This window comes from Cryptomeria japonica, chromosome 10 (assembly GCF_030272615.1).
Source record: "Cryptomeria japonica chromosome 10, Sugi_1.0, whole genome shotgun sequence".
NCBI lineage: Eukaryota > Viridiplantae > Streptophyta > Pinopsida > Cupressales > Cupressaceae > Cryptomeria > Cryptomeria japonica.
In genome coordinates this window covers 882,424,539-882,496,627 of record NC_081414.1, presented here as the reverse complement: position 1 = coordinate 882,496,627, position 72,089 = coordinate 882,424,539, and positions in this window count along the sequence as shown.

Below are 72,089 nucleotides of genomic sequence, written 5' to 3'. Positions count from 1 at the left end.
TAACGGATTGTAGTTCACAAGCTTATAAAGCTATAGATGATACAATCCTAGTTTTGAAAATAATAGCTCCTAACCATAACATAGACAATAAGGATTCCTTAAGTCAATTGGACACTTTGACTAAATACATCACTGAGAACACAGTGACTGTTGAGCAAATAAAGGAAGAGGCAATTAAGGAGAAATTGGAAAAAGAAAAAGAAAAATTGTTTAAGGGTCAAATAAAGAAGTGTAATAGGGAATTTGATACACTTCTACCAGAACTGTGTAACTCAATAAAAGAGTTAAAAGCTCTATACAAAGATACTTGCAAGGCAACATTTTTGACAGTTGACATAGACAAGAAAATGAGCAAGATACAGGATGAAATCAATAAACTTGTTGACAATTTTGTTAACTCACCTGATACATTATCAGTTTTTGAAACCAAGATAACAAGTTTTGAGGAAGAGTTACTTAAACTAGGAAGAGAAAATGAGAGAATAGTAGATAAGGCTAAGAATCTAAGACTAAGACTGAGTCCAAGTTTGGACTATCTAGTATCATTACAGAAGGAAATATCTGAGACATTAGTATAGGGACAGAAGACACCGACAGAGTATATGCAGCACCTCACTAGTACAGTTCACAAAACAGAGGCAACAATAAAGGATAATAAGAAGTTTTTGGATAATATAAACCTAATTTTGGTAGATCTTTTTCAATTGGTAACTAACCAACTACAAGGGTAGAGCAGAAAACTAAAACTCTATTTGACATCTTGACAACCTTTGTCATTGATGCCAAAGGGGGAGTAGTAGTATGAGAAAATAACCGGCAGAAGACTGATCTACTCAGGGGGAGCTCTTATATGTTTTTGGTAACACATTTTTGAAAACAATTTTGGATCACAAGTTTTGATACACTTTTGAAATTTTCTCATGAGTGTTGCCATCAATGCCAAAGCGGGAGATTATTGGCATATGCACACTCCAATGAGACATTGTAGGTGATTGAAGGTTTTGTCATTGATGGCAACCTTACAATCCTATGGCATCGGTAAGGCGTTACACTGGCATCAACAAAACACACTCTACATCGGCACTCAGAACACTATCACTCAGAACACCAGCACTAGCACAGAAAAAGGAAGTATACTGGTACAGAAGGCCGACAAGATTTTTGATATATTATATTTTGTTTATTATCGTAAAAACTTTGTAAACTGACTTGTTATCATTGTAAAATGACTTGTATATATAAGAAGTCATTGTAGAACATTTAATAATGAAAAAGAAAAGAAAAAGAGATAGGTGAAATAAGGCAGACCTATTATGCGAAATATAGGTGAAGGGTATATGTAAAGAACAGAGCAGAAACTGGTACTGAATCTGGCATTGAAGATGCTATTGTAAAGGAGTACAAGTTATTATATTTATGTAATCCATTTTTGTAAGTCAGTGAGACTTCCCATTTGAGCAGTGAGCTCTAGGCACTTGGCCTTCCTGCATGTGCAAGCCCCTATTGTAAGTAATAATCTCTTATTGGCCAGTAAGTGAATATTGTGGGTCACAAATCCCACCGAGGGTTTTCCCACACTGGGTTTCCTCATTAAAAATATTATGTTATGGTGTGTTTCTTATGTGGTTACTTTCATTTTTGTTTATTGCATTAATTCTTGCATACCGGTACACTGTTATAATATGCTCTACATGTTTTAAGTTAAGAAATTCTACCCACCGGTTAGATACTGATTCACCCCCCCTCTCAGTATCTGTGAGAATCCTAACATATCTGTACTGATTCACCCCCCCCCCCTCTTAGTACCGGTTGGGGTATCTGTTGTTCATCATTATTTATCAATTGGTATCAGAGCACCTCCAGGTCCTCGGTGATATAAGCTTAACCATTTGAGGTCAAAGATCCTGATGTAATGATGAAGAGGGAAGGTCCTAAGTTCAATAGAGATAACTTTAACATATGGAAGGATAGAATGAAGATTTACATCAAGAGTATGGGTGCTCAACACTAGAGCTATGTTGAGAATGCCTATGTGGCTCCCACTGGCACTCTGACTAATGATCAGAAGAGAGAGATCTAGGAAAATAGGCAAGTCATGGAAGCCCTTATCAGTAGTCTGTTCGACATTAAGTTCATTGATGTTCAAGACAAGGACACACCAAAGGAGGTATGGGATGCACTAGAAAACATCTATGGTGGTGATGAGCATGTAAAGAAAGCTAAGGAAGAAAGACTTAGAGGTAAATTTGAGGATATGAGGATGGTTGTAGGTGAAACCATTCAGCAATATGGCATTAGGATTAAGACTGTGGTCAGAGATATCAAAAGCACTGGTGGTGTTGGCCTTATAACAGACAAGGGAGATTGTTGGCATTTCAATAAGGATATTGAGAAGGTTGTTGATGATTATGGATATAACTGATTAAGGATGTTTACTGTCTTAATAATATTATTTTGTCATTGATGTCAAGAAATTGATTTTCTGACTTAGTATGATGTTGCCATATCTTAAGAAGAATGATTTGATGAGTATAAAGATGTCGGTGAGTGGCACAGAAAGAATGAGAAGAATAAGGGGAGAAATAAAGTTATTCAACGGGCAACTATTACCGAGTTAGACAATGATGAGATCATGTTGTTTAGATTATTTTGATATCCTACATATGGTATTGTTTGTAAGGTTAATACTATACCATGTTACCAAGCAAAGGACCTAGTCAGTAAACCCTAAGGTTATCGCTATTGGTTAATGAAGGTAGAATGTCTACCGAGTGAAGTTTAGTATTTACCGAGTTGCAACCAAGCTGTAACAAAATGCATTAAATGATTAAATGTGTTATTTAATGAAGGAAGCTAATGAGCTGGAGTTGATTAAATGATTGGTAAGTTGTGCATGAAGTTTGTTAAGAATCTATAGCAATGGAGGATCAGCAGGAAGATCTACAACTCAAATTGAACCGCAATACCTTAGCACAAGTTCCAAGAAATATATGCAAGTTCCAAGGTGAGGTAAAACATTTTTCAGATCGAAGGATACATTGAACCTAGTCAAGATTCAAGATCTGATGACTATGATTGATCATGGGAAATGTGATCAAGGAGATTAAGCGGTTGGCAAAATGTTTTAAATAAGGAATTGTTGATAAATAATGTATGCGGACAAGTGTAAGAATAGGGATGCTACATAGTGATTACCGAGCACAAAAGCTTGAAGATCTGTTTTGATAACAGAGTATAGATCCCAACAGAGGGACAAGATAATTCCTATGAATTGAGTATTGAGCAAATAAGAATCATCTTTAACATTTTTAGATGTGAAGTTGTAGATATATGTGTTGGTGTAAATAAATATTCATTTAGGATATTATTACACTTACTTAAGTTAACTTAGGATAATGCATCTCTTCGTAGTTTGGATTTGAGACACTTAGGGAAGTGTGCACATAGGGATAGAGCTTGTAGGAGAAATTCCACCTTTTGTGGTCTTATTTTGCTGTTACACTCCACATTCAGTGGGTCATCCACCTCTTGTGGAATATTATATTATTTCTCCTACCTACCCTTGTTTCTCATTGAGCCACATGTCATATTTGTGTGCTCATACATCCATATGGCCTTGCCTATATAAGCAGGCTTCTATTCATTGTATTGGTTAATCCAGTTGATCATTTTGCATATTGATGAGAATACAGTTTGTTCTTGTCATTCTATTGTCTCTTTTATGCTTTTCATTGTACCCTTGATCTTGGCAAAATCCTACATGGTATCAGAGCTATTGGGGCTTCATTGATTGGTTTTTGGAGACATCGTGGAAGGCTTCTATTTTTGGATTTGGGGATCTTCATTTTTGGGGGGCATCATACAACAATTTGGACATCATTATTGAATTTGGAAGGCCGTTTCCATAAATTTTGACTATAAAGTCGACCTATTTTGGTGAGAAATTTTTTTTTCCCCATTTTTGCTATTATCGTACAGATTTCGAAATTTTTTTATTAATTTTTTGGAAAAAAAAATTATTTTCTGAAAAATTGAAAAAAATTGAAAAAATAAAAAAAATTAAAAACAAGGTTTTTTTTTGTGTTTGGGGGTCCACAGACCCCCCCTTACCCGTAGTGCGTGTGCTGCATGTTGCAGGATGTACTTGCTGTCAGAACCGTGACCCGTGCCATAGGCCCACGTCACCCGCCTCTGTACCTCCCGATCTTCGCGCCCCACTCGCTGTCACTACCACTGCAAAGTTTCCCCATGCCACTGAGTCCCAAGAACCTCCCATCGCCGCCAAAGAGCTCCCGCCACCAACCATCCTCCTGCTGGTCTTTGCCATTGGCTCCCGGTGACCTCGTCTCCCAGCCCACCGGGATCTTCCTCTCCGACAGCGCCTCCTTCTGCCGGTAGACACTAAACCAGGTGGAAACCACATCTGCCACATGGCAGGCAACCACTGGCCCGTGAGTTAAACCGTACACCCTGCACAGCCACGTCAGATTCATACGCACTGTCAGTAGACCTGCACAATCATCTGCCACATCAGCCTATCCGTACAGTACGGACGCCCAATCAGCAGGGAGGCGAAGTTTTGCGATGATCATACGACCGTCAAATTTAACATAGTGAATTTATGATGTCAGCGCCACATCAACACTTTTTGAAAATTTTTTAACCCCTCTCCATTGAGCTTTTCAGTTTTGCAGTCCAACTTTGAAAGGTCATATCTTGCTCATTTTTGCTCCTTTTCGAGTGCAATTTTTTTTGAAATGGGCTAAAATTTTGTGATCTTCGTAGTGGTGTAGTTATTTTCTGATTTTGGTGCATAGGTTTTTTAGAATTTTTGGATTCTCTTAGCTGTATCTGTCCAATCCTCAATTCTGCAACTTCAAAGACCTCGTTTGAGCACATACGACCTCCTTTTCAGGTGCCATTTTTTTCAAAGTGCTTATTTTTTTGTCTACTTTCATAATCTATGATCAAATTTTAGAGATTTTGAGTGAAAATTGTACTTTCAGATATTGGTCTTATTTGGCCTATTAGGTACTTGTAAATTGCTTGGATCTTAGTTAGATCTCTTGCATTATTAGTTTGAGACTATTTTGGCCTTATTGAGGTAGTTGTAAAATTGTAAATCAGAAGTCCACTTTGCCATTTTTTGCAAGTGGCCCATTGTATACGCACTAAGTATAAAGTGCCAAATCATCACATTTGGGGGGGGGTTCTTTGATTGTGTGATTGTGCCTCTCTTTGTGCTCTTTCTATTTTTGTTGCAATGAGTCCTAATTAAATTTTGACCTTTAACTCCACATAATTATGCATCATGGAAAATTAAAGTATGTAGTAAATTAATGGAAAAGGGTCTCACACACTACATAGATGGAACAATAACAGCACCACCTGATCCTAAGGCTGATACAAATGCTCAATTAGAATGGCTCACAAATAATTGCATGGCTCTTGGAACTTTACACAAGTATGTATCAGATGATCTCATTTTTCACATTGAGAATTGTAAAACAATTAAAGAGGCTTGGGATATGTTTCAGAAATTGTATGGACAAGTTGATGAAATCAGAGGTTATTAGATTGACAATGAGCTCACCAACTTGGATCCCAAGAGTTTTGATACAATCCAAGATTATGTAACCAAAGCAAATGAGCTAAGAGCAAAGCTTAAGGATTGTGGAATTGACAAAAAGGATGCTCAGTTGATATTCAACTTGTTGGACAAGCTTGCACCAGAATATGCAGCATTTGTATCTAGCTTCCAAACTCATCATTTGACAGTGGCGAATTCCTATGTTATGCCTTCATTTGATGCTTTCACAGAAATGTTGATATTGGAACAATCTAAGTTATTGAACATGGGGTTTCTCAAGTCTTCAAAGTCCAAGGCTTTGGTAGCAAATCAAGGAAATCAAGGAAGTCAAGGCAAAAATTCCAACAAGAAGAAGAAGCACTCTAAGTCTAAGCCACACTAGGAAAAAGGGCAATCATCCTCTCCATCACAAGGCAATTTTTCATCCTCTTCCAAGAAGGGGACACCACCTAAGAAGGATAAACCAACTTGTGCATATTGTAAGAAGTATGGTCATGATGAGCATCAATGCCACGCAAAGCAAGTTGATGAGTTAACTAATATTCTTAAGAAAAACAACATCAACTTGCCATCCACCTACACAAAGAAGGATTCATCTCCTTCCTCTTCCTCATAGTCTAAGGGAAAAGGGCAAGCATTTGTGGCTACAACAGGTTCTTCATAGCAATGGATACTTGACTCGGGTGCCTCATATCACATGGGTTCTACAAAGGAGCAGTTTTCTTCATTGGAGCCATCTAAGGTACCTCACATTTACATAGGTGATGACACACAAGTAGAGGTTGAAGGGAAAGGTTCAGTTGACATGGATGATGGAACATTTGAGAATGTTCTCTATGTTCCTAACTTGTCTATCAACCTTCTCTCCATCTACCAAATCACTCACTATGGGAATGGGAAAAAGGTTGAGTTTACACCAAATTTAGTTGTGGTAAAGCAACTTGATGATGATGCCTTGGTAGCAGTGGGACAAGTCAATGACAACTCAAGACTTTATTCATTTTCCCACTTTGTGCCAAGTTCACCTTTTAGGGCCTTGCTTACTCATTCAAATTCAAAAAGTAAGCTATGGCATGAGCAGTTTGGTCACCTTAACTACCGCTATCTTCAATAGCTCAGCACTAAAGACATGGTCACAGGTCTACCTCGAATCAGTTTTTTAGAGGGTGTATGTTCAGGTTGTTCCATGGGCAAGCATCCCAAAGAGAAGTTTGATAAAGGGACAACTTGGAGAGCTTTGGAAGTTCTTCAACTTGTTCACAATGATGTAGCAGGTCCATTTCCAGCACCTTCATTTAGAAAGGCTCGCTATGTTCTTACCTTCATTGATGACTACTCCCGCTTCACTTGGGTCTACTTTCTCACTCATAAGAGTGAAGTATTTGACAGATTTTAGGACTTCAAGACTCGTGTGGAGAAGCAATCAGGGAAAGTGGTCAAGATTCTTCACACAGATAATGGAAGGGAATATGTGAACAAGAGACTTGAGGATTTTTGTACATTTGAGGGGATTGATCTTCAGCATTCTATCACATACACTCCACAGTAGAACGGGGTTGCAGAACGCAAGAATAAAACTCTCAAAGAAATGGCTAGCTGTATGATACATGCACGTTCTCTTGATCCTACCTTTTGGGCAGAGGCTATCGGTTGTGCCACACACATCCAGAATCGGGTTCCTCACAAAGCTTTGCAAGGTATTACTCCTTTTGAAGCTTGGGCTGGTAAGAAACTGATTATGAGACATTTCAGAGTCTTTGGGTGTCTAGCATGGGCTCGCATACCTCCGCAAAAATGCAAGGCATTGGAACCTCAGAGTTGGCCTTGCATATTTGTTGGATATCCTAAGGGTGTTAAGGCATACAGATTGATGGATCTAGAGACACATGAGGTATTCATTGAGAGGAGTGTTCACTTTGAGGAAAACTCTCCTTGCTTAGCCTCTCTACCTCCTCCACCTTCCTCCATTGTGGATAGTGATGTTAGTGATTCTGATGATGAGACTCCTTCAACTCTGACTCACAGGGTTACACCTCTGTAGGGTCCACTTGTAGTTGAGGAGCCTCAATCTCCACTCCACCTAGACCTCGTTGGGCTCGACAATCACTTGAGTTTGTGAGTTCTCTTGTTGGGGATCCTTCAGATACACAGAGAACTCGATCACAACATCAGGATCTTCCACATGCATTCATTGCTACCACTTCTGATCCACAGACATTTAGGGAAGCATCAAGGGTTCCTGAGTGGGACCAAGCTATGGAGGAAGAGTATAGTTCCTTGATGAGGAACAACACATGGGATTTAGTCCATCTCCCTAAGGGGAGAAAGATGGTTCGATGTAAGTGGATCTATCGGACCAAGTTTGCAGCGGATGGTAGTGTGGATAAGTATAAGGCTCGGCTTGTTGCAAAAGGTTTCTCGTAGGTTGCAAGTGTTGACTATACTGAGACCTTTGCACCCATAGCCAAGATGAACTCCATTTGTTTGACACTTGCTATTGTTGCAGCTCATGGTTGGGTTGTACATCAGATGGATGTGAAGAGTGCTTTTCTTCATGGTGATCTTGATGAGGAGATTTATATGGAGCAGCCACAGGGTTTCATCTAGGATACTTCCTTGGTTTGCAGACTAAGGAAATCTCTTTATGGCCTTAAGCAGGCCCCCAGGGCTTGGTACACCAAGATGGATTCCTTTCTTCTCTCTGCAGGGTTCACCAGGCATCATTCTGATCCAAATGTCTACATTTTACGACAGGATGACTCTCACTTGATACTTGTGCTCTATGTTGATGACTTGATCATTACAGGGAGTACTTCATCCATCATTAGCAGGGTCAAATCTGCTTTGCATGACAGATTTTCTATGATTGACTTGGGTCTTTTGCACTACTTTCTCGGGATAGAGATTTCACAGTCACCTTTCGGGATTACACTATCGCAGCCCAAGTATGCTCTTGATCTACTTGCATGCTTTCATATGGCTGATTGTAAGCTTGCCCCAACTCCCTTTCTTTCAGGAGTCAAGCTTGAGGCTCAATGTTCTTCTCCACTAGTTGATGCCACTTTGTATCGCTAGCTTGTGGGTAGTCTCATCTACCTGACTCATACATGCCCTGATATTTCATTTGAAGTTGGCATGGTTTCCCACTTCATGTAGGAACCACATGAGCTTCATTGGAAAGCCACCAAATGCATCCTTCATTACATCCAGGGTACACGTCACTATGGGATTCACTATGCAGCAGGCACAAGACTTCGCTTAGTTGGTTACACAGACTCTGATTGGACTGGCGATCTAGTTGATCGTAAGTCTACTTCTGGTTACATTTTTCACCTTGGTTCGGACCCCATTTGTTGGCAAAGCAAGAAGCAACATGCTATTGCTCTCTCTTCAACTGAGGCTGAGTATCGAGGTGCTGTTAACGCAGTGACTGAGACCATTTGGCTCCAGCAGATTCTCACAGAGTTTGGTTTCACCACTCCACGACCGATAGTTCTACATTGTGACAATCAGAGTGCTATTGCAATCTCAAAGAACCTAGTCCAGCACCAGCAGACAGAACACATCAAGATTCATATGCACTATATCCGAGAGCTCATCCAAGAGCAGGTCATTGATTTGCAGTATTGTCCTACAGCAGAGCAGGTTGCTGACATATTCACCAAACCTTTCACCGAGAGCAAGTTCCAGTAGTTGCAAGCTCTCTTGCGGGTGTGGGATGTGTCATTAGGGGGGGTCATCTGACTTCTCCTTCCTCTCTTATGGGGGGGAATTTTTCCCCTTTGAGGTTTTGTCCTTCTTCTTTGAGAGTCTTTTGTACATTCATCTCTCTTTTGGGGGGGAGTTTTTTCCCACTGGGTTTTCTCCCTTTCTCTGTTTGTGAGAGATTGCATTGCATAGTTTTGCTTGCATTTGCGTATTGTACATGGGTACCTATCATGGCCTCATAGCCAGGACCCATCTTGCATTGTTGACTTGAGTCTTCATTCCCCTAAGTTGCACTTAAGGGGGGGTGTTGGTGTAAATAAATATTCATTTAGGATATTATTACACTTACTTAAGTTAACTTAGGATAATGCATCTCTTCGTAGTTTGGATTTGAGACACTTAGGGAAGTGTGCACATAGGGATAGAGCTTGTAGGAGAAATTCCACCTTTTGTGGTCTTATTTTTCTATTACACTCCACATTCGGTGGGTCATCCATGTCTTGTGGAATATTATATTATTTCTTCTACCTACCCTTGTTTCTCAATGAGCCACATGTCATATTTGTGTGCTCATACATCCATATGGCCTTGCCTATATAAGAAGGCCTCTATTCATTATATTGGTTAATCCAATTGATCATTTTGCATATTGATGAGAATATAGTTTGTTCTTGTCATTCTATTGTCTCTTTTATGCTTTTCATTGTGCCCTTGATCTTGGTAAAATCCTACAGTATGTTTATTACTGTTATTTTGTGAAGTAACAAAAAATCTCTTAACCGAGTGGACTTAACAATCTTATTTGTAAAACCCTCTAGCAAGGTGACATTCTTATTGAGTGTTTGAAATCCTTTAACAAGGTCACTTCTAACAAGGTGAAGATCCTAACAGATCTGAGGGAAACCCCTTAACCGGGTCACATCTAGCAATGTGTTTGTAATCTTTAACATGATTTGCTTTTAACCAAGCATACTCTAGAAGAGTATATTTCTTAGTGGGTCCGAAATCCCATAGTGGTTTCTCCCTATTTGGGTTTCCACGTTCAATCTGGTGTTATATGTTTTGTGATCTTATCTGTTTATGAGTTTGCATGTATTACTATTTTTCTGATAAGGTTATCGAGGTTGAATCTATTGATATTATAAAAGATTAAGTTTGTATGATTCACCCCCCCTCTCATCTTGTTGACTTGGCATCTGTACTAAACATATTTGTATCAGAACTATCAATTGGTATCAGAGCATTGGACTAAAATAAAAGGTTTTAAGGTACTTGAGGCAAGGAGTCAAAGATGTATAAGAGGGATGCACCAAAGTTGAACAAGTCAAGTTTCTCTACATGGCAGAAATGGACGAAGTTGAACCTATCAGGAATTGGAGAATATGTTGTCTATTATCTGGAGAATGATTTCATTACACCTAGCACCTATCCATTGACAATGGAAGAGATAAAGGCAAAGCAAGAACATATCCAAGCAATGATTGAAATAACATCTGCATTGACTGACTCAGAGTTTAATGACCTAGAAGGTTGTATTGATGCTAAAGCAATGTGGGACAAGCTCATATCTGTGTATGGTGGTGATGAGCATGTTCAAAGAGAAAAAGTGGATATTCTAAGAGGACAACTTGAATCTATGAGGATGAATGAAGGTGAGAACATAACCCAGTATAGTACAAGACTAAAGGAGAAGGAGGAACTATTGAAGAAAAGGATGTAACAAGTAAGTTGTTAAGAACCCTTCTACCAGCTTATGCAATCCGAGTCTCTACAATCAATGAATTGAGGTTTGTACCCAATATGCTAGTTTATTTAGATGCTACTATTGGTAAGCTACATGCATTTGAGTTAAGTAACTTTGATAACAGTGGGTCATTGGTAAATAAAGTTGAGTCTGCATTTAGTTCCTTTCATATTGATGAATCTGATGATTACAATGATAGAAAGTATAAGTACTCTGAAGGGAATCACAGTGGAGCAAGTGAAAGATTCTGCATAAATATGGAGGAAATACACAAACTGTATGAGGAAATCAGAAAGCAAGAAGAGTTTGAAGCACTATTAGCCAGAAGGCTACCGAGAGGAAAAGGTAAGTACAAAGGAAAGTTGCCTTTGAAATGTTTTAACTATGATAGAATTGGACATATGGCTTCTAACTATCTTGACAAAGAATCTAGTGAAAAGAGAGATTACCGAGATGACAGACAGAAAGAAAATCATTACAAAGGACATAGAGACTTCAGGAGAAGAGATAAAAAGACATGCCTAATAGCTGATGAGGAATCTAATGATGATAAATCAAATGAAACTGATATAGAGAAAGTTGTTTATGTGGCTATCAAAGATGGATCAGATGAAGAAAGGTATGAAGAAAAAGCTTTAATATCTCATATAAATACTAATGATTCTTGGATCATAGATAGTGGATGCTCACATCACATGACAGGTGATAAACACAAGTTTGTTATATTAGAAAATTATGATGGAGGCTATGTAAGATTTGGTAATGATGCACTATGTCTGATAAGAGGTAAAGGATCCATAACACTTCTTGACAATGCTAAATGTAATGATGTTTATTGGGTTGAAGGTTTGAAACACAATTTGTTGAGTGTAGCATAGCTAAACAACACAGGTTACCGAATAGAATTTCAGAAAGGAATTGTCAAAGTTCATGACAAGCATGGAAAGTTAGCTGCTACCAGGACACAAACAAAAGGTACCACATTTCACCTTGACTCAACTCGGAATAAGTGTCTATATGCAAATATAGATGATACCTGGTTATGGCATAAAAGGCTTTGTCATGTAAATTTTGATAATCTAATCAAAATAAGCAAGAAGCACCAAGTAAGAGGTCTATCGAGTCTTGAAAAACTTGAGAATGCTATGTGCCGAGGATGGCAGATGGGAAAGATGAAAAGATCAAGCTTTACAAGTAAGTCCTACACCTCTAAGAGAATTTTAGATCTTGTGCATACTGATCTTTGTGGTCCTATGAAAGTTCAGAGTTATTATGGTGATAAATATTTCATATTATTTGTGGATGATTACTCAAAGATGATGTCAGTAATGTTTTTAAAAGAAAAATTAGAAGCTTTTCAAATGTTTAAATGGTACAAGGAAAGAGTTGAAAATGAAATAGGAAGACAAATGAAGTGTCTTAGATCATATAGAGGAGGAGAGTTCACATCTGATGAGTTTAACTTATTCTGCAATAATCATGGTATAAAAAGACAAGTCTCTGCACCAAGAACTCCATAGCAAAATGGGATAGCTAAGAGAAGAAACAGATCAATTGTGGATTGTGCTAGAACCCTGATGATTGAAAAGAAAGTTCCACAAACATTTTGGAGAGAAGCAATAAGCACAGTAGTTTACACCCTGAACTGAGTACAACTAAAGAAAGGAACTTTGAAGACACCTTATGAAATCTGCTATGACAAGAAACCTAATGTAAGTTATTTTAAAATCTTTGGAAGTAGATGCTATGTTCACAAAGATGAAAGAAATGGTAAGTTTGATCAGAAAAGTGAAGAAGGAACATTTCTAGGTTATTCTTCTAGAAGCAAAGCATTTAAATGTCTGATCAAATCATCTAACAAAATAGTAAAAGTACAAATGTGAAAATTGATGAATTTGCAGAAAGAAATGATGAAGGAAATTCCAAGGAACCAGAAGATTATGAAGGATTTGTCTATGTTCAGCCGAGAAGTCCTACCGAAAGACTGCTAAAGGAAATGAAGAGAATACCCAGTTACCGAGTGATGAAGAAGATCATGCAGAGCCTACTGAGCCTGTATTAGCCCAGTATGTCAGAAGGAATCATGCATCAAGTCAAATTATAGGAGATAAGAATGATCTAGTAATGACAAGGAACAAACTGAGACAGAACACATGTCTGATATCTGAACTTGAACCAAGAATAGTAAAAGAGGCATTTAATAGTGAAGATTGGATAAATGATATGATAGAAGAGATTGATAAAATCAAGAAGAATGACACATGGATGCTGGTCCCAAGACCTAAGGACAAAAATGTAATCGGTACAAAGTGGATTTTCAGAAACAAGCTAAATGAAAAAGGACAGGTCATTCGGAATAAAGCAAGACTAGTTTGCAAAGATTATGCTCAAGAAGAAGGAATTGATTATGGTGAGACTTTTGCACCTATGGCAAGACTTGAAGGAGTAAGAACATTGTTGGCATATGCTGCTTACAAGAATTTCAAGGTATATCTAATGGATGTCAAATCTGCATTTCTGAATGGTATATTAGAAGAAGAAGTTTTTATTGAACAACCTGAAGGATTTGTTGAAGGAAAGAATAATGATCAGGTATGTAAATTGAATAAAGCATTATATGGTTTGAAACAAGCACCTAGAGCATGGTATTAGAGATTGCACTCATATTTGATCAAGATTGGTTTTATAAGAACAAGTGAAAACAACAATATGTACATGGAGAATGATGAAAATGGAATACTAATCTCAGCCATAATGACTCGTTATGCAAAAACTTTGGTAATGAAATGAGCAAAGAATTTGAGATGTCATTAATCGGTGAGATAAAGTATTTCATAGGTTTACAGATATTACAAATGAGAGATGAGATTTTCATTACCCAATCCAAGTATATAAAGGAAATATTGAAGAAATTTGGAATGGAGGATTCAAAACCAGTAAGCACTCCTATGACTACCAACTGTAAACTATCAAAGAATGATGAATCTGAATCTGTTGATGAGATACTTTACCGATCTATGAATGGAAATTTGCAATATGTTGTTCACAGCAGGCCAGATATAGCACATGCAGTAGGTATAGTTGTAAGATTCTTTGTAGATCCCAAGGAAACACATATGATAGCAATCAAAAGAATTTTCAGATACCTGAAAGGCACTGAAGATTATGGCTTAGTATATTAGAAAGGAAACATCTTTGATTTAAAAGTTTATACTAATGTTGATTGGGCAGGCAACATTGATGACCAGAAAAGCACAAGTGGAGGAGCTTTCTTTTTAGGAGAAAGACTAGTAAGTTGGCTTAGCAAGAAACAAGGATGTGTTTCACAGTCAACAACAGAAGCTGAATATGTTGCTGCAGCCTTAAATTGCACCAATATAGCCTGGATCAAACAACTGTTGGAAGGCATAAATGAGAAAGTTACCGAGCAAGTAACTATATTCAATGATAATACTAGTGCCATAAACATCTCAAAGAATCCTATTATGCACTCTAAGACAAAGAACATCTCTATCAAATATCATTATCTTAGAGAAGAAGTTCAAGAGAAGAAAGTGGTATTGGAGTATGTTAGCACAAAGAAACAAATAGCAAATATCTTCTCCAAGCCACTGCCAAGGGATACTTTTTAGTCTCTAAGAAGTCAGTTAGCCATCCTAACCCTATCTTCCATTCACTGACCGAGTTCAGTGAAAGCATCAATTTGGTAACTCTACAAAATATCCTTTAGGAGTTGATGCTAATTTAGACACTTTAGGAGGTTTTCTAAAGGTGTGCAAGAAACAATAACAAGGAACAGGAATTGAAAGACAAAATGCTCTGACCAAGACTGAGTTGATACATAATAGTAAGGAATTCACTTCTCAGCGGAAGAAATTATGTTTTAAGTTCTTTTCATTTTTGGCATTATTGTGAAAGGGGGAGAAGACTAATGAATGGGGGAGAAGTCTGAAGGAGGAGACTACATATCAGAACCAGGGAGAAGACTAATGACAGAAGGAGAACATTTCAGCAATCTGAATCAGAATCAATAAAGTCAAATCAATTGGTTTTGCCATCAATGCCAAAGGGGGAGATTGTTGGCCTTATAACAGACAAGGGAGATTGTTGGCATTTCAATAAGGATATTGAGAAGGTTGTTGATGATTATGGATATAATTGATTAAGGATGTTTACTGTTTTAATAATATTATTTTGTCATTGATGTCAAGAAATTGATTTTTTAACTTAGTATGATGTTGCCATATCTTAAGAAGAATGATTTGATGAGTATAAAGATGTCGGTGAGTGACACAGAAAGAATGAGAAGAATAAGGGGAGAAATAAAGTTATTCAATGGGCAACTATTACCGAGTTAGACAATGATGAGATCGTGTTGTTTAGATTGTTTTGATATCCTACATATTCAATTGTTTGTAAGGTTAATACTATACCATGTTACCAAGCAAAGGACCTAGTTGGTAAACCCTAAAGTTATCGCTATTGGTTAATGAAGGCAGAAAGTCTACCGAGTGAAGTTTAGTATTTATCGAGTTGAAACTGAGCTGTAATAGAATGCTTTAAATGATTAAATGCATTATTTAATGAAGGAAGCTGATGAGCTGGAGTTGATTAAATGATTGGTAAGTCATGCATGAAGTTTGTTAAGAATCTATAGCAATGGAAGATCGGTAGGAAGATCTATAGCTCAGATTGAACTGCAATACATTAGCACAAGTTCCAAGAAATATATGCAAGTTCCAAGGTGAGGTAAAACATTTTTCAGATCGAAGGATACATTGAACCTGGTCAAGATTGAAGATCTGATGGCTATGATTGATCATGGGAAATGTGATCAAGGAGATTAAGCGGTTGGAAAAATGTTTATAAATAAGGAATTGTTGATAAACAATGTATGCAGGCAAGTGTAAGCACGGGGATGCTACGTAGTGATTACTGAGCACAGAAGCTTGAAGATCTATTTTGATAATAGAGTATAGAGCCTAGCAGAGGGACAAGATAAGTCCTATGAATTGAGTATTGAGAAAATAAGAATCTGCTTTAACATTTTTAGATGTGAAGTTGCAGATATATGTTTTTTACTGTTATTTTGTGAAGTAATAGAAAATCTGTTAACCGAGTGGACTTAACAGTCTTATTTGTAAAACCCTCTAGCAAGGTGACATTCTTATTGAGTGTTTGAAATCCTTTAACAAGGTCACTTCTAACAAAGTGAAGATCCTAATAGATCTGAGGGAAATCCCTTAACCGGGTCACATCTAGCAATGTGTTTGTCATTTTTAACAGGATTTTCTTTTAACCGAGCATACTCTAGAAGAGTATATTTCTTAATGGGTCCAAAATCCCACAGTGGTTTTTCCCTATTTGGGTTTCCATGTTAAATCTGGTGTTATATGTTTTGTGATCTTATCTATTTATGAGTCTACATGTATTACTATTTTTCTGATAAGGTTACTGAGGTTGAATCTATTGATATTATAGAAGATTAAGTTTGTATGATTCACCTCCCCCTCTCATCTTGTTGACTTGGCATCTGTACTAAACATATTTGTATTAGAACTATCAGGTGGAACTATTGATGATACCATTGTTGCTAGTAAAGTCCTTAGATCATTATTACCAATTTATCCAATCAGAGTTGCTACTATCCAGGAACTGAGGTCTATTGATAAAACCAAAGTTTCCTTAGATTCTATTATTGCAAAGTTAACTGCATATGAGTTGAATAGCTATGATGGTAGTGTTCAGAAGACTGAGTCATCCTTTAAAGCATCTACTATACCATCTAGAAAAGGAAAAGAAACTAGTACCAGTTATGAATCTAGACAATGCAGAGATATGGATGATGAAGAGATTTTGATGGAGTTCGAATCTCTTCTTGCTAAAAGACTTCCGAATGGAACTGGAAAGTATAGAGGTAAACTTCCTTTGAAATGTTTTTCCTGCAACAAGATAGGACATATAGCTGTTAATTGTCCTAACAATGACAATAAGGATAAACCAAGGAGGTTCAGAAAGTAGAAAGGAGGAAACAAAAGGAATTGTCTAGTTGATGTGGATGAAGCTGTCACTGATGAAGAATCAGAGGACGAAGAAAATGAAGACGTAGTATTTGTAGCCGTAAAGGAAGAAGTGTCTAACAACAAAGCTCTTATCTCTCACATTGACAAATCCAATGAGTGGATAATTGATAGTAGTTGTTCTCACCACATGACTGGCGACCTAAAAATGTTTCTATCTCTGGAGGAATATGATGGAGGTGTTGTCAGATTTGGCAATGATGCACCATGCTTGGTAAAAGGTAAAGGATCCATCTCACTGAATGGAAAGAGAAGTACAGATGATGTCTACTGGGTAGAAGGTCTTAAGCATAACTTGTTTAGTGTTGCTCAGTTGAATGACAAAGGACTAGTTCTAGAATTCAAAGGTGGAGTCTGTAGTATAATTGGAAAGAGTGGTGAACTTATTGCCATCAGTAAGCAGACCAGAGCTAACCTATTTCAGTTGAATGCCAAGATAAGTCGGTGCCTAATGGATAAGTTTGATGATAGTTGGATATGGCATAGGAGACTTTTTCATATGAACTTTAACAATATTGTTAAAGCTAGTAAGATCAAGGCGGTAAGAGGATTGTCATTGCTGGACAACCCTGAGAATTCTTTGTGTAGAGAATGTCAGCTTGGGAAGATGTCTTCCTCAACTTTTAAAGGTAAGTCTTCCTCAGCAGAAAACTTACTTGATCTTGTGCATACTGATTTATGTGGTCCTATGAAAACTAGAAGTATTAAGGGAGATAGGTATTTTATGATTCTTACTGATGACTGCTCAAGAATGATAGGTATTTTATGATTCTTTTAGAGCATTAGTAGAGAAAGAAAGTAGTAAAAAGATATAGTGCCTGAGAACTGATCGAGGAGGAGAATTCACTTCTAATGAATTCAATAATTACTATGAAGATAATGATATCAAGAGGCAGATGTCTGCCCCAAGGACACCACAATATAATGGCATAGTAGAAAGAAATAACAGGACTATAGTTGAAGCGGCTAGAACAATGCTGATCCAAGGAAAGGTTGCTCACACTTTTTCGAGAGAAGCGGTGAGCACCGCAATCTATACTATGAACCGGGTACTCATCAAGAAAGGCAAAGAAAAAACCCCTTATGAGTATTGGACTAGGAAAACTCCCACTATGAGTTACTTTAAAGTGTTTGGTAGTAAGTGCTATATCAAGAGAGACAAGCATTTGGGTAAATTTGATGCAAAATATGATGAAGGAATATTTCTGGGATATTCCACTAAGAGCAAAGCTCTCAAGTGTTACAACAATAAAACTTAGAAAATTGTTGAAAGAATCAATGTCAAGGTTGATGAATCCCCTGAGGAACCTGAGGAAACATGTAGCGAAGAAGTAGAAGATGAACCAGGTATAGCCTTCTAGGAACCGATTAAGAAAGAAACTTGTAAAGATCTCAGTTTTCCTGTAGAACCTGTAGTAAGAGAAGAAGAAAAGCTAGCAGATCAGGCCAGAGTCATTCCCAGATATGTAAAGCTACATCATGATCCAAAGAAAATCATAGGAGATAAAGATGCAGGGATACTCCAGAGAACTCTTGCATGATTTCTGAATTTGAACCCAAGACTTCCAAAGAAGCTCTTACAGATGAAGACTAGATTAAAGCAATGGAAGAGGAGATAGATTAGATAGAAAAGAATGCAACATGGTCTTTGGTGCCCAGACCTGAACATATAAATGCCATAGGTACCAAATGGGTCTTCAGGAATAAGTTGAATGAAGAAGGCATAGTTGTCAGGAACAAGGCTAGGCTTGTATGCAAGGGATACGCTCAGGAGGAGGGAGAAGACTATGGAGAAACCTTTGCTCCTATGGCTAGACTAGAAGGTGTTCAAATTATACGCGCATTTGCAGCATTTAAGGGATTTAAGGTTTATCAGATGGATGTGAAGTCTTCTTTTCTTATTGGAATCCTAGAAGAAGAAGTGTATATAGAGCAACCAGAAGGGTTTGCCTTATCAGAAGATAGTGACATGGTGTGTAGATTACACAAAGCCCTATATGGACTGAAACAGGCACCTAGGGCATGGTATGAAAGACTACACTCTCATCCTATGAAGATTGGATTTTAGCAAACAACTAAAGATAGAAACATCTACTTGAAATCAGAAGGTGATCAGATTCTGATCTGTGAAGTATTTGTGGATGACATAATCTTTGGAGGAGATGATAAAATGAGTCATGTGTTTGGAGATGAAATGAAGAAAGAATTTGAGATGTCTTTAATAGGAGAGATACAATTCTTCATTGGTTTACAAATTCAGCAAATGAAAGAGGATATCTTTATTACCGAGTCTAAGTATGTCAAAGAGGTATTGAAGACCTTTGGCATGGAGGAAAGAAAACCAGTTGGTACACCTATGGTAACTAGTTGCAAACTAACCAAGGAAGATGATTCAACACTGGTGAATGAAAAGGAGTACCGGTCAATGATCGGTAAGCTACACCATGTGGTGCACATCAGACCAGATATTGCTCATGTAATGGACATAGTAGCTCATTTTCAAAAATATCCAAGAGAATCCCACTTAGTAGTTATGAAAAGGATTCTTAGATATCTGAAAGGAACAGTTGATTATGGATTATGGTATCCATATAATGGTGACTATAATCTCAAAGTATATACTGATACCGATTGGGTAGGTAATGTGGACGACCAGAAGAGCACAACTGATGGAGCGTTCTTTCTCAGTGGAAGATTAGTATCATGGACAAGTAAGAAGTAGAGCTGTATTTCCCAATCTACAACTAAAGCAAAGTATGTGGCAGCATTTATGAACTACACTCAAGCAATTTGGATGAATCATGCATTGGAAGGTTTCAAGGTACCTGTATCTAAACCAGTGAATACATTTTATGATAACACAAGTGCAATAAATATTTCCAAGAACTCGGTATTGCATGCTAGAACTAAGCACATTGAGCTTAAATATCATTTCTTGAGAGAGAAAGTTTAGAATAAGGAGGTTATACTACAACATATTTCTAGTAAGGAGCAGCTAGCAGATATACTCACTAAGCCCTTACCGAAGACTACATTTACCTAAAGATGTGTGCTCCACATCAGTCAAGTACTACAGTGAAAAATCTTTCAGGGTTGATGTGTTGAAGGATGCTACTCCATAGGGGGAGCAACATAGTAGACTTTGGAAGCGTATGCCTCCACTTTGGCATTGTTGTTAAAGGGGGAGAAGATATCTAATGCATGGAGAAAAGATATCTGATGATGAAGATACACTAGTCTATGATGTGTACAATTGCAATGCTACACTAAGTATCGCCATCAATGCCAAAGGGGGAAATTGTTGGATATCATTGGCAAATGATAAACTGGCATGTTGATATGATGATAATGTATGTTGTCATTGATGTCAATAAGTTCAAGTATACCAGTATGAAGAGGTATGAGGAGATGCAGTGAACCAGTGTCAGGGTTTCACGAAATGTGACTACCAGTTGGTAGTCTCAGCTCTAGGATTATTAGTTTGGCGATCCAGCTTGTGTGATGCAACCAATGATACTCTGTGATGAGTTAGCTAAGAGATGCGAATGTGATTGAGGTGCCAAATCAGCATTGTGCACGTGAAGGATTTGCTTGAGGATCTTGCATGAGAAGATTGACCACGTTTGAAGTCTACCTTAAGAATGATCATTCTTCTCAGTGGTATGAGAATAGAGCGTGATGGGTTACCGATTCCCATGTGCGGTGATAAATGAATGATGCAGATTGTCTTGTGATCTATTTGAAGTTGTAATGCTCTATGCAATGTGTTTTGGATGGTTAGGATTGGACCGCCTATGTTGTAAACCTAAGATGCTTAGGGTTTAGGGTTTATGCTACCGACCTACCTGTTACCTATAAGGTCGATGATGTTTGTTATTGTAAAGTTGTTGGCAAATGTTGTGTGTGTGTGTGTATCCAAGTGATGAGATACTTGATACTTGCCAGACCAGTAAGAGGGGAACTGCAAAGTGTGATTGCAGAGTAGAGGATATAAAAAGGATCTACATTGGCATGTAGTGCTGTTATTAGATTAGAGTTTTACCTGATGTCTTCTAATCATTTCAACAATTGGAAAATCCCTTTATCAGGTAGCTTTAATAGGCTTATTGCAAAACCTGTAACCAGGTGACTCAAGATCATTGAGCTCTTCAAATCCTCTAGCGAGGTAACCTTTAACAGGGTTTCAACCTTTAATAGGGTATATAGCCATCCCTTAATCGGGTGATCTCTAATAGGATCGGTTCCGAGCAGAACCTATTGTAAAGTCTTTAACCAGACTTGGCTCCTAACAGGGCGAGCTTCAAAAGAGTTGAAAAACAATCTTGTGGGTATTCATCCCCACCGTGGTTTTGCCATTTGGGTTTCCACGTGAAAAAAAATGTGTATTATGTGTTATGCATTTTTCATGTGATGTTTCTAAATTATTTAGTTGATTGATTAACCATGCAGAGTTAATAGGTTATGGTATTATTGTTATACCACATGCATATGTTTATGGGTGAAGTTGATGTCGAGTATTGATCACATTTGAAGTATTCAGACTTATCGGTTTATGGTGTCTGATGTCTTACTGTGTTTAACTTGTATTCTCATGGTTAAGTTTAACTGCTCAAAATAACATCTTCATATGATGGATTCAGAACCAGTTTAGCTCTGATTTGTCTTCTTCAAACCTTCCTTCAATATTGAATGATGTCTACGTATATAGCTCTTCCACATATACCTTATTATAATCCTCACCACAACCATATCAATCTCATAAATGAGATCTTACATTTATACCATAATCTAAGACCAATTGAGTAGGTTTCCTCTGATGAATAATGATGAAAAATAGATATCCCAACTAGTACTGAGAGGGGGGGGAGTGAATCAGTACAAATAAAACTTTCTCAATAACTTATCTAGTTGAAACAATACCAATTGGTTGTCATCATTACTGAACTTGACCATGACAATACCGGTTAAACACAGTAAGATACCAGACACTATAAATAGATAAGTTTGAATACTCCAAATACAATCAATACACGACATCAACTTCACCCATAAACATATGCATGTGGTATGCTAGTAATATTATAACCTATTGACTCTACATGCATAATCTTTCAACCAAATCATTCATAAGCATCACATGAAAAATGCATAACACATAACACACAAATTTTTTACATGGAAACCCAAATGGGAAAAGCCATGGTGGGGATCAATACCCATAAGATTATTTTGAACTCTTTTGAAGCTCGCCCTATTAGGAGCCTAGTCTGGTTAAATACTTTACAATAAGGTTCTATTAGGAACCGATCCTGTTAAAGATCGCCCAGTTAAGGGATGGCTATATACCCTGTTAAAGGTTGAAACCCTATTAAAGGTTACCTCACTAGAGGATTTGAAGAACTCAATGATCTTGAGTCACTTGGTTACATGTTTTACAATAAGCCTGTTAAAGCAACCCGATAAAGGGATTTTCCAACTGTTGAAATGATTAGAAGACAATAGGGAAAAACTGTGATCTGATAATAGCACTACATGCCAAGGCAGATCCTTTTCATATCCTCTACTTTGCAATCACACTCTATAGTTTCCCTCTTACTGGTCTGGCAAGTATCAAGTATCTCTTCACTCGGATACACACACACAACATTTGCCAACAACTTTACAACAACATACATCATCGACCTTATAGGTAACAGATAGGTCAATAGCATAAACCCTAAACCCTAAGCATCTTAGGTTTACAACATAGGTGGTCCAATCCTGACCATCCAAACATATTGCATAGAGCATTACAATTTCAAACATATCACAAGACAATCTATGTCATTCATTCATCACCACACATGGGAATCAGTAACCCATCATGCTCTCTTCTCATACCGCTATGAAAAATGATCATTCTTGAGGTAGACTTCAAATGCGGTCGATCTTCTCATGCAAGATCCTTAATAAAATTATTCACATGTACAAAGCTGACATGGCACCTTTGATCTCATTCATACCTCTTAGCTAACTCATCATAGAGTATCATCAGTTGCATCGCACAAGCTAGATTAGCAAACCGATAACCGTGGAGCTGAGACTACCAAGCAGTAATCACACTTAGTGAAACCCCAACACCGGTTCACTGAATCTCCTCATACCTCTTCACACCGGTTCACATGAAATTATTGACATCAATGACAACACACATTATCATCATATCAACATGTCGGTTCATCATATGCCAATGATATCCAACAATCTCCTCCTTTGGCATTGATGGCAATACTATCATTGCAACTATAAAATCATAGACCAGTGTATCTTCATCATCAAATATCTTTTCCCTCTTTGAAAATAATGCCAAAGTGGAGGCATAAGCTTCCAAATTCTACTATGCTACTCCCCCTAAGGAGTAGCACCCTTCAACACATCAATCCTAAAAAATTTGTCATTGTAGTACATGACTGATGCGGAGCACACATATTTTAGTTGACTTCATGAAGGGGCAGAACCCCTAATTCACCTCTCAAATAGGTAAATGTAGTCTTCGGTAAGGGCTTAGTAAATATATCTGCTAGTTGCTCCTTACTAGAAACATGTTGCAGGACAACCTCCTTATTCTGCACTTTCTCTCTCAAGAAATGATATCTAAGTTCAATGTGCTTAGTTCTAGCATGCACTACCAGATTCTTGGAAATATTTATTGCACTTGTGTTATCACAAAGAATGTTCACCGGTTTAGATACAGGTACCTTGAAACCTTTCAATACATGCTTCATCCAAATTGCTTGAGTGCAGTTCATAAATGCTACCACATATTCTGCTTCAGCTATAGATTGAGAAGTACAACTCTTCTTTTTGCTTGTCCATGATACTAATCTTCCACCAAGAAAGAACGCTCCACCGGTTGTACTCTTCTAGTCATCCACATTACCTGTCCAATCAACATCGGTATATACTTTGAGATCATACTCACCATTATATGGATACCACAATCCATAATCAACTGTTCCTTTTAGATATCTAAGAATCCTTTTCACAGCTACCAATTGGGATTCTCTTGGACATTTCTGAAAATGAGCTACTATACCTACTGCATGAGCAATATCTGGACTATTGTGCACCACATAGTATAGCTTACCAATCATTGACCGGTAGTACTTTTCATTCACCAGTGCTTAATCATCTTCTTTAGTCAGTTTATAGCCAGTTACCATTGGTGTACTAACTAGTTTGTTTTCCTCCATGTCAAAAGTCTTCAATACCTCTTTGACATACTTAGATTGGGTAATAAAGATACCCTCTTTCATTTGCTAAATCTGTAAACCAATGAAGAATTTTATCTCTCCTATTAAAGACATCTCAAATTATTTCTTCATTTCATTTGCAAACGCATGACTCATTTTATCATCTCCTCCAAAGATTATGTCGTCCACAAATACTTCACAAATCAGAATCTGATCACGTTCTGATTTTAATTAGATGTTGCTATCTTCACCTGTTCTCTGAAATCCAATCTTCAAAAGATGAGAGTGTAGTGTATCATACCATGCCCTAGGTGCTTGTTTTAGTCCATATAGGGCTTTGTGTAATCTACACACCATGTCACTATCTTCTAATAAGGCAAAGCCATAAATTGGTAACAATGATCTAAGGACTTTACTGGCAACAGTGGTATCATCAATAGTTCCACCAGCACTTTTGATATCACCAACTATAGTCTTGATCCTAATGCCATACTGCTGAATGGTTTCACCTTCAACCATCCTCATATCCTCAAATTTACCTCTAGGGATTTCTTCCTTAGCTTGCTTTACATGCTCATAACCACCACAGATGTTTTCCAGTGCATCCCATACTTCCTTAGGCATGTCCTTGTCTTTAACATCAATAAACTCAATATCTGACAGGCTGCTGATAAGGGCTTCCATGACTTACCCATTTTCTTGGATTTCTCTCTTCTAATCATTAGTCAGAGTGCTAGTGGGAGTCACAAAGGTATTCTCAACATAGCTCTAGTGTTGAGCACCCATACTCTTGATGTAAATCTTCATTCTATCCTTCCATATCTTAAAGTTATCTCTATTGAACTTAGGACCTTCCCTCTTCATCATTACAATAGGATCTTTTACCTCAAGTGGTTAAACTTATATCACCGAGGACCCGAAGGCGCTCTGATACCAATTGATGAATAATGATGAACAGAAGATACCCCAACCGGTACTGAGAGGTGGGGTGAATTAGTACAGATAAAAAATTTTCAACAACTTATCTAGTTGAAACAATACCAACTGGTTGTCATCATTACTGAACTTGACCATGGCAATACCGGTTAAACATAGTAAGATACTAGACACCATAAATTGATAAGTCTGAATACTCCAAATACAATCAATACACAACATCAACTTCACCCATAAACATATGCATGTGATATGCTAGTAATATTATAACCTATTGACTCTGCATGCATAATATTTCAACCAAATCATTCATAAGCATCACATGAAAAATGCATAACACATAACACACAGATTTTTCACGTGGAAACCCAAATAGTAAAAACCACGGTGGGGATCAATACCCACAAGGCTTTTTTGAACTCTTTTAAAGATCGCCCTGTTAGGAGCCTAGTCCAGTTAAAGACTTTACAATAAGGTTCTGTTAGGAACCGATCATGTTAAAGATCACCCAATTAAGGGATGGCTATATACCTTGTTAAAGGTTGAAACCCTGTTAAAGGTTACCTTGCTAGAGGATTTTAAGAACTCAATGATCTTGATTCACCTGGTTACAGGTTTTACAATAAGCATGTTAAAGCTACCCGGTAAAGGGATTTTCCAACTATTGAAATGATTAGAAGACAATAGGTAAAAACTCTTATCTGATAATAGCACTACATGCCAACGCAGATCCTTTTCATATCTTCTACTCTACAATCACACTCTGCAGTTTCCCTCTTACTGGTCTGGTCAATATCAAGTATCTCTTCACTCAGATATAGACACACAACATTTGCTAACAACATTACAACAACAAACATCATCTACCCTATAGGAAATAGATAGGTCGGTAGCATAAACCCTAAACCCTAAGCATCTTAAGTGTACAACACAGATAGTCCAATCCTGACCATCCAAACATATTGCATAAAGCATTACAATTTCAAATAGATCACAAGACAATCTGCATCATTCATTCATCACCACACATGGGAATCGGTAACCCATCATGCTCTCTTCTCATACCGCTAAGAAGAATGATCATTCCCAAGGTAGACTTAAAACGCGGTCAATCTTCTCATGCAAGATTCTTAAGAAAATCCTTCACATGCACAAAGGTGATGTGGCACCTTCAATCTCATTCACACCTCTTAGGTAGCTCATCATAGAGTATCATTGGTTGCATCACACAAGCTAGATCACCAAACCGATAACCCTAGAGCTGAGACTACCAACTGGTAATCACACTTAGTGAACCATGACACCGGTTCACTGAATCTCCTCATACCTCTTCATATCAGTTCACTTGAACTTATTGACATCAATGACAACACACATTATCATCATATCAACACATCGGTTCATCATATGCCAATGATATCCAACAATCTCACTAAAAGATATTACAATAAAATAAATTACAAATGAATCAATATGTGATGCATCATGTCAGCTCAATGCATTTACAATAATAACAAATCATATTCATGATGTGCCATGTTGATCTGAAATAGATATGCTTGCCGATGCATAACCTAGACCTATTTGTCAGTAACAGCAAATATGCAAACCCGATTAGACCAATGAACAAATTACCAAAACAAAGTGTCCAAATAATGTCTTCGACATAACCAAGTAATCTCCAAGTCATTCCAAGTGCTCATGAACAATATAACCTACCAGTGAACCAGATACCAGTGACTATGCATAAGTCACTGAACGTGCTAGTGAACATAACCAAGATTCTCCAAGTGTTGATAAGTGTTGAAAGGTGTTGACATCAATGACAAAACCATACCAACATATCCAAAATACCAAAGAATAGTGTTCATCCAAAGGCACAATCACCTTTCCTCTCAGAGTTGGACCTATTACAAAAGATGTGGTTTGTCAAGTCCTAGACCTAGATCTCACATACAACATATTGCTAGGATGTCCATGGATTCATGAGATGAGGGTAGTCCCATCTACATACCACCAATGCATTAAGTTTCCTCACAATGGAGTTTAAGAAATAGTTAATGGTGATCCTAATCCATTTATATACTGTAATAACTTGAGACGATCATTCCAAATAATAGAGAAGCTATCCCTTCTTTGGCATACATTGACACTGAATCATTGAAACCTTCAACATCAAAACAAGGTGAGCTTAAAGGGAAATATCAGAACAAAGGTATGGGTGAATACACTTTGAATCAAACCATGTGCTTATGAAAAGTTATGAGTTCACCAAAAGAATATGGATGACCACATCCTTCCAAACAGGTATCTATTATTACACTCAAATGGGATCCTTATATCTTCCAAAAGTGGGGTGAAATGGAAGAAGAAGACTTATATAAAATGCTTTACAAAGACCCTGAAGATGATACACAAGATCACATCAGCATACCATGTGAAAAATATGGCAAAGGGTTCAAAATCCTACAAAAGTTTGGGTATGATGGTAAAAGTCCTCTCGGCTTAAGAAACGAAGGTATCATTCAACCTTTGCAACCAAAATTGACATTTAAAAAAGAGCACTCGAAAGGGCTTGGATTCATATCTTCCAGGGTAAATACTTGAAAGACAGAAGAAGCATTACAAATCAAGGCTTCCAAAGATCAATAAGAGAACCATTATTCCACCGACTCTAATGAATGGGAATGGGGTTCAGAAAAATCCTCCAGTGACTATGAACTCACCAAGACATTCAAAGAACTAGGTGAACCCATGGAAGAAGGGGAATTTTATAGAAAATTCAAATTTGGTAAAAAAACAACCCCTGAGGATCCCACACAGTCTTTGCCTCTAGGTTCTAGGTCGAAATCACGAAGGATGAGGACACCCGTCCCAGAATGTGCTACTAGTGATGACAATTTGGACTCGTTCACGATTGAGACAAATAAAGAGAGTGCCAATGATGGCCTCAATAGCTACCTCAATATACCTAAATACAACTGCATCTTCACCTTTAGTCCTAGTGATTTTGAAAACATTGAAGGCCTTCCCCTTGTTCACCACCAACTTATTGACTAGGACCATGAAGGACTTCCATAGTTCGACACATACCAAAATGATGAAGCCTTTATTGACTATCTAGGCATACGAGATGATCTTCCGCTTGGGGACCATAAGGCAAGATACACTATAGAACTCAACAACGTGGCATATTTTGGTGAGGGTATTCGGCCTTCCAATCGCAATAATGTAAAAATAAAAACAAATAATGGGTCTTATGGTGAAAACCACCTTGTGGCACTGTTTGACCCCAAAAAACTAAAAAGAAAGGACATATCTGAGGGTGAAAACCTCTTCCAGGTACCCAAATATGGAAGGCTCGACATTCTCCTAGCATCATATGAAGAAAAATCATCTATGTTAGTAGAGGAGACCATCAAAACAAACATTGGTACAAAAGAAATTCCACATGACATATTTCTGGCACAATCTCTGACAAAAATAGAAAGACCAAAGTTCATAAGTTTCTTCACAGAGCAACAAGTCAATTTTGCATGGTCATATGTTGATATGCCTAGACTAGATCCAAATTTAGTAATGCATCATTTGATAGTTAAACTGGGGGCAAAACTAGTGAAACAAAAATTAAGAAAGATGCATCCACAAGTGGCATTATTAGTCAAGGTAGAGCTTGAAAAATTATTGGATGTTGGATTCATACCTCCAATTGATTATCCTGAATGGATCTCCAACTTAGTACCTTTCAGTAAGCTAGATCGTAGAATCAGAATATACACAGATTTCAAAGACATCAACAGAGCTTGTCCTAAGGATGATTTTCCATTGCCAAATATCAACATGATCGTAGATCTCATAGTAGGTCATGCGATGTTATCTTTGATGGATGGATTCTCTAGATACAATCAAATAAAAATCGCATTCGAGGATCAACACAAAACAGCATTTACTTGTCCCTGGGGAACTTTTTGCTGAAATGTCATGCCCTTCGGACTAAAGAATGTAGACGCTACATATCAAAGAGCCATGACCACTATCTTTCATGATCTCATGCATGTAACTGTAGAAGACTATGTTGATGACCTCTTGGGAAAATCAATAGACAAAGATAAACATCTGGGCATACTTTTAGTCATTTTTGATCGGTCAGAAAAATACAGAGTAAGATTAAACCTAAAGAAATGTGTCTTTGGAGTAACCTCCAGGAAGCTCTTGGGATTCATTGTCTTAAAAAGAGGAATTGAAGCCGATCCAGAAAAAGTCAAGACAATCCTAGAGATGCCACCACCGAGAAATATAAGTCAACTTTGATCTTTGCAAGGAAGACTCTAGTCGATATGAAGATTCATAGCACAACTTGCAGATAAATGTCATCCTCTTCAGCATTTGCTACACAAAAACATCAAATTCAAATGGGATGATAACTGTCAACAGGCTTTTCAGACACTCAAAGATTATCTGTTGAATCCACCAATCTTGATGCCACCAGTTCCAGAACAACCCCTATTACTCTACATATCAACTACATCAACAACACTGGGGGCACTCTTAGCGCAACAAGATGTTGAGGGAAAAGAAAAGGTAGTCTACTACATCAATCGTACTTTGGCAGGCTATGAGCTAAACTACACACCAATTGAGCGTGCATGTCTCGGTGTGGTCTTTGCTTCGCAGAAATTATGAAACTACATGCTAACTCATAAAACTAAGCTGGTCGCAAGGATCGAAATGGGCTTCAACAAATTAAATCTTCCGATAGACTCAGACAACATTATTGTTCAGTGCTATATATCCCTTTGTGAAAGTAAGCATTGTGACCACAATCAAATAAGACTTATACAAGTGACAATAGACACTAAACTTGAGGACTATAGTGGATGTTGGTGTCGAGTCTTGGTTCTCTTTTGATTTTATCTTTTGGTGACATGTCTTTTAGCTTTTCCAGGATGTCTCTGACTAGAGATTCTGAAGAGGATAAAAGACCTGTGAGGTGGATTAGTTAATAAGAATGCAAATCAAACATGGAAGCATATGAAATCAAAGACATAATTTGAAATGCATGAAAACATGAATAATGAAAATGCATATACCTCACACAATCCTTTTACCTTCTCCTCTTGCTTGCTTGATGTGGATGGCTCTCCAATGTTGTGCACAAATGGAATGGATTTGGAAGATGATAAGAATGAGATGATCAAGTGTGGATGAGATATGATTTGAACATGATAAGGTTGCCAAGATGATTTCTTGGGCTCAAAAGAATAGCATAAGATTACTAAACTTGGAGATGAAAAATGAAGGGATGGAGTCCTCAATTTATAAGAGGAGGAGAGGAAGAATGGATGGCTAGGATGGATTCAAGATGAAGGGCTAGGATTGCTTGTGAGCTCACACAAGGTTCAAGAGAGGGTGTGGAGACCAAGAGATATGCCTTAAAGGAATTTCTTGTCTCCACACTCCACAAGGTGCATTGGGAAGACTCCCAAGGTACCTTGAGAAGAACAAGGTGCATTGGGAAGACTTCCAAATGTGCCTTGAGAGGAGCAAGGGATGTGACATCCCTTGAAGAATGGAGAGGAGGAATTAAAAATTCCCAGAAAGGGATAATCATAGGGATTGGAGGAATAAGAAGGAATTAAAAATTCCTTGGGAGAGGGGATGCCTAGAGGATTGTAAGATTTTGAAAATCTCACATTATCCTAGGAAAGGAGCATTTAAAGCTAGTGGTTGGATGGAAGGGACAAGGGGTTGACTTTGTGGCTAATCATGATGATTAGCCATTAGAAACTCATTAGGAGGGGGATTAGAGGAAATGTTAGGTGGGATTAGGAGTTGTAGGAGGATTTGACTAGGAGAGAGAATGAGTGGAGGGAATTAAAAATTAGAAGAATAAGGTTAAGTGAGTTTAGGGAGTTTCTAGAAGAATTTATTAGGCTAATGATGAATTAAGAAGATGGTTTGTAGGAATCATGGGGGTTAACTAATTAATTGAAATTAATTAGCTAAGAGGGAGATTTGTGAGGATTTAATTTTTAGAAGAATAAAGAAAGGGAATAAATCAATCACATACCATAGTGAAAACATTAATTATATTTAATTAATATTGAGGAGAATTTGAATTAACATAATTAATTAATTAGTTATGTGAGGAATTAAAAATAATTAAAAATAATTATTTTTAAGTGTCTATAGATTCTATCTCCGAGATGTCTTTAACTAGAAAGGCGAGGATGGGTATCGTCGCCAATTTTTCTTTGCTGTCTGTGGATTGTCTCTTAGTAATGCTATGACTTGTCCAAGGATATGAGGACACTATGAGTCTAGTATGAACTGGGCATTCCTTGTTTGCAACTGTCTGATCTCCATGCAAATAGGTACAATGACTTTTCAGGTCAAACATATGCCTGGATTGTCATAACCTACTTGCCATAATAAAGCTCAATGATGATAAGGCACAAGAAGCTCTTTCACTTCCATTTCTTCTATCTTTCATCCCCCTTTCTTGATTGACCTCCATCATCATTGAGTTTGTGTAGCCTGCTATCACATGATTGAGTATAATGACATGCCAAAAACATTTGCATTTCATATAGTTTGCACCTGCATCACCACATATTAGCATTTCATACATACATATAGATATCATAATTACATCACATCCTGCACACAACACATGTTAGTACATTTTACATTCTCATCATGTAAATATTTATTTGCATTATCATACTCATTTTCATTTCATACATTCACATTCACATATGCATAACATATAAAACATAAAAGAACAAAAAAAAATATTACATTTCATCATGTACATATTTGCATTCATATCATAAGCATCACATAGAAACATGCATTACAAAGAAACATCACTTAAGTACACATGCATATAGCTGCCACAAGGATGAATCATCTCATATATATAATCATAAGCATCATGATACAATGATGTCAAAATCATATGGCTACAATCACTCAAAGGTGTCTACTTCATCATACAAAAATGGTACAAAACTAATACATAGGGAGCCCTCTAAGGCTATAATGAACTCCCTCCCTCGGAGCTAGCTGGCCTCGATGGAGTGTAAGCCCTGGAAGGACCTGCCCCAGGATCATCTCTCCTACCCCCTCTATCTGGTGGTGGTGGAGGACCCATAACTAGACCGCTAGATGCCTATCTCTTGTCTCTCCTTCCAGTGGTCATCGTAGTCCATGATGGTCTTCGGAAGCTCCTAGCCTGCTGATTTGGTGGCACCCCTCCATAGTATAGGTCTTGCTAGTAGGCTATCTCCTCCCCTTCCTATAGAACATAGGTGTATCCGGCCCCTGTGTCCTCTATTGCCTGCCTCCTTGCCCTCAGTGTTGGCTCTATTCAGGATAAATCTGTCCCTCTTGGGGATGTATCTGCCCCTGTTGGGGATATTTTGCATAAATAGAATGATCTTGTTGGAGTGGGCTCTCATTTAGGGCTCCCTAATGAGGGGGGAATTCTTATGAATTCTTCTAAACCTATCCAAGAGCTTGGGGCAGGATTGCCTTAGGGGGAGTCTGACCCTTTGGTTCATGGGTTTGATTCACCTTTTGTTGCTTTGGATGAGAACTTAATTTCTTAAGTTCACAAGTTTGTATCTGAACATAATATCACTTTGAATCATCATTTTACTGACAAGGTGGTTGATGTGATTGATCAAGATTTGGTTAATTTGAATTATTTCTTGTTTATCCCTCTAACCTGCAATCCCTTTGAAATTATCTCTCCGGATAAAGCTCTGGATTATGAGGATTCTTTGTGTGAGGATAATAAGGTAGGATTTGATCCTGTAATTAATAAGCCTTTAGTACAAAATCCTTTGTCTCCTTCTTCTCCGTTACTTTCTCTTACTAAGAGGGGTAGGAAGCCAAAGGCATTTTATACTCAGTTGGAACTAGAAGCTGGAATCCAGTCTACTCTCTCGAGTTTGGGTTCTGGTTCTGCGAAGAGGAAAAATAAGTTTAGCCCTCCTTTTACTAGGTTTGTTGCTACCAAATGTAGTCTTCAAGCATCTTTTGGGGTGGGTAAAGACGGTCTTGATGATGCACTTAAAAAGAGGGGAGATAATGCCTCTCCTTGAGGCCAATGAAGTTTATTTCTTGGAATATTAGGGGCTTAAATGCCCCTAACAAGAGATGCTTGATTAAGTCACAATTGGACTTAATGAAGTGTGATGTTCTTAAGATAAAAGAAACTAAATTGAGTGTGCAAGGTACTGACTTTTTTTTTTCTAAATGGAAGGCTTGGAAATTTTGTGTCTCCCCCTCTACGGGGGCTTTGGGAGGTTTAGCTTTCTTTTGGAATGATATTTCTACCGATTTATCTCTGGTTATTTCTACTCGTTTATGGATGTTGGCTTTGGTAAAAAGTAGGGTTTCAAATGTTAAATTTTGGTTATTTAATATTTATGGTCAGATGTCTATCTTGGGGAAAAGAGATCTTTGGTATTCTTTAACTGTTATCTCCTCCCCCCTTTGGGGGCAGTTTGTGGTCTTTGGAGGAGATTTTAATGCTATTGCTTGTGAGGATGATAAAATTGGGGGCATTTTACCTAATAAACGTAAATTTATGGTTGATTTTAATACTTTCAGTTAGAATAATTGTTTAGTGGATTGTAAAACTTTAAATGGTCCTTTTACTTGGACAAACATGAGGAAAGATTTTTCACAGATTGCAGAAAGACTTGACCATTTCTTGATTTTTGAAAATTGGATTTCTTCAGATGTGGATGTTGTTGCTATGGTTTTTCCTAATTCAGGCTCTGATCACTTCCCAATTATGTTATCTATCTTATATGATAGGGCTCTTGGGAAAGCTTCATTTAAATTTGAACCTATGTGGTTTAGGGATCCTTCTTTTCTAATGATTTGGAATTTCATGGGCTTCGACCCCCTTTATCTCTAGAACTATATTGTTTCTCTTTGTCAAAAAACTCTCTTTTATTAAAGATAGGATAAAGTCCTAGAATGTCTTGCATTTTAAAAATATTTTTTCTGAGAAATCTAGAATTCAGAGTGAGCTTGAAACTTTAAATTCTATGGTTATGAATATTGGGATGGACTCTATTGCCTTTGCTAAACCTAAGTTGTTAAATTCTTAGCTTGAGGAAGTCCTTTCCCATGAAGATATATATTGGCGGCATAAGTCTAGGTATTTATGGCTTGTTGAAGGAGATAGGAACACCAAATTTTTTCATTCCTCCACTAAAATGAAGTGATAGAGGAGTAGGATTTCTTGTATTCAAGACTCTTTTGGGGTCTTCCTTACTGAGGAGAAGGATATTGCCTTTGAGGCTATCAGGTTCTTTAAATCCTTACTGACTGAAGAAAATTCTTCTTTTTATGATAGTTTTGATTCGGTCATTCCTCAACTTATTTCTGAGGAGGACAATAAAATGCTTATGGCTCCTTTTTCCAATCAAGAGGTGAAAGAGGTTGTTTTCTCTATGGTGCCTGATAAGGCCTCGGGTCCTGATGGTTTTACTACTCTGTTCTTTCAAAAGTGTTGGTCTTTTCTTGGGGATGAGATTCTTATTGTCTTAGAGAAGGCTAGGTGCAATAGGTCTATTTTGAAAGAGATGAACACTACTCTTATTGCCATCATCCCTAAGATAGAGAATCTTAAGTCTTTTGTTGTTTTTCGCCCAATTTCTTTATGTAACACATTGTATAAGATAGTTACTAAGGCAATATTTGTGAGGCTTGCTAGGGTCATCCCTAAGATTATTTTGGGTGAGCAGCGTGGTTTTGTCCCTAGTAGGGAGACTGCAAAAGGGGCCATTGTGGCACATGAGGTCTTGCATTCTATCTCTCACCTTTCTCTTCCTTCTCCGATCCTTAAATTAGATATGATGAAAGCTTATGACAGGGTCAGCTGGTAGACTCTATCTTTCATTCTTAAAAGTTTTGGTTTTGGGGTAAAGTGGGTGAGGTGGATTAATTCATGTATTTCTACTGCTAGGTTTTTTGTGATTTTGAATGGTTCCCCATGTGGTTTTTTTTCCTCATCTAGAGGCCTTAGGCAAGGAGATCCTTTGTCTCCTTTCCATGTTTATCATCTTGGCTGAGGCCTTTAGCAGTGCTATCTTGGCAACAAGGGAGATTGGCCTTTGGAAGGGAATTTGTATTCCAAATATGGTTGTTAGACACTCACATTGTCTTTTTGCTGATGATACTTTATTGTTTGGTCATGCCACTATGGCTGAGGCAAAAGTTATTAGTAAGATCATAAGAGATTATTTAGCCTTTTCTGGTCAGAAGGTGAATAGTGCTAGATCTAAGGTTTTTTCTCCTAATGTTTCTCCCTTGGTTCAGTCGAGGTTGGTTAACTATTGGAGGTTTGATGCTGGTCACTTTCCTTGCAAGTATTTAGGGATTCCTTTTTATATTGGTTCTGAAAAACATAACTTTTGGGAAAGAATCTCTTCTTGCATATCATCAACAATTCTTTCTTGGACTCACAAGTGGCTTACTTTCCTGAGTAAGATACTACTTATTAAGGATGTTTTGAATGCGGTTCCTATTTATCTAATGTTCATCTTAAAGGATCCTAAAAAAGTAGTTATTAATTTGTAGTCAGTTCTGAGATCATTCTTGTGGAATGATAATGTGAGTAGTAGGGCTAGAATACCTTTGCTGGCTTGGGATAAGGTTTTCTCTCCGAAGAACAGGGGAGGTGCTGGTGTTAGAGATTTAGGTAAGCAAATTTTGACTTTAGGGGCTAAGTTAGTGTGGAAATTATATAAATGGTCTTATTCTAAGTGGGCATCAATTTTGTTTGCTAAATATTTAGGAGATTGCCCCACGGAGACTATTTTTACAACCTCCTCACTTCCTAAAGGTTCTACAATTTGTAATTTTATGACTGAATGTAGATCTGTTATCCTACCTAGTTTATCTTGGCTTGTGCACAATGGTAGAAAAGATAAATTTTGGGAGGAGGTTTGGAATGGTTTTTCTGCACTGACTAGTGTTAGGGATTGGTCGATTCTCATGTCTCAAATAAAGTCTTCATGGGGAATTTTTGTGGTAGATTATTTTTATTTGGATTTGTCTGGTCTTGTGTCGATTGCCAGATGAAAATCAATAGATTCTTTCCCTGTTGATCAAGAGATCAAGTTTTCTTATGTTGAGGAGTTAAATAAATGTCAAATTGTCTTTTCTGATTCTGATGATGAGCTAGTTTGGGTTCATTCTAAGTCAGGGGAGTATTCAGTTAAAGATGGGTATAAATTTTTAACTACAAATTGTAGGGGGGGAGTATGGCCCTGTAGAATTTTTTGGCATATTGTCTGTCTTCCAAAAGCAAGAGATTTTGCGTGGTTAGCTATTCAGGATAGAGTCCTCACTGGTATGAGATTGGATACACTTGGCATCACTATTGTGTTTCCTTGTGTTTTATGTGGTTGTTCCTTGGAATCTATTGATCACCTTTTTCTTCATTGTCATTTTGATTCAGAATGTTGTTACTGGCTTTTTGATAAATTAAATTGGTTTGCTGCATTATGTGGGGATTTACGGTCTCAGTTTAGGGGTTGACCTTCTTTATGTTCATCTTCTTTTTATGCTTGTCTATGGGTCATTTCCCCTTCTATTCTAATTTGGAAGACATGGCTGGAGAGGAACAATAGAATCTTTAGGAAGAAGGTTTCCTCCTTTTTGGATGTGCTTTTCTGCATTGAGAAATCCATTTTTGAATCTGCTTTGGCTTTTATTTATAAGGGTTTGAGTTCTATATGTACTTTGACCTCTCAGAATAGCTGGATCATGAGGCATTGGTTGGCCTTACATTTAATTCCTTCTTAGGGGGCTATTTCTAGGAAAATGATTTCTACAATTAACAGAAAAAAGGTAGTTTGGTTACCACCTCCCAGGTCCAAGTATAAGTTAAGTTTTGATGGTCCCTCTCGTGGCAACCTGGGGAAGTCTGTCATTGGGGTGGTGATTACTGATGATGGTTCCAAAGTTATTAGAGCTAGGTGTCAATGTATCCCAGATGGGACTAATAATGTTGCAGAAATTCATGCTCTCTTTGTTGGGTTAGATTTGCTAATTTCATTGGATTTTATAGATGTTGTGATTGAAGGAGATTCTATGGTGGTCTTTTATGTTGTTACTAATCGAGCTTGTAATTCTTGACATTTACAATATTGGTTGGATAAGATTTTTTTTTAGCTTAAGTTCTTTATTTCTTATTCTATTTCTCATTGCTATAGGGAAGCCAATTTCATTATAGATTTTTTGGCGAATAAGGCCTTAAATGAGAATATTCAAATATTGGAGGATATTGATGAGAGTTGTTTGCCTCCTTTGCCTACAAAATCTTGAATTTTTCCTTTGGTTCAGCTTTGCCTCAACCTTGCATTTTGCATGGAATTGTTAATATGTATGCATTTTGGTGGGATGATGTACGGGGTCTATTTTTGGCCTCTTTACTTGATCATATAAATTTTTCATGCTTGTTCATAATTGCAAGGAATGTGCTAGTTAGTTCTTAGCTTTTGAGTTGATGTGTTCTTTGGGGTATCGTATTGTTTGAGGGGATATTCTCTTGTTTTATTATCATATCTCCTATATTGCTATGTTCGCATGATCTTTCTGCTGTTAGGCATTGGTTAATGATTAACTTCTTCAGGTGTGGCATCCTATGTGTGTTTGTTGGTACGGGGGTTGGGATATAGCTCGTGTGGTTTTATGATCTTGCATCATTTTCTATCAGGCTTGTGTGATTTTATGGCTGCTTGTGCAATAAGTTTATCTATTAATGATGCCTCTCTTCACTTTTATATGCTCACGGCCTTATCCTTTGTGTCTTGTTTTCCCTTACAATTTTTTGATGGATGTTCATGCTGCTGGTTACATAATCTCTTTGCCTATTAAGAATTGTGATTTTCAGGATCCTCATGCCTTCGATGATGACAAGCTTGGTAGGTTGTTTAAATTTCATTCTTCAGAGTTTTCTATTGCTATTCATAAGGTGGTGGGTAGGCGGTGGCTAGTGGAAAATGCTAATATTTTCCTTGCTAAAGTGGCTTCTCATTTTATTACTGTGTGTATGGATATTCTCATGGATGCTTCTTTCGTTCGGGCATTATTGGATGCATACTTTCACCCTTCTTTTTATTCTCCTTCTAATTTGGATATGCTTTGTCTTCTTATCATTTTGAGCTTGGTGATTTTCCTTATGGTGGGTTTTTATCCCAATCTGAACTACTATCTAATGGTTGGCATTGTGAATTACTTTCACTCTTGAGAGGTGGCTTGATTTCTGACATATATAATGACATGATGTTTTCTCTTGTAGCCTTTTTAGATCATGTTTCTCTGGATACTTTGGATGTGGTTATAAATGTTTTTTCAGGTTTACATTTCCTCCTTGATTCTATGAAGGCATTTTTGTCTCTTTCGACTATTGTGGAGCCTTTGTAGGTGGTTTCTCTGGATAATCAGGCTTTGGCTGCTTCCCAGTTTGAGGTGATGTTGCCTCCTCTAGATGAGGGTCCTCGTAATTGGTTTCTTCACTCTTGATGCTTATTTTCTTTGCCTCTTCTTGTGCTCTTTGGCAGACAATTTTGTATTTGGTTCATAGATTTTTGGGGGCTTGGGTATCATTTTTGTATCAGTGTTGGCTTATATGGCTTTTTGGGGATGGGTTGGGCTAGTTTGGAGATCTCACTTCTCCTCTTCAATATAATTGGTCATATTATTTTCCAAATGGGTTTTTTATGAGAAAGACTGGAGGTTTTCTTTGCCTGGTTCTTTCCTACCGGTGATCTTTGAACTAGGATTGTATAAATTTATAATTAATAAAATTAGTGGTTCTCCACTTTTATTGAAAACAACATTAATTGACATTGAAACCCAAATTTCTTATTATAAAAAAATTGTCTAAACCCATGAAACCAAGCCAGGAAGATTATCTAGCACATCACTTTTAATTTGAAAATATTCATTCATTTCACTATCATTCAAACACGTTTCTTTTTCAATTGGTGTTTCCATGTCTGCATCCACATTATTGATTTCAAATGCTAGTCAATTTTTAATTTCAATTGGGGTTTCAATTTCAATTTGAATTTCAGTTTTAATTTGAGTTTTTAAAAAAAAAAAAAAAAAAAGTGGAAAATCCACTAAACTATATATTAATGAAGTAAAGAATTTACATCGGGTTCAGACATGACATACCAGCAGGAAAGAACCCACAAGAAAACCTTCGATTGTAGCCATATTAAGACTAAACAGACAAATATAGTACCCTTTACAATATATATACTGATGAAACCCCCACCATCCTATTTTTGATATTTTTTACAAAAGTCCCATAGGACAATCTTCAAACCAGAATTACTCCAACTGTAGAAGAGATGAACATGAACAACCACAAGGCAGATGGATAGGAGACAAATTCTCTATCAGGACCATAGCTAACCATTTCGAACCAAAAATAAAACCATGTAGCCTTCATTCCTGCAAAAAACCATACTACCAGCTACAAAAGAGAAAAAATGTTAGTTGTCCAAAAACCAGGAACTAGAACTCCCGTTCAGTGGCTCATGAGAAGAGAAAAAAGGTGGGATCACCCTTAGAGGGAACGCCACATAAGCAGGAGTAGAGCATAAAAATCCCAAAGAGATTAGTGAATGTAAAGCCTAAAAAACAACCCATGCTTTATCCACATATTGGTCAGGAGCCAAGTACAACAAAAAATCCATAGAGGCTCTGGTATTTTCCAAGGAATCACATATCAATCCCATGCGTAATTGATGAAGCAAATGACCAAACCAACCATTAGCCAAAAGCTCATGGCGAGGAAGAAAACCCCCATAATAAAAAGAGCCCATATCAAACCGATAACTAGCCAATGTAGGAGAGACCAACTCCCAATTGCACATTGTCGGGAAGACAAACGTAGATACCAAGAGGCAAACCAAATCCATATCGAGTAGAACATCAAAACAAATAGTAAGAAAATGAGAGAGAAGCTCATCATAAGAAACATGATGACCAACCTGTAACCACCGACATCCCAACAACCTACGAAGCTCAAAGTCCACCGTAGGAGAAAATAGATTGAAAACCTTGCCAAGTTTAACAAAATTATCCTCAAATGCATCTTCTTCCCCCAAAGAACGAGCTTCTAAAATCACTCTATAAACTCCAACATGCATAGAGGAAGGCATTTGTAGAATGAAGAGCACCGAAAACTAGAAATAAACAAGGAACTGATTTTTGTAAAAGACATAGAAATGTATTTGAAAGAGAAAATGTCTGGTATTTCCCATACAGATATTGAAAAAATCCATTTCAATCATGCTTGAATTAATTTTGCATGAATGCAAAAGCCTTCGACTAAAACTCATAAGTGATTATCCTGCAAGTAAGGATACCATCAATCCAAAAATAAATAATCTGTAAGGCTAATCTGAAAGACCCGGACAAGCACAAGGCAGCCAGCACAATGATATTTACATCAAAAAATAAAACCTTAGAAAAGGTACCAATGGCTTGAGGAGATAAAAACATGCAAAAAAATAATGAAGGGCTAGAGATAACACATATGCTGCAACCAAAACTTATAATAAATGACAGTATTAGTGACAAGACACAAGGTCAAATCAATATCGAAAAACTAAAACTTAAGGAAATCTCTCACCAACATGAAAATAAAAAATCATTTGAAAACATTAGAACAAACATCCATAAGCTACAAAAAAGACAAATTAACCTGTAGCAGCTGGGATATACACTCCATCCTTCTGCACGAAACAAATATACCAACACACCATATGTAAGCATAGGACGGTTTACACATGTGATGTAAAAATAATCTGAACCAAGAAAAGGATGACATGTGTATCTCAAGCAAATAAAACTGATGATGAAATTTAATATCATGCCCATATAATTAAGCCGATTCGTGAGTGAGCATCCAAATCATGAAAAAGCTGTTTACATATGCTACCACCTGAAAATTTCTACTCCAATCCTTAAGAAGCACACACATTAACATCTAACCCAAATGTAGTAGTGTATAAATACTCCAAATGCTGATAGTAATAAAAACCTCCTATCAACACATGAAGGATAGATACAAACTGAACTGAGTAGAGGATAATATGTATACTTCAATAAGAAAGGAAGATACTACCTCAAAAATTTTCCACCTGAAATTACCTCTCCATCCCTCAAGAACTACACACATTAACATCTAACCCAGAAACAAGAATGTACAAATACTCCATATGCAAATAGAAGTAAAAGCCTCATATCAACACATGACGAACAGATACAAATAGAATTGAGAAGAGGATAATATATATACTTCCATAAGAAATGAAGATAATAACTCAAAATAGATGAACTTAATTTTTTGGATGTGGCATATACCTGAAGAGGACGTCATGAGGAATGTCGCCTACTACTACATTCTTATGAATATCAACCGAATCAATAGCCAAATTAGCCAGAAAATCTGCTAGTTTATTCATCTCTCAAAAATAATGAGATAACACATAAGTATCAAAAAAGGATAATTTCTCCAAAATGTGGTCAATTAAGTACTTTAAATGCCAACAATTACTTTTACAGTTCAACACACTTTGAATAACAACCATTGAATCCCCCTGGATGGTAATGTGTTTGATCCCAAGGGAAATAGCCAAATCAATCCCAAGTGACAAAGCTTGACATTCAGCAAAATTGTTTGATTGAGACCCAAGAGCATGACATTGAGTAGCAATTAGGACTGCATTATGATAAAAAATGGTTGTACCAACACCTGACATATCCAGATTCCCCCTAGAAGCACCATCAAAATGGAGTTTGAAATGACCCAGAGGAGGAGGAGCCCAACTGGCCACAAATCTCTTATTTTTGAAAGCCATAACCTTTGCAATTGACCCATGAGAAGGTATGCTAGATAGAGATTTCCATGTCCTTGTGATCATGCCATCCCAATGGGAAAAAGATGTCAGATTTTCTAAATTTTTATGAATATATGACAAGCCCACCTCCGAGATAGAAGCCTCTATCTTGACTAAGATATCAAAAAGTGAAGTGGATGATTTTTTAAAGATCCTATTATTTCTCTCTAACCATATGTTCCAAACAATAATTGATGGAGCTATAATCCAAAGGCAGACATAAAAAGAAGAGGAAAACAAGAGAGGCCAAGCTCTGAAGTGAGAGAGAAGATCCCCAATAGTAACAAAAGATAGACCTAGCTTCTGGAAAAACCAATTCCAACATCCTAGAGAAAAATCATAATGAAGGAAAATATGAGATGATGATTCCAATTTCTAATTACACAAAACACAAGGGAAAACAACAGATAAACCCATCCTATCCAGTCTCATCCCGGTAAGAACCCTGTCTTGAACAGCAAGCCAAGCAAAAGCTCCAGCCTTTGGCAGACATGTTGGATGCTAGAATAATTTGTAAGGCCAAGAAGAGAAATCCTTAACTGACATAAGAGAGTTATATCCATCTTTCACTGAGTATTTTCTAGATGAATTCTTAGTCCAAACCAGCTCATCATCCTTCTCAGAAAAAATGATAATTCTATCTTTAAGAGTAGAATAAAAATCTTCTCTCAAACTAGGGCTAACTGGAAGGAACTCAATCAATTTCCATTGAGCCATCACCCGATGTCCATTATGAACTACATTAAAGTAGTCTGATAAATAGATCCCCCATTTATCCAGAAGTATTGATTTCAAGGCAGACCAATCCCTAATAGAATCAATAGGACAATAACCATTCCAAGCATCATCCCAAAATCTAATTTTCGTACCCTTATGCACAACCCAAGAAAGATATGGTAGTAAGACACTTCTACATTTTCCCATGAAATTCCAAATAGCTGACCCCTTAGGCAAAGTCAAGGCCCTAAAAATAGACTCCCTGGATCCATTAGAAAGATACTTAGTGAACATGATTCTAGCCCAAAGGGACGTTGGATTATCATACAATTTCCAAACTAACTTGGCCCCCAAGGCCAAATTTTGATTTTCCAAACTACGAATTCCAGCCCCCCCAAGTTCCTTAGGGAGACAAACCTTATCTCAAGCTAACAAGGGGATCCTAGATTTCCCATCCTTATTGTTATTCCAAAGGAAAGATCTCAGAGTATCCTTTAAACTGACAATAATAGCCTTTGGAGCTTTTAGGATTGACATTAAGTAAATTGGCACCGCATTCAGTACAGATTTAATCAACACAATTTTCCTAGCCATGGTGAGCCATTTGTGATTCCATGCCAAGATTTTCTTAGACACCCCAGAAACAACTTTATCCCAAAAACTAATTGTAACCTTATTAGCAAAAAAGGGAACTCTGAGATAAGTGCAAGGAAGATCCCCAAAACTTATGAAGCTTATCCTAGAGCAGGGAGTGAGTGTTTAAGAAAAAATCTTAGATTTTTCCTTGTTGACCTTCTGACCCAAAAAAGATGCATAATTCCTGATTACTTGATCAATAACTTGAGCCTCCTTCAAGGTTGCACAACCAAATAAGAGGGTGTCATCAATAAAAAGGCAATGGGAAATCCTCTTATCAAAATTCTGAATTTTGATACCCTTCCATAAACCAATCTTCCAAGCTGAGCTGATTGCCTGACTCAGAGCTTCAGCTAATAAGATAAATAAAAAAGGTGAGAGTGGGTTCCCTTGCCTTAAACCCCTAGAAGAGTGGAAGAAACCACAAGGGGACCCATTAATAAGAACTGAAAATCTTGTCGAGGAAATACAAGCCATAATCCATTTTATCCAAGCCTAGGAGAAACCCAACCTAAACAGGACAATTTTTAATGCATTCCATTCAACCCTATCATAAACTTTCATCATATCTAACTTAAAGATCATGATAGGGTATTTCTGGGCAGAGATCGAGTGTAAGACCTCATGAGAAACTATAGCCCCTTCAGGAGTTTCCCTTTGTGGAACAAATCCTCCTTGCTCAAGGGAGATTATTCTGGGTAAAAGAATGGCCAACCTCATAGAAATTACTTTAGAAAATATCTTATAAATGGTGTTATATAAAGCTATAGGACAAAAATATGTGAAGGTTTTAGGGTCCTCCTTCTTAGGTAAAATGACAATTAATGTAGTGTTCATTTCTTTAAGGATAGACCTATTTCTCCTAGCTTCCTCTAAAGCCAAAAGGACATCCCATCCCACAAAATCCCAACATTTCTAGAAAAACAAAGGAGTAAAACCATCAGGCCTAGGAGCCTTATCCAGGTTTATAGCAAAAACAACCTCCTTAACCTCTTCTATTGAGAAAGGAGACATTAACATTCTATTATCTTCGAGAGAAATAAGAGAGGGAATAAGAGACGAGATATTGTTAGAATCATCAATATTCTTAGATGAAAGAATATTCTTAAAAAACTTAATCACTTCCTTAGAGATATCCCCATCCTTAGAGAGAATATTCCCCTAACTATCCTAGATACAAGAAATCCTACTCCTGACCCTTTTCATTTTAGTACTAGCATGGAAAAAATTTCTATTCCTATCACCATCAGCTAGCCATAACTCCCGAGACTTTTGTCTCCAATAAACTTCCTCTCTAGCCAAAATTTTATCTAATTCACTCCTAAGAGACCTGATTTCATCCAATACCTTAGATCCCAAACCCTGCTACAAGACTTGCCTATTCAGAACCTCTAACATATCTAAAATCCTTTGTTTTTGTTCAAAAATATTCTTGAAATGAAGGGAGTTCCATCCCCTAATATTCATTTTTAAAAAACTAATCTTCTTGACCAACTGAAACATTCTAGAACCTCTAAACAATGGAGCCTCTCCCCACCAATGTCGTGGGAGGGGAAGAAAAGAGGGATCCCTAAACCACATTGGCTCAAACTTAAAAGGAAGGTTGTGGGAAGGTCTATCCCTTACAACAGTGAAAGAGACCAGAAAATGGTCCAAACCAGACAGGGAAAGAATGGAAGAGAAAAACTCAATGTCAGCATCGAACCAATTAGATGAGAGTAAAAATCTATCCAATCTTTCCACAATCTGAGAGAAATTTTTCCTCATGTTCGTCCCTGTGAATAGGTCATTATTAGGTTTGCAATCAAAAAGAGACATGTCAAAAATGAATGCATTAAAATCATCCATAGACTTCTTATTTGGATAAATCCCCCCCGATTTTTCAGAAAGATCCAAAATAGCATTAAAATCTCCCCCCAAAATGACAAAAGAATGATTCCTAAGAGGGGATGACACCCTAATGAGCTCTTTCCAAAGATTGTATTTAGCCAAGATACTTGAGGGAGCATAAATATTAAACACCCAAACTTTAAAACTAGAAGCTCTGAATGAAACTAATGACAACATCCAATTTGGCTCAGACGCAACCAATTTCACATCAACTACAAAATCATTCCATAACAAAGCCAAGCTTCTCGAAGCCCCAATAGCCGGACAAGATAAAAACTTCCACTTTTTCCAAGAAGAAAAAATAGAAATGGAATTCTCCAATGAAAGTTTAGTCTCCTGAAGCAAACCTAGATCCCACTTAACCAAATCTAACTGAGACTTGATCAAGCATCTCTTGTTAGGGGCATTTAAGCCCCTAACATTCCAAGAGATAATCTTCATTGATCTTGAGGGGAGGATGACACTCCCCTCTTTTCACTAATGGGAGAAGAACAATTCTCCCCAAAGCTTGTATGTAAGCTTTGCTTGGCCACAACAGATCTAGTTACCGGAGGACTGATAACACATTTCTTTTTTTGATTTGAAGGAACCACTACCTTTTCCATTCCCAAAGGACAATATGGCAGCCTTTTTAAAACTAGGGGAAAATGACAAAACTTGTTGAATACTCGCATCAATTTCCAACTGAGTTTTATGATTCTTTGGTGGTCTACCCCTGCCCAAGGACACTATAGTGTTGGGGAAATTCAGCTAAACCTGGGCAATAGAAGATCTAATGGGTGTTTTAACCAGAGATGGCCAATGAGATATGGCCACTTCCTGAAGAACCACTCGATTTGGGTCATCTTGAGAGGTATTAATAGGGACCTCAGATAGTTTTAAGGAAGGAGAATTTGACAAACTCTTATGAATTAAATCCAGGTCATTTCCAATAGAGCACAAAACCTTTTCTGAGACCTCCTCTTCCTCAAAATCCTTATTAGATTTAAGCAACTGCTCAACTTGCTAAGCCGTGTGTTCATCTAGAGAAATATGCAGAGACTTAGGCATATCACACTCCCTAAGAGGCTCATTATGTAGTAACTCTTTCACTTGTTGAATTAAAGCATCCTCATCATGGCAAACGGTGGGAGACACAACCAGAGCAATCACCCCAGTGTCTGCAATAAGACTTGATGGTCGATCTAGAGAATTAAGGACCTCATCCCCTAAGCTACCAACAAGCCCCTCCTTCTGAACAACATGGGAATCTTGTAATGGAGGAAGACCCTACTGGTTACCTAAATTAGGAATGCCATCATTAACATGACCGACAAACTTGGGAGCTTCCAACACAACTTGAGGAAAAGTGTTTGCCTCACTTTCAAGGACAACAGTGGTAGATTTAAGATTAAGATGAGCGGAAATGTTATGGTCCTCCTTAAATTGACAGATAGACCCAACCAAAACCTGAGTAGATTCTTTAATAGTAGTAATGTGATTAATTTGAGCCACATTAGTAAGGTCCTCCTTGAATTGACGAACAGACCCCACTAAGACCTGAGAGGAGTCTTTAGCAGGGGCAGGGTTGAAAGAAACATTTCGATCTACTTTAGGAGGGGTAGGGTTGAAAGAAACATTCCGATCCACTTCACTATTTATACTAATTTTTACATTACGAAAATCAAAAAATAGGGGAGCATCCACAATAATAAAATTTTGACACAGATCATCATTCATCTTGACAATAGGTTTCTTCCAAATGCCATCATTTGATTTAAGATTACACGAAATTGGGCATACTGATGACGGGGAAACCAAAATGCATAATTTTACCAGAACCTTCCCTTCCTCAAAAATGGATTTAGAAATCAAAAAATTACCAAAGTTATCTCCTATGGATTTCAACACCTTTGGATCCATGAATTCAAAGGGAAGTTGTGGTAACCCAAACCAAACCGGAAGAGATTTTTGTTTGACCCATTCCGGGACAAAAAAAGGTTTCCAAGAAGAAACCCTAACTACAACATTACCAAACCAATGAAATGAATTTGCAAGAACATCATCCTTGCAACGGGGGGATTCGAAAACCAAAACACAGGAATTTGAAGATAACAACTAAAAACAAATCAATGCAGGCCAACGTTTGCATAATTTAGAATGTAATTTAGATAAGTTGGTTGGAGGACCCTAGAGTTCCCCTAAAATAGCCACAAAATGCAACTTGGAAGCCCTATTAGCGACAACAGAACCAGAGAAATAAAAAAGAGGATGCGGAAACCAAACATCCTTTGAAGGAACAGAATGAACCATGTTACCGTTTTCCAAATGAGCTTTACTACTCAAGCTCCCCACGTCTTTACCAATCGTAACAATGACATCCGCCTGTTTAACAGACCCAGATACCCTAGGACCAGCCAAACCAGCAACAGCCATAGACCTGGAAGCCCTAGGAGCAACTTGGGTTCCCTTGGCTACCACATCAGCAAAAGATCGGCTAGCAGAAATGAAATTAGCCAATTTCATACCTCTGTAAGTGTTTCTCCCCTTAACATTTGGGCCTTGCCAGTTGAAACTCCCTAAATGATGTCGCGAGAACCCTTTGAAAAAACCCTGAAAATATTTGGATATTGGATGAACACTTCTGCATTGCCTTCCTAGAAATGGAGCCCTATCTTCCCATTGACCCTTGGAAAACACCCACTGCGGCACATGTGGTGGATCATCCCATCCAACATCTACCCAAGCCTCGAGTCGCCTTTCACCACCAACTTGTAGAGACATGTTTAATTAATCTTAAGTAACACACTTTTTATCTATACAAACTACTTCTGAATAGTTCTAATATCTTTCATCAATATTGAATTTGTAAATGAACTCATTTATATCATTCTCTAAAGTTTCAATTTGAGTTTTACTTTCATTTGGGGTTTGATTTTCAATTGGGGTTTGATTTAATGAGTAAGCTTCTTCTACTAAATCACCAATTTGTTCATGAGAATAAACATGAGGTTGTGAAGACATACCTATATCCAATAATGGATTAGAAGATGCACCTAAATTTGGTTCTACTGTGTTTCCTTCTTTAACATTTATGGTGTCCTCGATGTTCTCATCTTCTGAAATGATTATTGAACTTGAAGCTCCAACATTGTTCAATTGTTTAATTTTTGCTCTTCTTTCTCGTTGACATTTTGCCTCCTCTCTATTTGCTGCAATATCTTCAACTGTCAAAACCTTCCTTTGCCTTTTTTTGCATTGATTTGATCCCATGGCTGCACCAAAATTTGAATTTGAATGGATCTCCTTGTCAAATTGATAACAAGACAAGAAAAGAGAATTATTTAACAAAACATTCTCTCTGCAGATCAAACCTGTTGGATAATGATTGAATAATCATTCAATCATTGAGATTTGTCCTTGTCGGCTAGTTTTTTGCCCAACGAATCTTTTAAGCAATGGGTGCCCGTTATTTGAATTAAACGGGTGCCTATTTTTAAATTGGGTACACGTTTCTAAAAATGCCCGTGCCCGTTTCGCTTTCAACGGTACAAAGCGAAACGGGTGCTCATTTTTTGAATTTCAAATAGTGGGTGGCTGTTTCATAAAAGTTGGAGCGAGAAACAACCCCCAACCTTAGTTTTTGCTTCGGGATAGGCTTTGTGGGACCAAGCCTATGCTTGGACCTCCAAAAAAATGGCTAAGGCAAAAGAATATCAGATTTCTGCCTTGGCCTAATTTTTTGAGGGCCTTCCTGATCAAATTTTTTGATGAAACAAAAACCCATTAGATTTATCAGTGTCTTGATTTCAAAAATGTAAAATTCATAGTGATAAGATTATGTTTACTATTTTTGCATTATTTATGAGTCAAGAGTGGTACGTAAACCTAAAATACTAAGGTTTGGTAAAACTTTAATAACATTTGTTTTTTGGTTTTTAGAAAAATAATTATATGACATCAATCTACATACAACTATTTTATAGATTAAAACAAAACAAATTTAAAAATATGAAATTTTCATCAAATTATGGTGGTCGTACACCTGATGTTTTGAAAATGTGCTTTATTGTCAATTAAAAATATATTCAATAAAAAAAAAAGAAAAAATATTCTCATCAATATTTGGTGTCTTAGGCATCGGTTCCTAGAAGGATTTGCAAAAAATCATTTATTTGCGTCAAAAAATGGTGGTCGTACACATGTGTGGTATGACCCTGCAACAGGCATTTTGAAAAAGTGGTTTTTAAACATGCATACTAAAACGCGATTTCTACCATGTGGGTATTGAAATAAATTACTTTAGTCACATAAATCTGTCCACTTAGTTAAATGAATATTTTCTATTTATTTGATTATTAAATCCACTAGCCAACAATTAATAATATTTAATTAATTCATCGTCAAAACAATCTTCTATTAATTAAATAAATTATTCAATTTATTTAAATTAATTCATTAAATCAAATTCACAATCAATTAAATGAATAAATCCTATTTATTTAATTTAATACCCTTTCCTCTTTTAAATAAATAATTAAAACATTTATTTAAATCCCTAAACTCCCCCCCCCCCCCACTTGCATTCTCCTACAAATGCAAGTTGCAACCACAATTGAAATAAGTTAATTTTATTTTAATTAAAATCCTATTTTCCCTCACCCACCAAACCCACTTGAAATCCTAAATCCCCTTCTAGACTCTTCTAAACCATTCCTAATTAGCCTAATCCCATTTCCTAAATATTGTCACATTCCTAAGGAACTTGAGTCACTTCTCAAAGCCTTCAAAGTCTTTGAAAAACATTTAATTCTTTATGTGTTCAAAAAGCTAACCCCTAAAGTCTTCCAAACCACTAATGGCTCTTACATGACCATTAATGGCTCTTACATAACCATTTATGGTTAAATCCACTTTCCCCCATGGTTAGAGACTTTACCTCTAACTCAACCCTCATTTGACTCATGGGTCTCTTTAGGCATTTATTGCTTTGACCATGGTTATCCTCTCTAACTCTTTCACAAGAGTTTATCCATTGGATAAAGACAATATTTATCGAATAATTGTTTTATTCATTCAACTCAACATTAACCTTACCTCCCAAGTTAACCTTCAAGTCATGTCAAGCATTTAATGCTTATTCCATCTCCTCTCAACCCATCTCTTGTTGACATTTGTCATCCTGGGATTGGATTGAAAGCCCCCACATGGATCATAAACCCATCAATGCTAGCCCTTGTTGAGATTACTCAATCTAAACCATCCATTGCTTTATTTTACCTATAAATAGAGCTCATTTATTCATAATCCAGATCCTTAAATCTTGTATGCATCTAAGTTATAATGAATTCTAGAGAGCATTTTAGCATAATAATCTACATTTGTCTTTTTTGGCTAAAATTAACATTAGATAATGAAATAACATCTCATCTTAGCTTGTTCACATTTTCATTCTCATAAGTTTTCATTCTACAATCTTGAATCTCCATAAGACATCCAAAATAGTGCAAAAAGCTATTGAGAGCTACACTCATTTGTAAATTGGGGAGGAGAGGAACAAGGGAGGAGTAGCTACAAACATGGTGGAGGGCATTTGGAGATGTTTTGTTGCATTTCTTATTTTGGTTAAGCTTTCTATTTTGTGTTTTTTGTCTCTCTTGATATGCTTACTTGAGATAGTCTTTGATTTATGATTTCTAACACTAACATTTGGATTGTTTCTTGTGTGTTTGTGTTTGTGTTTGTGTTTGTCATCCTAACATTCTTTTTGCAGAGCATCATTTGGTGAACCCAACGTGACTCGAACACGCAACCTTCTGATTCAATTTTTGAAACTACTAGGTGTTTTCGCTTGTTTTAATTGACACACAAGTTGCACTTTAGCGCCATTGTTCATGCTCTAGCGCCTTCGAAAGTTGGTGATTTAGCACTATTGTTCACAATAATAGTGCTATTGCCTCCCAACTAGTGCTATTCTCCTTCTTATAGCGCTATTGACCATTAAATAGTGCTATTATGTCTAGTTTTAGCACTTTTTAGCTCGTTGTTTGACATAATTTATTCTGTTTGATAGCATCTTTTAGTGATTTGTCCTTTTTATAGCATTGTTGTACTTGTTTTAGCGCATTTTTCTATTATTTAGTGCTTTCGTGTTAAATAGTGCTTCTATTTTTACACAGAGTAGCACTATTGTAACAGAGAGTTGTAAAAAAATAACTTTTTGTAACCAAAAAATCAAAATCTAGGCTTGTAGAAGCCCACCAAAACTTCATTTTTCATTTTTTTACTAACTATTTGTCTTTTGTGCAGGTTTTTCAATTATATTAGGAAGTAAATTTATCTTTTTACTAACTTTTCAAATTTGCCTTAAAATGAATTCACTTTCTATTTTAGCTTAAATAAACTTCACATTTCCTTTCAGGGTATAAAATGAATCACATATTTTGTTTGCGCTTATAAAAAGAATCTCACTTGTCAAGTTAAAAAAAACCACTAACTCAAACCCAACAAAATTTCTTTTTGCATGTTAGGGATCATTGTATTCTTGGGCTTAAAACAAGACAACACAAAGTTTTATTTCTTGCATTAAAAATCACAATCAACACTTCATTTCTGCAAGTTAAAAGGTACCCCCAATTTGTCAAAGTTTTCAAAAATCGATTTACTTCAAGCCAAACGTGTTTCAAATTTAGTTGACTATGATTTCAAGTTCCTAGATTACATAAAATTTTGCCTTGAAGTTAAAAAGAACACCATTTTTGTTGGAGCAACATCTCCAAATAGGTAGATCACATTGCTATTACTTGGTTAAAAAGAACAAGTGTTTTTGGTGATTGGCACACTTGTGCAAAATTTGTCGAGTGGTCCTACTTCTAACACACACTATCCTCTCCCTTGGCTTTCGTGGTCCTAGGTGCAAGAGAAAAGCTTTAGTAACACTCAAAATTTTATCTTTTTAAGAGAGGCCTACCAAGAGACACATCACTCTTGGGAATGACCTCGCGTGGTAAATCCTTCAAGCCATTATAGAAATCAGGTGAGAGCAAAAGTTGTAGCCTTGGGTATAGTTGTTCATACAGTGTAACTTGCCGAAAGGACATATGGGCCCCACCACAAGTTACAAGGCTCTTAAGTGAGTCATTGCAGAATGAACTTATGTCCAAAAATGTCGAACATTACTAGACACTTTTTTATATAGAAACCCACCCATTCTATTGATTGAGGATATTTGTAAGAAGTTCAGTGCAAGAGCATAGATGGTTTTTCTCCCAAGATACTCACCATACATATTTCGTTGAGTAGAAATAGGACTTTTTGAAAGGCTACTTGTACCTTGATAAAAGTGGTGACTCCCCCATCATAGGGATCATCTATCTATTATTCTTATGCAAGACTTAGTATATCGCATCCTTACCTGCTATGGCAGGGTTCATAAGGTATGTAGTACCAAAGTTGAAGAAATATCAAGATGTGGGCTGAAATTATTGCAACTGGCCATTTGACCTTAGGGATAAAGTGTGTTTGAAGTGTCTTAATTTTGTGTCAGACCAGTGATCAATTGAGCCAACTTCAGGCTTTTGGAAAAACATACAAAAACATTTGAAAAGGGGTCAAAAAGTTCAAAAGATTGGGTTGATTTAGACCCACACCTATTTGTGCCTTTTGAGGCAACACTATTGTGTTTGCGTGCTTGCTCTATTTTCTTGTCAAAGAATTTTAAAACCAATTCAAAACAAGTATTCATCCAACACAAAATTCCATCCAGCATTTGACCAACAAACATCAAACAAAGTGCAAAAAAGATATCAAAATTATATGACCATCCTTCAAATCTTGAGAAAGCGGAATCTTCATCAACATGTCAATTTGAAGAGAAGACCATTGAGTTCAAAGGCTTTCATCAAAAGAAGGAAATTTTTCTATCTCAATAGACAAATTTTTGTCTCACACAGAGCCTTCTTGCATCATATGTGTCTATATCTTCAAGGAAAATCCAACGACTTTAATAAAGAGCCCTTGAACAATAGAGATTTTACTCAATATAGAGCTTTGAGTTATCACAAAAATAAAGGAGGCAAGATCAACCCTGCTTTCTTTCCAAATATCTGCATTACATATAACATAGCTCGGGAAGAACCACCAACCCCTGAGAAAGAAGAGGAAGAATTTTTCCCATTTGTAACACAGTTTTTATTGAGGTTCACATTCTATCCACATTCACATTCATACATCATCAATCCATTTCAACTCTCGAAACATGAAAAGGTCTTGTCCTAAGTTCTTTTTAGATATTGCTTAAATAAAAAACAACACATCACTTTTTAGAGCATCTCTACATCTAGGATAAATCATCCTAAGAGGTATTTCTACATAGGTGAAAAGTAGTCTATGAGTGCATCCTCTCATTGCTAGGTAGCTTGGTTTGTAACACATCTCAAACCTTGCTATACCTTATCATATCAACATTGCTGACAACACAAAAAATCAATTCATAAAAGAACTTTGGTGACATAAATCCTTCAGTGTTAGAGATCCATCTTCTAAACACTTCACAAAACATTTATCTCTCATTCCATCACCAACTCATAATCAATTTCACAAAACTTCAAAAATAACTTTCAAAATGGCTCACACCAGATCGAGAACTAGACAACTAGAGATTGAAGAGGAGGTAGAAAACCTCAATGATTACCATGAGACCATTGGAGGAGGTACAAATGATGAAGATCCTAGTACTCCCACTCCCAAAGCAATAAAAAGAGCACAACACAACCCCAAGTTCAATCGACTTTTCGATGAAATCCTTAAAAATAATGCAGATGCTCATTTTCTAAAACTTGCTCAAGAGGGAGCTAAGTTACCCTTTGATTTTGATACCATGCAAATATGGCAAGCATCAAAAAACCATAGCCATAACGAGGGTGGAAGAGATAGAGATCACTTCAGATATGACCTTAATTAAGGAAATGCCCCACCACCTCCTCCTCCTAATGAAAAAGACATGTTGAGGCAACAAGTCGAGAATCTCGCCCAACAACTCCACAGTGGTGTGAAGACTACCTGGTTTTCACTCAATGATATTTGTCCCTAGCCCTTTGATAGGAACCTACATACGCTACCTTTTCCACAAGGGTTTGAAACACTTAAGTTTGAAAAGTATCAGGGAAAATGAGACCCTAGAGATCATGTCAGGGAATTTCATTCAACTTCCCTAGAAGTGGCATATGAAGACACATATCTAATGCACCTCTTTCCTCAGAGTTTGAGAGGGACAACCATGCAATGGTTTTCTCGATTACTAGGTGGCATTAGGAAATTTGAAGAATTAGTCCAAAAGTTCATTGTGCATTATTCACACAACATAGAATGCGATGTTACCATGGAAAATCTGTGAAATACCAAGCAAAAGCTAGGGGAGCTATTTTTAGCTTTCCTACAATGGTGGAGGCAATTGTCAAGTAGACGTTCTCTTCAACTACCTGAACAAGAGCTAGTAGAAATATTTATTTCCAATTTGAATGATGAAATCAAATTCCACCTAGACATGAAGGGCACAGAGTCCTTTGAAGATATGATCACCTAGGGATTAAAATGTGAATGGGCCCTTATCAAAAAGGGACTTATCAAGATATACAATGAACCAAAAGATGGCCCTTGCCTACATTTTAACAATGATAAACCTAAATTTTGGAATAAGAACAAAAACATCATCAATGATAGGGTTGTAGATACAAGGACCATAAAGAATGCACAACATATGGTCAGATTTGCAGGGCAAAATCCCCCTCCTAAAAACAACACCATTGCTCCTCCAAAAAATCAAGGTCGCAATGCACTGCAAGAGGAACCAAGACAACGATAACAAAATTATAAACCAAAACGTACATACACACCCTTAAGGGAACCTATCAAAATGGTTTGTGTCAATTGGTCTCTTCAAATCTGGTGACCTTACCAAAGACATCTAACTACGAACCTCAAGACAAACCTCCATGGTAGAGAGATAATGAACATTTTGAATTTCACCAAGGGAAAGGGCATAAAACAAGTAACTGCCATAGACTGAAAGATCTTGTTCAAGATCTTATTGACCTAGGAGAGATTGAAATTGAAGGACATGACCCAAAAAACTCAAATAATGATCATCTCATGTTCAATAATCCGCTTTCATCAAAAGATCAAAGGGGTCCTTCCACTTCAGGGCGAAAAATAGATATAACTGATTATACACGAGCTTCCTATAATTATACTGTAAATCACCTATATAACGCCAATGAACAAATTGCAACCCTCACCATCAAAGATCCGAATCCTGCCTGCAAGTTTGTTACATGTTGTAGAAAAATCACCATTAAAGCATCTCCACAAGGCACAACATCCATCCCAAAGCAGTATAACCTTGTGGAACAATTGGACAAAATGCCTGCACTCATCTCCATACTAGAGCTCTTACACCTATCTCCATCCCACAAAACAATCTTGGACCAAGCTCTCCAAGAAGCGTCAGTCCCTGCCAATCTTAATACAAATCAATTTCAAGCTATAGTTGGTAATTTGAGGTCATCACCATGTCTCACTTTCTCTGAAAGAGACAATACATCCTTCCAACAACCTCATAACGCCTCACTCCATATTGAAGGATTTATCAACCAACACAAGATCAAGTGAGTCTTGATTGATAATGGCGTCAGTCTGAATATATGTACATTATAGTTGGTCACATCATTGGGATATGCAATAGAATCAGTGGACCCCCACAAAAAGATAACCATAAAAGCCTATGATGATGCAAAGTGCTCTTCCAAGGGAGCAGTTGTGTTACCAATATGAGTGGGCCCAGTGGTGAAGCATGTCATCTGTCAAGTTCTGGACCTTCCTCTGCCATATAATCTCTTGTTAGGAAGACCTTGGATACACACCATGCAAGCCATTCCATCCACCTATCATCAGTGTATCAAGTTTCCCCATAACAGTGTAGAAATCACAATCCTGGGCGATGCAAATCCATTTGCATATTGTAACAATATTAACCATCAACCAGAGATCGCCGTTCCTAACAACAAAGAAGATATCTTGTCCACATCATATGTAAATCCAGGCTCTCTTTCTAGTTCAATCACCCTATACCAAAGCAATAGAAGTTGAAAATGAAAATGGTCGAGGAAGGTCTTGGGGAATATAATGTAAGCCAACTCTTTTGTGTTGGGAAATTACCCACTTCTCCTAGAACTTATGGCAAACCTCAAAGGTTACTTTAACCACCACTGGTCAAGCTAGCATGCACTTTGGCACCTTTTGTCCTTGGTAAAATTTAGGAAGAGGAGACCAGAGATGAGGATCTAGTAGAGTGGATCTACAAATACCCTATCAAAGACATCCCACGGGATAAACTACCCACTGATAAATATGGCAATGGTCTTATACTCATGCAGAGAATGGGCTATGATGGCCAGAGTGCTTTGGGACCTTGCAAGCAAGTTTGACATGAGCCTTTACAACCAAAATTAAAACCCAAAGATAACACTAGATTAGGTTTTCAAAAGGAAACTCTTCCAAAGCTCAGATTCAAAGGGAAACCCACCAAACCTCTATATCAACCTAATACTCTAAAGAGGCCACCCTTGATTATATTGGCAGCACCAAGAACCACACCAACTACCCCAACAAGGCTGAGAATCCCATCAATACCATCCACAACACTACTCACACCACTAAAAATACCTGCAAAACCCATTATCCCACTAGCAGCACCGATAATATTACCTACAACACCAATAATCCTACCTGTAGCACCAATCATCCCACCAATCAAACCAACAACCGAATCAGCAGTAGTAACTACATCAACAACACCATTAGCAGTATTTGTACCACCAACAGCATCAATAGAACTGGTAAACCCATCAACAACATCAGTGGCACCCATAGTACCAGCAATTCCATCACCAACAGTACATCATCTGATTACAACTGTAGTGTTCAACTCAAAAGATATCCTAGTTTGGTATAGTAATCGGCTACTAGAAATTGACTCAGAGACTGACGCACATGAGTGGGAATCTGATTCCATACATCTCAATACTTTAGATGAGGAAGACGCATCACCACCTCCACCTCGCAAAGAAATCCCTGTTTACGGAGACGCACAAATTAAAACTATATACACCTAAAAATGGTCTGAAGATAGTTAATTAAATACATAGTTATTTGATTAATTCCACTTGCCAATTAATTGAATTCACAAAGCAATTCAATTAATTTCTCTATTCATCTACTAGTAAATAAATCTACATGATTTATTTATATAGTTCATTTCATAGCCCCCTTTGATTAATTAATTCTAAATTAATTAATGTCTCCCCATATTAATCAATTCTTCTAATCCCTAATTAAAATTAACAAACTCAAGTTTGTTGAGATTAATTATTGTATACACCTAAAAATGGTCTGAAGATAATTAATTAAATAAGCAATTATTTGATTAATCTCCCTCCCCAATTTAATTGAATTCATAAACAATTTGATTAAATCCGCCATTTTCATTTACTTATTAATAAATCCAAGGATTTATTTAATAAGTTCATCTCAATAATCCCCTTTGATTAATTTATTCAAATTAATTAATTCTCCCCATCAAAATCATTCTTCCAATCCCCTAATTAATTAAAACAAATCAAATGAATGAGTTGTTGAAATTAATTAGCCATTTTCCTATTAAATGAATTTCTAAATTCAAATTCTCCTAACTTTAACCACTCATAAACCTAACCATCCCTAAACCTAACCCATTATACCTACCCTCATGTCCCCTTTCATCTAACATCTTCTAGAACCTTTGTGACACTTGTCACTAAGTGTTCCCTTTAATCCAACCCCCTTTGCCAACTTCCTCCAATTTAACCATTGATATCTTCAGATCAATCTTGACCGTTGATTCCTGCCACCTCACCCCAAGCCTTGGAATTGCTATAAATAGACCCCATTTAGGAGCACAAAGGGTCCCAAATTCATATCATATTGATGGTCCCAATTCATTATCATTTTGGTCCCAATTTCATATCATTTTGATTGTCCCAATTTGATTTCATCATTTGCATTATTATTATAGGCATCTAGCTTATAGTTTATCAGTTTTAGCAATGTTATCATGCTCAATTTAGCTTAAATATTAGCTTAATCATGCTAGATCAATCATTCATGTAGCTTAATCATGCTATTCTTGCTATGCATTTTAATCATTCAAATCCTCCATCTAGATGTAGTCAAGTCACTGGAATTTGCCTAATTAGATCTGAGAGCATTTTTCATAGTCGCATTTACTAGGAGGCAATAAGTCAATTAGCTATGGTTTTACTTTTCATTGATCAAATCTTCTAACCATGCTTGTAATGATTTATTGAGTGCATTGTGGTTGCAGGTACAAGTACACTTCACAGAGAATGACAATTATCATTTTTCCAAATTATTTGAATTTTTAAATTCAATGAGCACATGGCACCTAACTTTTAACCACCTAACCTAACCCATTCCACCTAATCTTGGGTCTAACTAACCCTATCCTATCTTGCACATCCTAACCTCCTTATCCTAACCTCCTATGGTGTGGATATTTTCCCCTTGAGACACATGGCACTTTTGCCACATGTCTCCTCCTTTGGAAACTTTCCCTTTCATGAGCAAGGCTCTTTGACACTTGTCACCACAGAGATGACAAGTGTCCCTTCCTCCAACCTCTTCTCCAACTTCCTTAATCTTGACCCTTGATATCTTCAGATCAGATCTGGACCATCGATTCATGCCACCTCATCTTTGGCCTTGGAATTCCTATAAATATCCCCCATTTTTTAGCAATAAGGATCCCTTGCATTTATAGCTTTAGAATCATTACTATAGGCAATTTGCATTTCAATTATCTAGTAATTAGGTTTTGGATTAATCATAGCATGTTAATCTAGCTTCTTAAATCATGCATTTTTCATATCATCTTCATAGTCAATCATGATCAAGTAGCTACTCAACTCTTGAGTTGCCACTTTGGAGGTCATTGCTCTACGGAGAGCCCATCAATCCAACACCTTCAAGGTCCTCAAGAATAGAGGAAAATGGGACATTTAAAGGAAGGCTTATGGTTTGCATTTCTAATCTAGTTTTGAAATTAAGATTTTCAATTATGTTTTTATTGTCTCATTATATGTGTATGCCTCTTACATACCACATTTTTAGCATCACATTAATTGGCGCCCACCATGGCGCCTAGCCCCTTTGATCTTTAACAAGCTTGCTAGCAGGAAATTTCATTGACAGGTTGATTAGCTCTTCCGGAGTGCAGATTAGCTCTCTTGGGCTCCCAAATAGAGTTCTTGGTCTCTATTGTGGCATTCCAACACCTCAAATGATGTTTTTGGGAGATTCCTCAACTTTGTTTTTATGTTTTTCTATACTTTAGTGCTTTCAGTCTATACTTTAGCATTTTTGGTATGTATTGTGGCATTTTTGGCACATTTGTCAGTGTTTTTAGTCTTTTTGACAACGTTTCTGGTGTGCAAAACAACATTTTTGGTGTGTAGAACAACATTTTTGGTGTGCAAAGTAGGATTTCTTGTGTGCAGAGCAATGTTCTTGGCACATATGATGGCGTTATTGGTCAATTTGATGGCATTTTCAGTTTTTTATTGATTTTGCAAATATTGTATGTTGTATTCCTCATTTCTGCTTCTAGACTGTCACTTTCCTGAACCTAATTTGCAGATTGTTGGTTTTGCAAGTACTTATTTCACTATGAAAGACCGGAGTCATAAACTATTTTGTCATCAAAGAATGCAATATAAACTACTAACTTTGTTTGTAGCCGCATGATTTTGCACTTATATTTGTTAAATTAGGCACATAGACTAATTACAATAGAAATGAACAAACATATCTTATGTGTTTTGATGATAGGAAAGTATGCTCTCACCTTTCTTAGGTGATCAGAAAGCCAGACTCCTCCTTTACTTTCATTAGTGCATATCTTTAGCAGGCCTGCCCTCCCAAGGAGCCAATAACTCTTAAAGCCCTTAAGGCCAATGAGAGGGGAATGGCCCAAGTGGGAATGGCTAATGCTAAGTACTCCAACCCACTATAAAATAAATGTGATTTGATGAAAATCAAGTCAATGACAGTGCTTGGGATAGCTCTCCTCCATACCTTTGGGTATATCAAACCTTGGTTTTCAAGGTTGGGAGACCTCTTAATTGAGTTTATACCCCGATGCGCCGAACGGATCCCTTACTAGTTCCAAGTAAATTAGAAGCTACCCAGTTTACCTCCGAACATTATTAAATTATTAGTGCATGGAGGGGGAAGAATCTCTCCTTAAGATACTCACCATATGTCCCTCTTGAGCATATGTGTGAACTCCCCTTTTGAGACCTTATTGCTAGGCTCATAACGGGACTCCACTAGCTCTCGCAAAGGCAAAAACACAGGTGCCCTTTAGGGGGTGACAAGGTTGTGTGAGCTGACAGGGTACCAAGTTGTGGGCTAGCACTAATAATGAAGCCAATCTCCTTAGGATAGACTGATTGATGTGTTTTCAGTTGTTCAAAACCTGTGGAAACTTGGGCTTTCTTTAAAGCTTATTGAACATACACTTTATGTGTCCTTTGGGACAAAATTACAATTTGATTTCTGTGTTTGTAAGTCAAGTCAAGATTTCATCCATTGAAATACAACAAACATTAAAAAATCAAACTTTAAAATGTCAAATTCACAAATTTCACAGCAGATTAGCTCTTTTAGTCCAAACAGTCACATTCATAGTCCAAAAAGTTGCATTCACAGTCCAAACAGTCGCACCTATGGTCCAAACAGTCACACCTACAGTCCAAATAGTCACATTCACAGTCCAAACATTAGCTCTTTTGGTCCAAAAATTAGCACTGTCAATCCAAACAGTCGCATTCACAGTCCAAACATTAGCACTTTTGGTCCAAACAGTAGCTCATTCAGTCCAAACAGTTGCATCTACAGTCCAAACAATCGCACCTACGGTCCAAATAGTTGCATTTCCAATCCAAACGTCTGCTCTCTTGGTGTGAATGCTCATATTTCAACATCAATTCTCCAAGGTTGAGCACATTAGAGTTCCTAGTCTAAACAACAGAGTTCTTGGTCTAAATAGTAGAGTTCTTAGTCTAAATAATAGCTCTCTTGGTCTAAAGGTCAGCTCCTTTGGTATAATCAACAACTCTTGTGAGTTGAATGTCAAATTGCTCATGTTGTAGCATTAGATCTCCTAGTTTGTGCTTGTTAGGTCTAAATGTTAGTTCTCTAAGTCTGAAAATCACAAAGTTGGATTAAAATTGCAATCTCCTAAGTTCAAACACTTAATTTGCTAAGTCTTCACATCATTTTTTTGAACTTTAGAGTCACTGTATTACAGAACAGAGTTCTTGGTCATTCTGTTAGTGTTTCTGGTCAGTATAGTAGTGTTTCTGGTAAGTTTAGTAGCATTTCTGGTAAGTTTATCAGAGTTTCTGGTCATTCTGTCAATGTTTCTGGTCAGTATAGCAGAGTTCCTAAGTCATTTTGTCAGCATTTCGGGTAAAATACATCAAAATCAGAAAACAAAAGCAACCCATTTCTCAAACAGTCAAACATAGTGACTAGGTCATCTTCTTGGGTTATTCAATCAGGTTAACTTCTCTCAAAATATATTCAAGAGCTAGACACGCTAAAGGTCTCAAGTATCCACCTCAAAAAAGTTTTAAGATCTAACACCTTAAAGTGCAACATCACATTTTCTTTGATAAACTGATCGTTCAAACATAGTTTCTCATCAGGATCTATCATCCTTTAATCATGAAACTACAACACTTGATCATAATAACCTCATTCTCTATCGTAGGATACACCATTCCTATTGAACTTGGTCATATCAAAAATCATAAAATCTGCACTCCAAAACTAAGATCGAAAAACTTGTAAACAAGAAAATACTTGAAAAGATCATTTTGTGTCTATCCATCTACAAATTTTACCTCAACAATTGATCACTTATTGTGACACATTAAAAAAAATTTAAACCTCAAAAAACATTCAAAACACGTGTATGCCCATTCTAACCAGGGCTCAGAGATGAAAGATTGCAGAAACATAAATAGAAACGTTTGAAATAACTGAAGACTATAGAAACATGGAACATGAAGATGAAATACAAGTTGAAGGGGAAATAATAGAACAACATGTCAAAGACATCAAAAAAGATGCTCAATTTGATAAATTTATGTAGAAAATATTGGAGGGAGAAAAAGAAAAATATTTCCTAATGTTAGCAAAATCTGGTGCTAAACTCCCCCAAGATTTTGATATGAACAAATTGACACAAAAGAGAGATGAAATCACCCTTAATAATGAACAATACGAGGATATTTTTGGTCTCAAACTCAATGACACGTCAATTCCTAGTAACACTAGAACCAATGAGGAAACTTACATTCCCACAAGGGATGATGTAGAAATTCTAAATAACGCTCAATCCAATGAAGATACAAGAAGGGGTAGAGATGATACAAGAAGAGATCAAGATCCTCGTAGAATACAAAACCATGGTTATACAAGAACAAATCATGTTAATAATCCTATCACAACTCTCACACAACAAATACAAATACTGCAAACACAAATTCAAGATATGCAGAGAGGAAATGTTAGAAGATACTCACTTCAAGAAATTTGTCCTTATCCATTCAACAGGAATCTAAACATGAGACCATTTCCTATAGGTTTTGAAACTCCTAGATACGAAAAATATGATGGAAGCACTAACCCCCAAGATCATATATGATAATTTTGCACAATGAGTATGGAATTTGCACATGAGGATACCTACTTGATGAGATTATTTCCAAAAAGCTTAACTGGACTAGCTATGGAATGGTTCTCCAAACTTACACCTGGAATCAGATCATTCTTAGAATTGGTAGATAAGTTTGTTTCACAATACTCTTACAACATACAACATGAAGTAACAATGCTAGACCTATGTAACGCCAAACAAAAGAGTGAAGAACCTTTCATGATATTCTTATAGAGATGGCGACAGTTAGCTTCACGGTATCCTCATACAGTGCCAGAATACGAAAAATGGACATATTCATTGACAATTTAAATGATCAAATGAGTTATTACTTAAAAATAAAAGAAAATCAAAGTTTCACAAAAATGATTGATAATGGAATCAAAATGGAGGAAGCCATGATAAAGAAAGGTGAATTGAAAATATTCAAAGGAGTTCACCCTCCTAACAACACTAACAACAACAACCACAATGATAAACCAAAGTTTTGGAATAGAAATCATAATGTCATCAATGATGGGATAGTGGATAACAACAATGTGAAACCAAAACAACCGATTTTTAATTTATCCACCCACTCAGTAGCAACTCAACAAAACAACAATCACCAAAGAGTAACTATCAAAAATTTCTTTCAAAGACAATTTACAAACATTGGTGAGCCTCTTGGATCCACATTAAAAACACTTATCGCAAATAAATTGATTAGTTTACTAGAAGAAAGAAACTTTGAACCCAAGGTAAAACCTGCTTGGTGGAATGACAACCATTATTGTGATTTCCATCGAAACAAAGGACACCAAATAGATGCTTGTCAATGATTAAAACATGACATCCAAGATTTGATCGATAATGGAATAATAACTATGGATGGACATACAACAAACGAATCTCACACAACTTTCAAAACTCCGCTTCCTAACTATGAGAAGGGTGAATCATCAATAGGGCAGAATGGTAAAGGTAAAGCAAAGGTAAACTATGCTCATACATATGACAATGTGGTAAATGTGATCATGGTTAAAGAGAAACAACATCAAGAACCCGCACATGTCATCACACAAAGCAAAGCCAAAGTGGTTTTGCCAGGTCCTACAACAAATGCATCATCCACTATAACAAAACCATACAATCTAGTGGAGGAACTACAAAAAACACCCGCAGAAATCTCTATCTTGGAGCTCTTAAAACTTTCACCGGTACACAAGGAAATTCTTGAACGAGCATTAGTAGATACAACCATACCCAAGGACCTTGATATCAACCAATTCTATACCATGGTGGGACACCTCACAACCCCGCATTGCTTGTCATTCACTAAAGAAGATGACATGTCCATGCAACATCCCCACAATGCTCCCTTGCACATTGAAGTCCTCATTCACGAAACACGAGTTAAGCATGTTCTAATAGATGGGGGAGCTGGTCTAAATATTTGTTGATTGAGTCTTGTTCGTGCCTTAGGATACTTAGAAGATACAGTTGATCACCAAAAAAAGATCACCATAAAAGCCTATGATGAAGAAGAACATTCCTCCAAGGGAATTGTGATACTACCCCTCAGAGTGGGACCTTTGCAGAAAAACATAGCATGACAAGTTCTAGACTTGGACTTATCATATAATGTACTCTTGGGAAGACCATGGATACATGACTTGCAAGTTGCCCCATCAACATATCATCAGTGTGTCAAATTTCCCTATAATGGACAAGAAATAACAATCTTTGCAGATACAAATCCTTTTCAATACTGTAGCAATCTAAAAATGGCTCAAGAAGTCATTGTTCCTCATAACAGGGAGGCATCATCTTCGAACACACAATCTAAAGAATAGTCATTTGCCTCTATTTTATCAAGTATGGAAAAACAAATGAAGCTAAGTGATCGAGGGAATGGAGAATAGTCAATATCACAATTACCACCCTCTCCTAAATCCTTTGGAAAACCATCAAATTCTAAACAACAACCAATGGTGAAACATCTTCTGATATTTGATGGAGCATTCATTAATGTTGGAACCTTATCAGAGGAGATAGAAGACAAAGATGTGCTACAATGGCTATACAAAGATGAAGGAGCTCAAAAAAAGGTCAACAATGTCAGAATACCTACATAAAAATATGGAAAAGGATTCAACATTCTTCAAAAGATGGGATACACTGGAATAGGTCCTCTAGGAAAAAGAAAAGAAGGTATCTCAGAACCTATCCAACCTCATACTCAACAAGCTTAGGGTATGGACAAGCTACTCTACTAAAATACACATTTTCTAACCAACAAAAAAAAGAATATGAAAATAGACAAGAACAACTTGCAATTGAAAGGGAAGAAGCATCTGCTAAGCAACAAGCACAAACAAACATGAAATGGCAAAAGAGACAATCCTGTAATCAACAATAGAAATAAACCAATGACACCTCCCAAGCAGTATTAAATCTCAATCAAAACAAGCATGAACCTAGTACTAATCAAGGAGAGCTGATAGTAAAGTTGACAGAACTCAATCTCAGTCCAGAAGAAATTGAATATGAAAGAAGAAAAGATGTAGCCAAAAAAGAAGAAGAAATGCTATATGAACAAATCTATAGATTGCAGGCTGCAAGTGATATAGATTCTAATGAATGGGAATGGGATTCCTATCACTCTGAAGAATCAGTTGAATAAAATTGCTTTGAAGAAGATGTAGGATTCGATGTAGTTCACATGTATGTAGGGCAAACATTAGGGACTAGTTCACTTGAATTAGAATCACATTCGGCTGACTTGAACTTAATTGAGGATGATCAAGAACTTCTTGTACAAGTTCATTCTGATGAGGGTACCGTTCTAGACATTAACATACATATCACAAACTTTGATACATCAATCATGACCCTAAATGCTCTCGAAACATCTCAACCTGATGACCCCCTATCTCTAATCCACCTCGAACTTATTGATTGGGAAAATGAAGGACATACTGCCATTGATACCTTTCTGAATGACCATGCCATATCTGTATATCTTAATGCAATCGAACCTGCAACACTTTCACCAGGAATTTCAGCAATGCATCTTCCAGTCAAGTGGGTGCCAAATCTTCTAGTCGCAAAAAGGAAAATAAAGAAAACAATATCAAGTCTAATGCTGAAAACCATTTCTTGGCAACATTAGATCAGGAAAATGTAAAAAGAAAGGACAGATCTAACAGTGAAAACCTCCTCGAGGCGTTGAAAGATGGGATATTTGACACTTTACTTGAGTACTATCAAGAAAGGTCATCAATTTTGATCGAACCAATAGAGGTAGTTAACATTGGGACAACAAAACAACCAAAGATCCTACATCCCGTGACTTCTTTGTCAGAAGAAGAAAATAAACAATATATGGAATTCTTCAAACAATGGCAAATCAATTTTGCCTGGTCATATGCAGACATGCTAGGTTTGGATCCAGAGCTTGTTATGCATCACTTAAATGTCAATCCAGGAGCCAAGCCAGTCAAACAGAAATTAAGAAAGATGCATCCACATATCTCTCTCCTGGTCAAAGCAAAACTAAAGAAATTACTGGATGTAGGATTTATCAAACCTACAGCATATCCTCAATGGGTATCAAACATTGTTCTTGTTTCAAAACTAGACAAAAGTATTAGAGTATGCACAAATTTTAGAGATCTTAATAATGTATGTCCAAAGTATGACTTTCCTTTGCCTAACATTGACATAATTATAGATTTAATAGCTGGACACTCCATGTTTTCTCTAATGGATGGTTTCTCCAGATACAATCAGATTAAAATAGCACCTGAAGATCAAGAAAAGATAGCTTTCACATGTCTGTGGGGTACTTTCTGTTGGAACGTTATGCCTTTTGGATTAAAGAATGTAGGTGCCACATATGAGAGAGCTATGACAACGATATTCCATGACATGATGCACACATTCACAGAAGACTATGTGGATGACATCTTGGCTAAATCATACAACAGAAAAGAACATATAGAGATACTAGAAAATATTTTTGACTGGTTAGAACAGTACAAGCTATGACTAAATCCTAAGAAATGTGCCTTTGGTGTCACTTCAGGCAAGCTATTGGGATACATTGTTTCAGCTAGAGGTATCGAAGTAGATCTAGCTAAGGTCAAAGCAATCATGGAAATGGAATCTCCCAAGAATATAAGTCAACTCAGATAACTCCAAGGAAGACTCAAGTCAATCAGAAGATTTGTGGCTCAACTAGCAGATAAATGTCAACCCTTTACTCATCTATTGCATAAAAATGTTCATTTCAAATGGGACCATCAATGTGAAGATGCATTCAACAAGATCAAGGCATATCTCATGCAACCACCTATTCTAATGTCACCAATTACAGGAAAGCTGTTATTACTCTATATATATAGAGGACCATCTACTACATCAGCAGAACACTAGTGGGATACGAGCTCAACTATTGCCCAACAGAAAAAGCATGCTTGGTGGTAGTTTTTTCTTCTCAAAAATTAAGACACTATCTACTATCTCACTCCATCAAGTTGATAGCTAAAATTGATCCATTGAAGTATTTGCTCAGCAAAGCAACATTGACAGGACGACTAGCAAAATGGATTATGATTCTAAGTGAGTTTGATTTTGAGTATGTAGACAAAAAATATATCAAGGGACAAGTCATTGCAGACCAACTAGTTGAGGCACCGCTTCAAGATGATCATCCTTTGCAAATTGAATTTCCTAATGCTGATATCTTAATAGTCACTAGAGAAAAACATGGCAATTATACTTTCATGGTTCATATACACAGCATGGATCAAGAGTAGGTATTCTATACATCACACCACAAGGTCATACAATTCCAAAAGCCTACAAATTAAGCTTCCCATGAACCAACAACACAGTAGAATATGAAGCTTTGGTTATAGGTATCAAAATGGCTATAGAATGGACCATTACACAACTTCAAGTCTTTGGAGACTCTCAGCTCATCATCAATCAAATTAATGGCAATTACCAAACAAAGGATGACAAATTAATGCCTTACAAAAAGATGGTAGATGATTTCAAGAAGTATTTTGTCAAAATAACTTTTGAGAAAATTCCAAGGAATGACAACAAGGCAGCAAATGCCATGGCAACACTTGCTTCTCTACTTCAGACAGGAAAATTAAGAGTGTTATGAATTCCTGGTGGAAGAGTTGTTTTACCCCACTCATAATTGTCCCGATTCCCAAACTATATGTCACCTTGTTGGGCATGATTCCTCCCGCTATGGCCAAACTTACACATGCCTGAAAGATAACACCCTACCTCTCAATTTATCAAAGAACCAAAAGAGAAACTTTATTCTATAATCCTCCCATTTTACTCTTGTCGCGGATCCCCTATTTAAATGAGGTTTGGATGGTACTCTTTTAAGATGTCTCAAACAAGAAGAATCTAAGAAGGCCTTAAATGAAGTGCATAACGACACTTGTGGCACTCATTCAAGTGGTCTTACCCTTTTGAAAAAACTCATACGTTTGGGCTATTATTGGTCGACTATGGAATGAGATTCTTTTCAAATAGCAAGAACATGTAAACAATATTAGATCCATAGAAATTTGATTCATGCACCAGCACAAGAACTTCATGCTTTGGCAACATCTTGGCCTTTTTGTCAATGGGGTCTAGATCTAGTAGGAAAGATAAATCCTTCCTCATCTAATTGACATAAATTCAGCCTGGTAGCTACAAAATATTTTACAAAATGGATTGAGGTTGTACCTCTCACAAACATCACAAGAAAAAAAATTGTTGCATTTATCTTGAATTACATCATCTGTCGCTATGGAATACCAATGACCATTATCATTGATAATGGGCGACCATTCAAAAATCAGGATGTACAAGAGCTATGTGAGAAGTTCAAAATCCAGCACAGATTCTCCACACCCTATTATCCATAGGGGAATGGGCAGGCATAAGTATCTAACAAAACTATTCTAAAAATCCTCAAAAAGATAGTGAACGATACTGGAAGAGATTGGCATATTCAACTGAACCCTTTTCTATGGGCCTACTATACCAATATCTGCACACCAACAAGTGCCACACCTTTGGCTCTTATATACAGATCAAAATAAATATTGTTAATAGAAGTAGAGATACCTTCTCTATATGTATCATTAAAAGGTCTGATCCCAGATGAAGAACAACGAGTAGCTAGACTACAAGAGTTAGAATTTATTCATGAATGAAGACAAAATGCCTTTGATCATTTAAAGGTATACCAGCAAAGAATGTGTCAAAGTTATAATCATAAGGTTAAACCATGAGTCTTTCAAGCTGGAGAACTAGTACTAAAGGAAAATCCACGCAACTAGGCAGATCAAGAAAAGAAAGGAAATTTTGAACCAAACTGGTTAGGTCCATTTGTGGTCACATCAGTATTTGAATCAGGAGCATATCAGTTATCAACACAAGATGGGGATTAGCTCGAGGAACCCATCAATAGCATGCATCTAAAGAATTTTTATGTCTGAAAAAGCAAAAAGTCCAAAAACAGTGAAAAAGCAAAAAAATCCAAAAACAGTGAAAAAGCAAAAAAATCCAAAAACAGTGAAAAAGTAGATAATACAAAAATAGTGAAAAACAATGAAAAAATAAAAAAAATAAAAAATAAAAAAAAATAAAAAAATAAAAAATAAAAATTTAAGCACCCAACGCGATGCCCAACCACCCGCGGCACCCTAGGCGCCTGCGGTGTTACCGACGGCGCTCTCAGTGGCACCCGCAGTGCTCGCAGTGCTGCCCGCGCCTGTGGTGGCGCTACCACTAGGGCTCCACCACCGCCACCCCAACCCCCACCGAAAAATACAAAGCCAATAATCATAAAAATACAAAGCCAATAATCATAAAAAATACAAAGCCAATAATCATAAAAATACAAAGTTAATAATCATACAAATAATTTTTTTTTATTTTCTTGGGGGATGCGATTTAAAAATCTGGAAAAACCCATTTCATAAATCGAAAAAACCCATTTCAAAAATATGATTTTTTTCCCAACCCATCTGGCAAAAACACTAAAAAAAGATTTTTTATACAAACAACTAAATTTTTCAAAAATCAACAAAGCTGGGTTTTCTCGAAGTACGTATTGGTGGACCGTATGCCAGAGGATGCTCATATCACTGAACTCGCTTGAACCGATGCTGGTGGTATGTGATCACCATTTCCTTCCTCCAGAACAATTTTTTTTCAAACTGAAGTGCACAAAGGAAGAGTGGTCAAAGGAATTCGCCTTTTTAAACTCATAATGGGGCATTTAAGTGGGATTTTTATTTCACCGATTTTTAATCATCTAATCAACTAATCAACCTGGCAGGGGATTATTTTCAAATTTCTTATTGAGAAATGAATCCGATTGACAGTGAAAATCAGAAAATCATTAAAAAAATTGAAAAATCAATTTTTTTTTTAAATTTCAAAAAAATCAAAAAATCGTGAAAAATTCAAAATCATTCGAAAATTATCCGATTCATCTCCCAAGGGGGCATCCTTGCATCGATATCTATCAATCAACGTTTGAGGCATCACATCAAGATTTATCATCTCAAAGATCAAATCCGCATCATATCGAGATTTATCATCTCAAAATCAAATCAGTATCATATCGAAACCAAATCTGCATCAAATCAAGATCGAATCTACTTCCTATCGAAATCAATATTAGCAACATCATCAATCGAGTTTTCTTTGGACCAACGCGTCGTCACACATTGCTTCAAAGAGGGGCAAAATGTATACACCTAAAAATGGTATGAAGATAGTTAATTAAATACACAGTTATTTGATTAATTCCACTTCCCAATTAATTGAATTCACAAAGTAATTTAATTAATTTCTCTATTCATCTACTAGCAAATAAATCTACATGATTTATTTATATAGTTCATTTCATATCCCCTTTTGATTAATTAATTCTAAATTAATTAATGTCTCCCCATATTAATCAATTCTTCTAATCCATAATTAAAATTAACAAACTCAAGTTTGTTGAGATTAACTATCATTTTCCAAATTATTTGAATTTTTAATTTCAAATGAGCACATGGCTCCTAACTTTTAACCACCTAACCTAACCATCTCCTAACCTAACCCATTCCACCTAATCCTTGGTCTAACTAACCCTATCCTATCTTGCACATCCTAACCTCCTATGGTGTGGATATTCTCCCCTTGAGACACATGGCACTTTTGCCACATGTCTCCTCCTTTGGACACTTGCCCTTTCATGAGCAAGGCTCTTTGACACTTGTCACCATAGAGGTGACAAGTGTCCCTTCCTCCTACCTCTTCTCCACCTTCCATAGTCCCTATGTCACATCATACGCCTGATTCTGATAGGGAGAGTACCATTAATGACCTTCACCACACTGTTTTAACCCTCACTGACACATCCCATGAACTTAACCTGATTGATGAGGTAATTCCCATTATCCATCCTGAACTCATCGAATCGAACCAAGCTAAGCCCCCATGCCTTGACCAATCCCAAAACGATGAGGCAATCATTGACTTTTTGGAATTATGGGATAACATACCAAGGAGGGATCACAAAGCTAGATTCACCATCGAACTTAATAGTGCAACATACTTTTGGGTGGATGCCAAACCCTTTAGCTGCAAAAATATCACAATAAAAGATGGATCTTCCAGTGAAAACCACATTGTGGCATCGTTTGATCCCAAAAAAGTAAAAAGAAAGAGCGTATCCAATGGTGAAAACCTCTCGGAGGTGCCTGAGGATGAAAGGTTTGACA